Here is a 72,089-nt window from a genome sequence, read left to right as displayed (position 1 = left end):
AAAAACTCACAACTAGATCACACTAAGAACTTTTATTCTACTAGATCAAGAAATTACCAAAAGGATCAAACTAAGAAAACGGTAAAGATAAAGTGATGGTGATACGATACGATACCGGGGCACTCCCCCAAGCTTAGCAGTTGCCAAGTGGAGTGCCCATACCAGATACTCAATTCTTCTTTGTTGGTGGAGACGGTGGTGATTTTGTTGATGGAGTAGGCTTGTCGTCCTCCTTCCAAGGCATAGGCTCACCATCATAGAAGGATGACCGAGTCTCCGGGATCCTCAAATCTGCAGCCAAACTCATCCTTTTGAATCTATATTCATACTCATAGTTTTGGTTTTGCGGGTCATAGATTTGAGCTTGAAGGTGCTCGATTTTCTCGTGAAGCTTGAAGATGGTCTCCCCGATGTTGTCAGCATCCAGCTTGTGTTTGTTGGTGAATTCTGCGATCATCATGTAGTTGGAGTTGAGTCCACGCTCCACCATCCCCTAACACTTGAAAACGTGTTGCGCCATTGCGTCAAGCCTCGTCTCCACGCTTCCAGTCCCCTTTGGTCCCTCGGCATCACGGATGTGCAGCAACCCATCACGCATCTCAATGGTTTGAGGGTGTCACTTCACCTGCGCGAGGTAAGGGTTGATGACCTTCTCGAAGAACTTGTCCTTGGTGGCACTTGGAGACGTCACGATAACCTAAATCTGTTAGAAAAATAGCTCGAAACAAAGACAGGAGATTTTTGCGTGATACGGGAGTCAAAACCTCCGAGAGATTATATAATGAATTTTTACCGACCAAAATACGTGGCGTGTATGAAAACGGAGTCCGGAGAGCACACGAGGTGCCCACGAGGTAGGGGGCGTGCCCAGTAGAGTAGGGCGCGCCCTCCACCCTCGTGGAGCCCTCGTGTCCTTCCCGGACTGCTGCTTATTTTTCTATTTTTCTAAATATTCCAAGAAATATTGCCTTAAAAACTGTTTTGGAGTCGGTTTACTTACCGTACCACATACCTATTCCTTTTCGGAGTCTGAAACGTTCCGGAAAGTGTCCTTTATGTATTCCTCCGGGGTTACGGTTTTGATAACATTGGTTTCAACATTTATGGGATTACCTGAGATATAGTGTTTGATTCTTTGACCATTCACCACCTTCGGATTGGTGCCTTCGAAGTTGTTGATTTTTATGGCACCAGAACGATAGACCTCCTCGATAATGTAAGGGCCCTCCCATTTAGAGAGGAGTTTTCCTACAAAAAATCTTAAACTAGAGTTGTATAACAATACATAGTCACCTACATTAAACTCACGCTTTTGTATCCTTTTGTCGTGCCATCTTTTAACTTTTTCTTTAAACAACTTGGCATTTTCGTAGGCTTGGGTTCTCCATTCATCAAGTGAGCTAATATCAAATAACCTCTTCTCTCCGGCAAGTTTAAATTCATAATTAAGTTCTTTAATAGCCCAATAAGCCTTGTGTTCTAGTTCGAGAGGTAAGTGACATGCTTTTCCATAGACCATTTTATACGGAGACATACCCATAGGATTTTTATATGCAGTTCTATAGGCCCATAATGCATCATCAAGTTTCTTGGACCAATTCTTTCTAGACCTATTAACAGTCTTTTGCAAAATTAATTTGAGTTCTCTATTACTCAATTCTACTTGACCACTAGACTGAGGGTGATAAGGAGATGCAATTCTATGAACATCATATTTAGCAAGCATTTTACGGAAAGCACCATGAATAAAATGTGAACCACCATCAGTCATTAAATATCTAGGGATTCCAAATCTTGAAAAAATAACTTCCTTAAGCATTTTAATAGAAGTGTTATGATCAGCACTACTAGTTGGAATAGCTTCTACCCACTTAGTAACGTAATCAACAACAACTAAAATATGTGTATATCCATTAGAGGAAGGAAAAGGTCCCATATAGCCAAAGCCCCAAACATCAAATGGTTCAATAACAAGTAAATAATTCATAGGCATTTCTTGATGTCTACTGATATTACCAATTCTTTGACATTCATCACAAGATAGGACAAACTTACGGGCATCCTTGAAGAGAGTAGGCCAATAAAAACCAGATTGCAGTACCTTATGTGCAGTTCTATCTCCAGCATGGTGTCCTCAATAGCTTCAGAGTGACACTTGCATAGGATCTGTTCATGTTCATGCTCAGGTACACAACGTCTAATAACACCATCTACTCCTTCTTTATAAAGATGTGGGTCATCCCAAAAGTAATGCCTCAAATCATAGAAGAACTTTTTCTTTTGCTGGTATGTGAAACTAGGTGGTATAAACTTAGCAACAATGTAATTAGCATAATCAGCATACCATGGAGCAGTACGAGAAGCATTTATGACATTTAATTGCTCATCAGGAAAGCTATCATCAATAGGTAGTGGGTCATCAAGCACATTTTCTAACCTAGATAAGTTGTCTGCAACAGGGTTCTCAGCTCCTTTTCGATCAACAATATGCAAATCAAATTCTTGTAGCAAGAGAACCCATCTAATAAGTCTAGGTTTAGCATCTTTATTTTCCATAAGATATTTAATAGCAGCATGATCAGTGTGAATAGTTACTTTAGAATCAACAATATAAGGTCTAAACTTATCACAAGCAAATACAACTGCTAAGAATTCTTTTTCAGTAGTAGCATAATTTCTTTGAGCATTGTCTAGAGTTTTACTAGCATATTGAATAACATTTAGTTTCTTATCAACTCTTTGTCCTAGAACAGCACCTACAGCATAATCACTAGCATCACACATAATTTCAAAGGGTAAATTCCAATCATGCGGCTGAACAATAGGTGCAGAGATCAAAGATTTCTTAAGTATTTCAAATGCTTCTACACAATCATCATCAAAAACAAATGGTATATCTTTTTGTAATAAGTTAGTCAGAGGCCGAGAGATTTTTGAGAAGTCCTTAATGAACCTCCTATAAAAACCGGCATGACCAAGGAAACTTCTTATACCTTTGATGTCCTTGGGACATGGCATCTTTTCAATAGCATCAACCTTGGCTTTATCAACTTCAATACCTCTTTCAGAAACTTTATGCCCCAAGACAATACCTTCATTAACCATAAAGTGGCACTTTTCCCAATTCAAGACAAGATTAGTTTCTTCACATCTCTGCAAAACTCGATCAAGGTTTCTCAAGCAGTCATCAAAAGAAGATCCATAGACGGAAAAATCGTCCATGAAAACCTCACAAATTTTTTCACAAAAGTCAGAGAATATAGCCATCATGCATGTTTGAAAGGTAGAAGGTGCATTACATAAACCAAAAGGCATACGTCTATAAGCAAAAGTACCAAAAGGGCATGTAAAAGTAGTCTTTGATTGATCTTTGGCTGACACAGGATATTTGAGAGAAACCAGAATAACCATCTAGAAAGCAAAAATGTGTATGTTTAGATAATATTTATAGCATTTGATCGATAAAAGGTAAGGGGTAATGATCTTTTTAGTAGCCTTATTTAATTTGCAGAAATAAATTACCATCCTATAACCTGTAATAATTCTTTGAGGAATCAATTCATCTTTATCATTAGGAACAACAGTAATACCTCCCTTCTTAGGGACACAATGGACATGGCTTACCCACTGACTATCAGCAACGGGATAAATTATACCTGCCTCAAGGAGCTTTAGTATCTCCTTTCTTACCACTTCTTTCATTTTAGGATTCAGCCGGCGTTGATGATCACGAACTGGTTTAGCACCTTCTTCTAAATTAATTTTATGTTGACATAGAGTGGGACTAATGCCCTTAAAATCATCAAGAGTATACCTAATAGCAGCACAGTGCTTCTTCAGAGTTTTCAATAATCTCTCTTCTTCATGTTCTGAAAGGTTAGCACTAATAATAACAGGATATATCTTTTTCTCATCAACATAAGCATATTTAAGGGTATCAGGTAACGGTTTAAGCTCAAACACGGTATCACCCTTGGGTGGAGGAGGATCCCCTAGGATTTCAACAGGTAAATTATTTTTCAGAATAGGTTCCTGTTTAAAGAATACTTCATCTAATTCCCTTCTTTCATTCATAAACATATCATTTTCATGGTCTAGCAAATATTGTTCTAAAGGATCACTAGGAGGTACGGCAATAGAAGCAAGACCAATAATTTCATCCTTACTAGGTAATTCTTCTTCACGTGTTGTCTACTAAATTTAGAAAAATTAAATTCATGAGTCAAATCATCTAAACCGACAGTAACAACATCTCTTTTGCAATCTATGGTAGCGTTAACAGTATTTAAGAAGGGTCTAACAAATATAATGGGACAAAAGCTATCTTGTGGGGAACCAAGAACAAGAAAATCAGCAGGATATTTAGTTTTCCCACACAAGACTTCAACATCTCTAACAATTCCCATTGGTGAAATAGTATCTCTATTGGCAAGTTTAATTGTGACATCAATATCTTGCATCTCAGCAGGTGCAATATCATGCATAACTTCTTTGTATAAGGAATAAGGTATTGCACTAGCACTAGCACCCATATCACATAAGCCATGATAACAATGATCTCCTATTTTAACAGAAATAACAGGCATGCCTACTACATGTCTAGGTTTATCTTTATCACAGGGTTTAGCAATTCTAGCAGTTTCATTACAGAAATAAATAACATGCCCATCAATATTATCCGACAAGAGATCTTTAACAATAGCAATATTAGGTTCAACTTTAACTTGCTCAGGAGGTGTATATGTTTTAATATTGCTTTTACAAACCACAGTTGAAGCTTTAGCATGATCCTTTATCCTAACAGGGAAAGGTGGTTCTCAACATAAGAAGTAGGGACAATAGGATCATTATAAGAAATAGTCTTTTCTTCAACTTTAATAGGTGCAGCTACTTTTACTTCTATGGGAGGATGATATTTAAACCACTTCTCCTTGGGGAGATCAACATAAGTAGCAAAAGATTCACAGAAAGAAGCTACTATCTCAGAGTCCAGTCCATATTTAGTGCTAAATTTACGAAAAATATCGGTATCCATAAAAGATTTAACACAATCAAAACTAGGTATCACACCTGACTCCTTACCATTGTCGAGGTCCCAATCTTCAGAGTTGCGTTTAATTCTTTCCAATAAATCCCATTTGAATTCAATAGTCTTCATCATAAAAGAGCCAGCACAAGAAGTATCAAGCATGGTGCGATTGTTACCAGAAAGCCGAGCATAAAATTTTTGAATAATCATTTCTCTTGAGAGCTCATGATTGGGGCATGAATATAACATTGATTTAAGCCTCCCCCAAGATTGAGCGATGCTTTCTCCTTCGCGAGGCCAAAAATTATATATATAATTGCGATCACGATGAACAAGATGCATAGGATAAAACTTCTGATGAAATTCCAATTTCAATCGTTTGTAATTCCAAGACCTCATATCATCACATAGCCTATACCATGTCGATGCATCTCCCCTCAAAGATAAGGGAAAGACCTTCTTCTTAACAACATCTCCGGGTACACCTGCAAGCTTAAATAATCCACAAACTTGATCCACATATATCAGATGTTCATCAGGATGTTTTGTTCCATCTCCTAGAAAAGGATTAGCTAGCAGTTTTTCTATCATACCTGAAGGAACTTCAAAGCAAGCATTTTCATTTTCAGTAGGTTCAGTAGGTTGAGGAGCAACTCTTTGCTCTACTGGTCAGGGTGAAGATACCCCGAACAAGCCCCTCAGAGGATTACCTTCCATTGTAACAAGTGACAGTAAATTTCAGCATAATATATAAATTTTTCCTTACCAAATTCCACCTACCAAAGTCGCTTCACTCCCCGGCAACGGCGCCAGAAAAGAGTCTTGATGACCCACAAGTATAGGGGATCTATCATAGTCCTTTCGATAAGTAAGAGTGTCGAACCCAATGAGGAGCAGAAGGAAATGATAAGCGGTTTCCAGCAAGGTATTCTCTGCAAGTACTGAAATAAGTGGTAACAGATAGTTTTGTGATAGGATAATTTGTAACGAGCAACAAGTAACAAAAGTAAATAAAGTGCAGCAAGGTGTCCCAATCCTTTTGTAGCAAAGGACAAGCCTAGACAAACTCTTATACGATGTAAAGCGCTCCCGAGGACACATGGGAATATCTTCAAGCTAGTTTTCATCACGTTCATATGATTCACGTTCGGTACTTTGATAGTTTGGTATGTGGGTGGACCGGTGCTTGGGTGCTGCCCTTACTTGGACAAGCATCCCACTTATGATTAACCTCTATTGCAAGCATCCGAAAATACAACAAAAGTATTAAGGTAAACCTAACCATAGCTTGAAACATATGGATCCAATTCAGCCCCTTACGAAGCAACGCATAAAGTAGGGTTTAAGCTTCTGTCACTCTAGAAACCCATCATCTCCTTATTACTTCCCAATGCCTTCCTCTAGGCCCAAATAATGGTGAAGTGTCATGTAGTTGACGTTCACATAACACCACTAGAGGAGAGACAACATACATCTCATCAAAATATCGAACGAATACCAAATTCACATGACTACTAATAGCAAGACTTCGCCCATGTCCTCAGGAACAAAAGTAACTACTCACAAAGCATAAACATGTTCATAATCAGAGGGGTATTAATATGCATATAGGATCTGAACATATGATCTTCCACCAATTAAACCAACTAGCATCAACTACAAGGAGTAATTAACACTACTAGCAACCTACTAGCACCAATCCCGGACTTGGAGACAAGAATTGGATACAAGAGATGAACTAGGGTTTTGAGAGGAGATGGTGCTGATGAAGATGTTGATGGAGATTGCCCTCTCCCGATGAGAGGAGCGTTGGTGATGATGATGGCGATGATTTCCCCCTCCGGGAGGGATGTTTCCCCCGTAGAACAGCTCCGCCAGAGCCCTAGATTGGTTCCGCCAAGGTTCCGCCTCATGGCGGCGGAGTTTCGTCCAAGAAGATGGCTACCGGAGGGCCACCAGGGGGCCCACGAGGTAGGGGGCGCGCCCTGGGGGGTAGGGCGCGCGCCCCACCCTCGTGGGAAGGGTGTGGCCCCCCTGGTGAGGTTCTTGCGCTCAGTATTTTTTATATATTTGGAAAACATCATCCGTGAAGTTTCAGGACTTTTGGAGCTGTGCAGAATAGGTCTCTAATATTTGCTCCTTTTCCAGCCCAGAATCCCAACTACCGGCATTCTCCCTCTTTATGTAAACCTTGTAAAATAAGAGAGAATAGGCATAAGTATTGTGACATAATGTGTAATAATAGCCCATAATGCAATAAATATTGATATAAAAGCATGATGCAAATGGACGTATCACTCAGTCAGTCAATCATATATCGTCATAATTGCCTTTCACTTGCACGACCGAATAGTGTGAATAATAATAATAGTGCACGTGCATTGGACTAAGCTGGAATCTCCAAGCATTCAATAAACAGGACAAGTCAAGGCAATATGGGCTCTTTTGTCAGATCAACAATAATGCATATAAGAGCCACTTCAACAATTTAATCATGGTCTTCTCCTATCGACCCCCAAAGAAAAGAAAAGAAATAAAACTATTTACACGGGAAAGCTCCCAACAAGCAAAAGAAGAACAGGAAATCTTTTTGGGTTTTCTTTTTAATTACTGCTACAAGCATGGAAAGTAAACTAATTAAAAGCTACAACTAATTTTTTTTGTTTTCTTAAGGTTTATTAAACACACAAGAAGAAAGCATAAAAAGGGAAATAAACTAGCATGGATGATACAATGAAAAAGTATGAGCACCGACACCTAGCAATGAGTGTGTGAACATGAATATAATGTCGGTGAGAAATACGTACTCCCCCAAGCTTAGGCTTTTGACCTAAGTTGGTCTATGGCCACAGCTGGCCTGGCGGATATCCATAATAATAGTTGGGGTCGTACTGAGATGCAGCGGCTATCGCCTCCTGATCTGCAGCGTTGCGACGAGTGGCCTCCGCCCTCCTCTCGTACTCATTTGCCTCCTCTCTGGTGATAACATATCTTCCTTTTTGCCTGATAATCAAAGAAGGCAGGAGCAGGGAGAGTAATATGGACATCACGGCGTCTGTCAAAGATTAAGCGATACTGGAGAGGTGATTCATTCCTCTCGACAAACTGGTGGTGAACCATAGCATCATAATCCAAATAAGCAGGAGGCAACTCAATATCATCTTCACGTATGGCTATACCAAGAAAATTAGCTATGCGGGATGCATAAATTCCACCAAAGAAATCTCCATTAAATCTATTAAGATGAAACCTACGTGCAACAATGGCTCCCAAATCATAAGATTTATCTCCTAACACAGCACTCCTAAGAATACTGAGGTCAGGAACACACATGTGACATGTCTCATCCTTACCATTAATGCATCTACCTATGAAGAGAGCAAAATAATGTATAGCAGGAAAGTGAATGCTCCCTATGGTAGCTTGTGTTCTATCTCTAGATTCCCCCATAGTTATACTAGCAAGAAAATCTCTAAATTCATATTTGTGAGGTTCCCTGACACTACCCCATTGTGGAAGTTTGCAAGCAGTGGTAAAATCCTCTAAGTCCATAGTGTAAGAATTTTCATAAAGATCAAACAGGACAGTTGGAGAATTACGTCAAGATGAAAATTCAAACCTCCTCACAAAGGAACTAGTGAGATAGTGATATTGGTTGCACTTCTCTTCCTCGAAGCTCACAAGATCAGCGTTACGCAAATATGCGTTAAATTCTTCCTTAACTCCCGCTCGGTCCATAAAGTTTTCCGAAGGCCATTCACAAGGATGCACTAGAGCGTCTCTTGGTGGCTCATCATCAGCATCACGCATTGCAAGCCTGGGCTCTTGTTTCCTTGAAGAGCCCCCTTGGTAAATTTTCCTAAACATATTTCTTCCTCTAAAAAATTTCTGAAATTTTTAGTAACTTCAAAATAAAAGTGAACCAAACTCAATAATATTGATAGCAACTACTCCTACAAGTGCCTAGAGCCTATATCATGCATCAAAAATACTTTTGACCATATAAATTTGACATGCAAGCTCAAGAACAGGGTCACCTAAGCAGCACAAATTTGCAATAATAAAGCACTAGAACAGAAACTAATTGGACCAATGTAGGAGTCACATACCAAGGAACAATCTCCCCAAGCAGTTTTGTGAGAGGTGCTTTGAGCAAGGAGATCGAAAATGGCAGCAAAATGAGCTTGGACTCGGGTTTGAGCTGGATATTCGTTTTTGTGCGAGGAAGGAGTGTGTGGGTGCAGGAATAAGTGGAGGAGGGCCACCTTGGGCCCACGAGGCAGGGGGCGTGCCCAGGGGGGTAGGGCGCGCCCCTGACCCTCGTGGCCAGGTGCCAGCTCCTCCTGCTATGTTCTCAGTGCCAAATATTCTCAAATATTCCAGAAAAAATCATATTTAAATTTCAGGGCATTTGGAGAACTTTTATTTTCGGGGTATTTTTATATTGCACGGATAAATCAGATAACAGACAGAAAAAATACTATTTTATTTTATTTTATATAAATAACAGAAGTAAGAGGAGGGTACAGCAGGTTGTGCCTTCTAGTTTCATCCATCTCATGATCATCAAAAGGAATCCACTAACAAGGTTGATCAAGTCTTGTTAACGAACTCATTCCGAATAACATGGAACCAGAGAAATTTCGAATAACATTATGTTACCTCAACGGGGATATGCACATCCCCAATAACAAGAATATCATATTTCTTCTTGACAGTAGGAAGAGGAAATTCAAAACCTCCAAATATAATCGATGGAATTTTTCCAATAGAGTTGATACTATGAACTTGAGGTTGTTTCCTCGGAAAGTGTACCGTATGCTCATTACCATTAACATGAAAAGTGACGTTGCCTTTAGTGCAATCAATAACAGCCCCTGCAGTGTTCCAAAAAGGTCTTCCAAGAATAATAGATATACTATCGTCCTCGGGAATATCAAGAATAACAAAGTCTGTGAAAATAGTAACGTTTGCAACCACAGCAGGCACATCCTCACAAATACCAACAAGTATAGCAGTTGATTTATCAGCCATTTGCAAAGATATTTTAGTAGGTGTCAACTTATTCAAATCAAGTCTACGATATAAAGAGAGAGGCATAACACTAACACAGGCTCCAAGATCACATAATGCAGTTTTAACATAGTTTCTTTTAATGGAGCATGGTATAGTTGGTACACCGGGATCTCCAAGTTTCTTTGGTATTCCACCCTTAAAAGTATAATTAGCAAGCATGGTGGAAATTTCAGCTTCCGGTATCTTTCTTTTATTTGTAACAATATATTTCATATACTTAGCATAAGGATTCATTTTGAGCATATCAGTTAATCGCATACGCAAAAAGATAGGTCTAATCATTTCAGCAAAGGGCTCAAAATCCTCATCATCCTTTTTCTTGGATGGTTTGGGAGGAAAAGGCATGGGTTTCTGAACCCAAGGCTCTCTTTCCTTACCGTGTTTCCTAGCAACAAAGTCTTTCTTATCATAACGTTGATTCTTTGATTGTGGGTTATCAAGATCAACAGCAGGTTCAATTTCTATATCATTATCATTACTAGGTTGAGCATCATCATGAACATTATCATTAACATTATCACTAGTTTCAGGTTCATTACGAGATTGTGTTTCAGCATCAGAGATAGAAATGTCATTTGGATTCTCAAGTGTTTCAGTAATAGGTTCACTAGAAGCATGCAAAGTCCTATCATTTTTCTTTTTCTTCCTTTTAGAAGGACTAGGTGCATCCACATTATTTCTCTGAGAATCTTGCTCAATTCTCTTAGGGTGGCCTTCGGGATACAAAGGTTCCTGAGTCATTCTACCACCTCTAGTCATAACTCTGACAGTGTTATCATTATTCTTACTATTCAATTCATTTAGCAAATCATTCTGAGCTTTAAGTACTTGTTCTACTTGAGTAGTAACCATAGAAGCATGTTTACTAATAAGTTTAAGTTCACCTTTGACATTAGCCATATAATTACCCAAGTGTTCAAGCATATCTGAATTGTATTTCAATTGTCTACCAAAATAAGCATTAAAATCTTCTTGCTTAACCATAAATTTATCAAACTCATCTAAGCATGGGCTAGCAAATTTAGTAATCGGGATTTCAGCTTTATCATATCTATAGAGAGAATTTACCTTTACTACCTGTGTCGGGTTATTAGGACCTTGAGTTTCTTCAATAGGAGATGGATTAAGGTCATATGTTTCTTCAACAGGCGGTAAATTAATACCGTGTATTTCTTCAATAGGAGGTAAATTCTTAACATCTTCAGCTTTAATACCTTTTTCTTTCATAGATTTCTTTGCCTCTTGCATATCTTTAGGACTGAGAAATAGAACACCCCTCTTCTTCGGAGTTGGTTTAGGAATAGGCTCGGGAGTTGGTTCAGGAAGTGTCCAATTATTTTCATTTGTCAACATATTATTCAATAGAATTTCAGCTTCATCCGGCGTTCTTTCCCTGAAAACAGAACCAGCACAACTATCCAGGTAATCTCTGGAGGCATCGGTTAGTCCATTATAAAAGATATCAAGTATTTCATTTTTCTTAAGAGGATGATCAGGCAAAGCATTAAGTAATTGGAGAAGCCTCCCCCAAGCTTGTGGGAGACTCTCTTCTTCAATTTGCACAAAATTATATATATCCCTTAAAGCAGCTTGTTTCTTATGAGCAGGGAAATATTTAGCAGAGAAGTAATAAATCATATCCTAGGGACTACGCACACAACCAGGATCAACAAAATTAAACCATATCTTAGCATCACCCTTTAATGAGAACGGAAATATTTTAAGGATATAAAAGTAGCGAGTTCTCTCATCATTAGTGAACAGGGTGGCTATATCACTTAATTTAGTAAGATGCGCCACAACAGTTTCAGATTCATAGCCATGAAAAGGATCAGATTCAACCAAAGTAATTATATCAGGATCAACAAAGAATTCATAATCCTTATCAGTAACAAAGATAGGTGAAGTAGAAAAAGCAGGGTCAGGTTTCATCCTAGCATTTAGAGATTTCTTATTCCATTTAGCTAATAACCTCTTAAGTTCATAACTATCTTTGCAAGCTAAAATAGCTAAAGAAGCTTCTTTATCAAAAACATAACCCTAAGGAATAACGGGCGAGTCTTCATCACTTTCATCAATATTATCAGATTCAATATTTTCATTCTCTCTAACCCTAGCAAGTTGTCCATCAAGAAATTCACCAAGTGGCAAGTAGTATCAAGCATAGAAGTAGTTTCATCATAAGTATCATGCATAGTAGAAGTGGCATCATCAATAACATGTGACATATCAGAACGAATAGTAGAAGCCAGTTTAGGTGTCGCAAGCTTACTCAAAACAGAAGGTGAATCAAGTGCAGAGCTAGATGGCAGTTCCTTACCTCCCCTCGTAGTTGAGGGATAAATCTTGGTTTTTGGATCTCTCAAGTTCTTCATAATGATAAGCAGATATAAATCCCAAGTGACTCAAAGAATAGAGCTATGCTCCCCGGCAACGGCGCCACAAAATAGTCTTGATAACCCACAAATATAGGGGATCGCAACAGTTTTCGAGGGTAGAGTATTCAACCCAAATTTATTGATTCGACACAAGGGGAGCCAAAGAATATTCTCAAGTATTATCAGCTGAGTTGTCAACTCAACCACACCTAGAAACTTAATATCTGCAGCAAAGTGTTTAGTAGCAAAGTAATATGATAGTAGTGGCAGCGGTAGCAAAAGGTAATGATAACAAAAGTAATGTTTTTGGTATTTTGTAGTGATAATAGCAATAGCAACGGAAAAGTAGATAAGCGAAGAACAATATATGGAAAGCTCATAGGCAATGGATCGGTGATGGAGAATTATGCCGGATGCGGTTCATCATGTAACAATCATAACATAGGGTGACACAGAACTAGCTCCAATTCATCAATGTAATGTAGGCATGTATTCCGAATATAGTCATACGTGCTTATGGAAAAGAACTTGCATGACATCTTTTGTCCTACCCTCCCGTGGCAACGGGGTCCTAATGGAAACTAAGGGCTATTAAGGCCTCCTTTTAATAGAGTACCGGAACAAAGCATTAGCACATAGTGAATACATGAACTCCTGAAACTATGGTCATCACCGGTAAGTATCCCGATTATTGTCACTTCGGGGTTAACGGATCATAACACATAATAGGTGACTATAGACTTGCAAGATAGGATCTAGAACTCTCATATATTGATGAAAACATAATAGGTTCGGATCTGAAATCATGGCACCCGGGCCCTAGTGACAAGCATTAAGCATAGCAAAGTCATAGCAACATCAATCTCAGAACATAGTGGATACTAGGGATCAAACCCTCACAAAACTAACTCGATTACATGATAAATCTCATCCAACCCATCACCATCCAGCAAGCCTATGATGGAATTACTCACACACGGCGGTGAGCATCATGAAATTGGTGATGGAAGAAGGTTGTTGATGACGATGGCGACGGATTCCCCTCTCCGGAGCCCCGAACAGACTCCAGATCAGCCCTCCCGAGAGGTTTTAGGGCTTGGCGGCGGCTCCGTATCGTAAAACGCGATGAATCCTTCTCTCTGATTTTTTTCTCCTCGAAAGCAAATATATAGAGTTGGAGTTGAGGTCAGAGGGGCTCCAGGGGGCCACGAGGTAGGGGGGCGCGCCCCCCACCGTCGTGGACAGGTGGTGGGCCCCTGGTCTTCATCTTTTGCAAGGATTTTTTTATTATTTCCGAATAGATGTTCCGTGAAGTTTCAGGTGATTCCGAGAACTTTTGTTTCTGCACATAAATAACACCATAGTAATTCTGCTGAAAACAACGTCAGTCCGGGTTAGTTCAATTCGAATCATGCAAGTTAGAGTCCAAAACAAGGGCAAAAGTGTTTGGAAAAGTAGATGCAACGGAGACGTATCACTTACTTTCAAACATCAAGTGAAGATGACTCTGATTGTGAATCCAAACCTAGCTACAAAACACTTGCTAAAATTGCAACTGAACAACAGAAAGCTATGGAACATATTCAAAACCTGTTAGACAAAAGTGATGACATGTTGGACGCGAAAATGACCCGATCTCAGTCCTTAATTAAAGACATAAAAAATCTTCATGTTAAGTATGAGGAACTTGAAAGTCGTCATGAAACGCTCTCAACAACTCATGAAAAGCTTTCTTATGATTAGGGGTGGAAATTGGTAGCGGATAACCCGAAATATCCGATATTCGTATTCGAGAAAATGCCTATTCGTATCCGAAACATCCGCATCCGAACCAAAATGGAAATGGAAATTATCCGTATCCGACTTTATTAAACAAATAAAAAATAAAATATGGTAGGAGATTTTGAGACAAATATGGATATGGAAGTTGATATATCCGTATACGAATAAGATTATGGGAGATAATTTTTAAAATTCTAGACCCAATATTCCAATTATCCAACATAAAAGCCAAATAAGTAGTCAAATTTTACTCTTTATATGATTAAACTTATAAAGTATTATGCATTACAATAGTATTTATTCATAAACCTATTTATCATTGACTTATTGTATGTCACAAGTTGATTATTCCAGGTCACATAGCTATCGATTAATTTACTTAAGCAATATGTTGATATTATTCATATCCGTTCCGAATCAAGAAAATATCCGATACGTATCCGTATTCGAATATTATCCGAGCCGCATCCGTATCCGATAACATCTGTATTCGGATCCGTATTCGTTTTGAAAATATGAAAATGGAAGTGGCAAGAGCACTATCCGATCCGTTTCCACCCCTACTTATGATTATCTTCAAAGGAAGCAAGAACTTGAGAAATTGAGAGCAGTTCATGAAGATCTTCAAAAAGAAAATGAGTCACTTCGTGCTCAACAGATCAGTCCCGCTCAGGAAGGAATTGAACCACCATGTCTAAAATGCCTTGAGTGTGATAACGCTACTTCTGTTGCTGAATGTTCTACTGCTGCTACTGTTGCAATATCTTCAACTATTGATGTGGTAACTAACCCCTCTGCTAAGGACGCCACTGCTATTGCCGATGAAAATGCTAGGTTGAAGACATTGCTTGAGACAGGGATGTACAAAAGTCTCAAAGGGCATCAGACACTATGTGATGTCCTCAAAAAGCAGATTCTGAACCGAAACCCTAGGAAAGAGGGTGCTGGGTTCGAGAGGAAAATGAATGTTGATGGTTCTTACTGGAAGCCTAAGCAGTACCCCGAAACCACATGGGTTGCTGTAAAGGAACCTTCAGTGGATCCATCCACCCTATCTGGCTTCACTTGTGCTAACCCTATTATCATTGATGAACCCTTTGATGCAAACTATAAATTGTTTAAGACTTAGAATGGTGAAGTGTTTGCCAGGTATATTGGTATTAACTGTAGGAATGGGCCACCTATGAAAAAAAATTGGGTGCCCAAAAAGTGTCTGGAGAATCTTCCTGTGAATGTCGTCGTGACACCACAAGGGAAGAAGACAAACTCCAGACCAAAGGCTTCATATGGTCCAAAGGCTTCATACAGACACAGGACTCACCCGAGTCACCCTAACGCCAATGTTTTGCAGGAAAATCGTACTCAAACTTATGAATATGAGCGCGTATCATCAAACCGCTATGTTCATAAGACTAAGAACTACTCTGCTTATTTATATTAGTACTATTCGCCTCCTGCAAGGCTATTTGCTAGGGCTCCAAAGCCGAAGTTCTCAGATGTTGCACTTAGACTCATTGCTTCTAAGCCACCCCTGAAGATGTGGGTGGCTAAGAAAAATTGACTCTCTTTTGCAGGGAAAGGTCTCCAGCCAGAAATCAAAGGCGTCAGATGCTATTGCTGGGGACCTAAAACATCTTGTTGGGCGCAAGATAAAATGCCCAAATGGTCTCACTATGTATTTTGTTCCTGAATCGCTTGCCATTCATCCTATCAGTCCTAATATTGATCTGAGCTTTGATAATCTTCTTGTGCGTCAAATGTTTATGCTTCACAATACTCTTGGTGAAGCCTATCCCCCTAACTGTGCTGTAGGGTATGACACCTCATGCTTCAGAATGGATTATGGACAGCGGATACACTAATCATATGATTGGTGATTGAAGTCTTCTCATGGACTCAACCTTACGTCCATCTGACAAGAGTCACATCACATTTGTTGACACTGGTAAAAGCAAGGTATTGGGTCTAGGTAGAGTTGCAATCTCAAAGGATCAGCACATGGATAAAGTGATGCTTGTTGAATCCCTTGGCTTCAACTTAATGTCTGTCTCAATGCTTTGCGATTTGAACATGATTATGATATTTGGAAAATATCGTTGCCTTGTTCTAATGGAATCTGACAAGTCTCTAGTCTTTGAAGGGTATCGGAAAGATGATTTGTACATGGTAGACTTCTCAGCAGGACCACAGCTTGCCGTATGTCTTCTTGCAAAAGCTTCAGAGTGCTGGCTCTGGCATCGGAGGCTCGGGCATGCTGGCATGAGGAACTTGCACTCTCTCGCAAAGAAGAAGCACGTCATAGGCATCGAGGGCGTCAAGTTGAAGAAGGATCACTTATGCCAGTGCCTGCGAAGCTGGAAAGATGACGAGGGCCAAGCATCCCTTGAAGGCAATCATGACAACGACTCAACCCTTTGAACTGCTACACATGGACCTATTCGGCCTACTCACTACTACTGCTTGTCTCTATGGCTCCGTCATTATTGATGATTATTCAAGATATACATGGGTGCACATAATCCTCTACAAGACTGAAGTGTGGGGTGTCTTCAGACGCTTCGCCAACCGTGCCATGAACAACTATGGCATCAAGATCAAGCATATCAGAAGTGACAATGGCACAGAATTCAAGAACACCAGCCTCGACACTTATCTTGATACATTGGGCATCACTCATGACTTCTCAGCTCCGTACCCGCCGTAGCAGAATGGCATCATGGAGCGCAAGAATAGAACACTCATTGAGATGGCTCGGACGATGCTTGATGAATACAAGACTCCAAGAAAATTCTGGACTGAAGCTATTGATACTGCATGCCATGTCATCAACCATGTTTATCTTCACAAGCTTCTGAAGAAGACATCCTCTGAACTCCTTACTGGTAAGAAGCCAAATGTCAGTTACTTCAGAGTATTTGGTACTAGGTGCTAGATCAAGGATCCTCATCACACTTCAAAATTTACACTGAAAGCACATGAACGTTTTATGCTTGGTTACGGAAAGGATTCGCACTCCTACAGAGTCTTCAACCTCTTTCACTATAAAGTGGTTGAAAGTGTGGATGTGCGGTTCGATGAGACTAACGGCTCGCAAAGAGAGCACCTGCCAAATGTGCTAGATGAAGTTCCACCTAGTGAATCCATCAAGCTTATGCAAACTGGAGAAATCATACCGTCTGAAGCTCAGGCTGAAGAGGAACTTATCATTTCTGCACCTAATCAACCTGAAGACAATGCTCGACCTGAAGTCAATCCTCCTAATGATGACAATGATCAGCAAGAGAAAAATCTTCGTCTAGTTCATCCTCGTGTTGCAAGTGAAGTACATATTGAGAAGATAATTGATAGCATCAATGCACCTAGTCCACTCACTCATTCAAGAGCAACACAGCTAGCAAATTTCTGTGGGCACTATGCATTTGTCTCAATATCTGAACCCAAGAAAGTTGCTGAAGCCTTCATGGAACCTGAATGGCTTCAATCTATGCAAGAAGAGCTTCAACAGTTCGAGCTGAACAATGTGTGGGAATTGGTCAAGCGTCCTGATCCTCGTAAACACAATATCATATGCACTAAATGGATATATCGCAACAAGCAAGATGAGCATGGTCAAGTTGTCAGAAACAAGGCTCATCTCATTGCTCAAGGATACACTCAAGTTGAAGGGATTGACTTCGATGAAACATTTGCTCCCGTGGCTAGGCTTGAAGCCATTCGCATACTGTTAGCCTACGCAAATCATCATAACATCCTTCTGTATCAAATGGATGTGAAGAGTGCCTTTCTCAATGGCAAGATTGAAGAAGAAGTGTATGTTGCACAACTGCCTAGCTTTGAAGATCCAAAACATCCTGATATGGTATACAAGCTCAATAAGGCACTGTATGGCCTCAAACCAGCCCCTCACGCTTGGTATGACACACTCAAAGATTTTCTGAAGAGCAAAGGCTTCAAACCTGGTTCCCTGGATCCCACACTCTTCACGAAGACATATGATGGTGAATTGTCTGTGTGCCAAATATATGTGGATGACATTATCTTCGGCTGCACTAATCAAAAATACAGTGATGCGTTTGGACACATGATGCAAGAGCAATATCAGATGTCCATGATGGGTGACCTGAAGTTCTTCCTTGGTGTTCAAATACGTCAGCAAAGCAACGACATCTTCACATCTCAAGAAAAATATCTCAAAGGCTGCCTGAGGAAGTTTGGAATGCAAGATTGCAAAGGATACACGACGCCCATGCCAACCAAAAGTCATCTGGGTCCTGACGCCAATGGTAAAGAGTTTGATCAAAAGGTATACGCTCCATGATTGGTTCTTTACTTTATTTATGTGCATCTAGGCCAGATATAATGCTTAGTGTTTGCATGTGTACCCGATTCCAAGCGGCGCCAAAGGAATCGCATCACCTAGCTGTGAAGCGAATTCTTCGATATTTGGCCTACACCCCAACATTAGGATTATGGTATCCAAAGGGCTCAGAGTTTGATCTAGTTGGATTCTCGGATGCTGATTATGCTGGTGACAAGGTGGATCGCAAGTCTACATCAAGCACATGTCACTTTCTGGGACGATCACTTGTTTCTTGGTATTCAAAGAAACAGAACTGTGTATCTCTCTCCACTGCTGAATCTGAATACATTGCTGCTGGATCTTGCTACACTCAGCTTCTATGGATGAAGCAAACACTCAAAGACTATGGCATCCATCTGAAGCAAGTACCACTCTACTGCGACAATGAAAGTGCCATCAAGATTGCCAACAACCCAGTTCAGCACTCAAAGACAAAGCACATTGAAATTCGTCATCACTTTCTCAGAGATCATGTCATGAAGGAAGATATTGATATCATTCACGTCAACACTGAAGAGCAGCTGGCAGATATCTTCATAGAGCCCTTGGATGAGAAAATTTTTGTAAGTTGCGGTGTGAGCTAAATATCTTGGAATCCTCAAATGTCATGTGATTGGGCACACATCCTAACACTAATGCATGTTGATGACTTAGATGTGCAACACACGAAGTAACGTATATCTCCAATTAATGAAGACTTACACTCTAAGTGTGAATACATTAACGCGGAATTTGACTTCGGAGCGCCACGATAATTGTGCGTCGTGTCTGGGTCTAATACTTCCTATACGGTGGGTAACGCCACCACCGAACTTTTGTTTGGAGTGTTTTCTGTTGGCGTTACATTTGCAAAGTCTTCGCATTTGGTTTGTCTTCAATATTGACATGACTTCATGTTTATCTTCACAATGTTGATTTGGTGTTATTCTGATATATATATATATATATGTATATACACACACATAAACACTATTATGATCACGGGATCAGAATAATATTCTGATCACAACCTGACCTGCCCCGCTAGTAGTACGTTGAACTTCCGCCAACATTGCCCAAATGGGGCTTGCGATATACCATTGGAAAGCTATGGACCCCAATATCATGACCCAACTTAAATTTTTGGCAAAATATAAGTGGTTTAAGAGTAGTTTTGAAAACCGTTTTTTCTTCGCACAAAAAACATGAATCGTATTTTCGATCGCATTTCTAAACCGTTTATCAGAATGAGGCATATAATATGGCATTGGAAAGCTTCTATAAAACCGCTCCTTCCACATGTTGAAAGTTTTCTCTAATTCCCTATGGTTAAAGAGTAATTTGAAAAAAATGTAAAATTTCGTAAACCGAACATCTGAGTTCGTTTTTTCGATGTCATTTCTAAACGGCTAATCCAATGGAGGCATATGATATGGCGTTGGAAAGCTTATAAAAATGCGCTACTTTTTTATCTTGAAAAGTTTTTTTTCTAATTTTGAATGGTTTAAGAGTAATTTAGAAAATGGTCCAAGTCCTACCGAGTTTGTATTTTCGAGCTAATTTTTTAACCGTGCGTCCGAATGGAGCAAATGATATGGCGTTGGAAAGCTTGAACAAATGCGAAACTTTTTGGTATGTATTGTTTCTCCCAATTCTTTAGGGTTTTAAGTCAGTTTCGAAAATGGAGAAAAATGTATTTTCGCCTTAATTTCTGCAAACTTTATCAGAATTGGGCAAATAATATGCCGTTGAAAAGCTACGGAAAATGCGGAACTTTTTCATCTTGATGGTTTTCTCTGATTCTTAGCCGTTTTCAAGTAATTTCGAAAACGGCGGGATCATTCGTTCTGCCTCTATCGTGAAACAGATTCTTCGAAAATGCACCGCGTGAAGAACCAGAACTTCTCAGCATGTCTACCTGAACTTCACTCAGTTTTCGACGTGCTTTTTTTGCTCGTAGATCTCCATCCACTCACCGGAATTGAGAAAGTGATATACTGGTGGAAAGCTGCCGTAAACACACAACTTTCCCATATTAATCATTTTTTCATACTCGCGACGATTTTAAAAGTTTTTCATTTGAAATTCATTTTCTGTAGTAGTTGAACTTCCTGCTGTTTTCACGTTGAACTTCTATGACGTATTTTCGTTTGTAATTTCCTCATCCATTCGTCAGTGTTATACAAATGATATTTCTTTTGTACAAACCTCTCTCACAATAAATTTTTTAACTTTCTCCGACCGAGGACTTGAACTTATAACAACAAAAACTTTTAGTATTTGCTTTTTATTCTTTTTTTAATACCGAATGCACACCGTGTAGTACGTGAACTTCTAGCAGTTATCAATCTGAACTTCTCTCGGTTACGTGAAAATATCTGAGTTTTTTATGAATATTAATCTGAATTTTGTAAATTCTTTTTTATGAAGTTTGAAGCGCTCTACTTTTTAAAAGTTGAACTTCTTGTTATTTTATTTTTGAATTTCTTGTTTCCATTCTTTAATAATGAGGAAAATCTGAGTTTTCTATAATCATCGAACTTCTCCATCTTTTTAATATGGACTTCCTGGTTTTATTTCTTAATCTTTTTTATGAAATTTTGAAGCGCTCTATTTTTAAAAGGTAAACTTCTTGTTATTTAATTTTTGAACTTGTTGTTTCCATTGTTTAATAACGAGGAAATCTGAGTTTTCTATAATCATCGAACTTCTCCATCTTTTTAATATGGACTTCCTGGTTTTATTTATTAATCTTTTTTTATGAAATTTTGAAGCGCTCTATTTTTAAAAGTTCAACTTCTTGTTATTTAATTTTTGAACTTCTTGTTTCCATTCTTTCATAATGAGGAAAATCTTGGTTTTCTATAATCATCGAACTTCTATATCGAACCGCTCTAACTTTTTATTTGAATTTATTTTATGTATTTTTAGAAATATGAAAATTGTAGTTTTGGTAGAAACATCAAATTTCTTCATTATTTTGAATTGAACTTATTTGTTTTATTCTTTATTAACCAAAAAAATCGATTTTTTAATTAAATATCAAACTTCTCCATGTTTTTAAATTGAGCTTCTTGGTTTTATTTTCAAGCAACGAGAAAAACTGAGTTTTTAATGTACATTGAATTACTCTGTTTTCTAAAATTGAACTTCTTGGTTTAATCTTTAGTATCGGGGAAAATCCAAATTTTAGAAAAAGGTAGAATATTTTTAAAACTTTTTTTGTTGTTCCCTTATTTTAATTTGAACTCATTAGTTATTCTTTAGAATGAGAATCTGAGGTTTTTATCAACTTTGAACTTCTCTGTTATTTTAATTTGAACTTCTTAGTTTTATTCTTTAGTAGAAAATCTAGTTTTTTGAACTTCTTTGTTTAAAATTTTGAACTTCTTGGGTTTTTATGAATTTTAAAGTGCTTTATTTTTTGTTTGGACTTCTCACTTTTCATTATGTAGTGATGAAAAAAATCTTAGTTGTTTTAAACAGCAAACTATCCTTTTTTTAGTTTGAACTTCTCCGCTTTTTTATTTTGAACTTCCACGTATTTATTTTAGAAATGGGGGAAATAAAACTGATCCATTTTACCTTATAAGGAATTTCATGATTTTTATTTTTAAGTTAAACACATGATTTTTTTTCTTTTCCTACATATCTAGGTTTTTCGTACAAGTTTGTTCGTAAAATTCCTTTATTTTTTTTTGTTTTCATGAGAGAGCTTCTATATTTTTTGCGAGAAAAGAGGTGGAGGCGAGTATTAGAAAATTTTGGATTTATTTTATTAATTTTGAGCTTCCAGATTTGAACAATTCGAACTTCTCATAATTTTGTCAATGAACATTTATTGGGTTTGTCTTTTTTGTTTTTATGAACAATTTTTTTATTGTGTTATTTTTTCCACATGCTCGCATACACCTATTACTTATCAGGAGCTAATCGAGGATACTAGAGCACATTAGAGCACATTGCATGGTCACACATAGTCTTTGTTGTGCACGCTAGAACGAATAAGTTTAAACCACGAAAATGCTCAAACGTTGTAGAACCTTCGTGCAGTTCAGGTACAACAAGATGATTCTCATGCACATTACATTGAATAGCTAGCATGCCCAAAACAGGAACACACAGATTTTACATCTGTTAGATCATTGAAACTCATGTAAACTGAAGTATCACCAAAATGAAAATTGCCATAAAAAAATCAGAACGTGAAACCTCATGTTCATGTTGTCGTTGAAGCAAAAAAAATAGAGAGTGAGAGACGTAGTGGCCGAAGAAGTCAGGGAAATCTTCCAGTCAGGGGAGGACCACCCTGCCAACGGAGGAGGGGGTGGACTGTCGCGACACTGGGGGAGCAGACGAGCATCCACCCTGTGGGGCAGCCGGGAGGTTGGGGTAGGCGGCGACGTGGGGAGGGAGGAGGCCGGCGGCATGCTTGGGCTCGCCGGGACGTGGATGCAGGGCGCCAGATCCCGGCAGGAAGGTGGATGCAGGGCTCGCCGGGACGTGGATGTAGGGTGCTAGATCCCGACCGGAAGGTGGATGTAGGGCTCGCCGGGACGTGGATGCAGGCTCGCCGAGAGGAAGGTGGCAGCGCGGGGTGGCGTGGGTGGCTCTCATGCCGGCGGCGGTAGATGAGGATGGCCGCGGCAGGATAGGAGGAAGGTCGCAGGGGCAGAGCGGGAAGGTCGCGGGGCTTGTGGATCTCGGGCAATGGTGATTATGGCGCTGGGCCGCGCGCGACCATGGCGGGAATGCGGCTGCGGGACCCCGGAGGTGCACGAGCAAAGTGGACGGCGGCGGGTGCTACCTCTTGAGCACTGCGTTGGATTTCCCCGAAGAGGAGAGGATGATGCAACAAAGTAGCGTAAGTATTTCCCTCAGTTTTTGAAAACCAAGGTATCAATCCAGTAGGAGGCTACGTGCGAGTCCCTCGTACCTACACAAAAACAATAGCTCAACGCAACCAACGCGCTTAGGGGTTGTCAATCCCTTCACGGTCACTTACGAAAGTGAGATCTGATAGAGATGATAAATAATATTTTTGGTATTTTTGGTATAGAGATGCAAAGTGAAAAGTAAAAGCCAAAGTAAAAAAGCAAAGCAATAATAAAGTGATGGAGATTGATATGATGAGAAAGAGACCCGGGGGCCATAGGTTTCACTAGTGGCTTCTTTCAAGAGCATAAGTATTCTACGGTGGGTGAACAAATTACTGTTGATCAATTGACAGAATTGAGCATAGTTATGAGAATATCTAGGTATGATCATGTATATAGGCGTCACGTCCGAGACAAGTAGACCGACTCCTGCCTGCATCTACTACTATTACTCCACTCATCGACCGCTATCCAGCATGCATCTAGAGTATTAAGTTAAAAACAGAGTAACGTCTTAAGCAAGATGACATGATGTAGAGGGATAGTTTCATGCAATATGATAAAAACCCCATCTTGCTATGCTCGATGGCAACAATACAATACGTGCCTTGTTGCCCCTTCTGTCACTGGGAAAGGACACCGCAAGATCGAACCCAAAGCTAAGCACTGCTCCCATGGCAAGAACAACCAATCTAGTAGGCCAAACCAAACTGATAATTCGAAGAGACTTGCAAAGATAACCAATCATACATAAAAGAATTCAGAGAAGATTCAAATATTATTCATAGATAGACTGGATCATAAACCCATAATTCATCGGTCTCAACAAACACACCGCAAAAAGAAGATTACATCGAATAGATCTCCACGAGAGAGGGGGAGAACATTGTATTGAGATCCAAAAAGAGAGAAGAAGCCATCTAGCTACTAACTATGGACCTGTAGGTCTGAAGTAAACTACTCACACTTCATCGAGGGGCTTGGATGATGATGTAGAAGCCCTCCGTGATCGATGCCCCTCCGGCAGAGCTCCGGAACAGGCCCCAAGATGGGATCTCGTGGATACAGAAAGTTGCGGCGGTGGAATTAGGTTTTTGGCTCCGTATCTGATCGTTTGGGGGTACGCATGTATATATAGGAGGAAGGAGTACGTCAGTGGAGCTTCGAGGGGCCCATGAGGCAGGGGCGCGCCCTAGGGGGGGCGCCCTCCACCCTCGTGACCGCCTCGTGGCTTTCTTGACGGAGGGTCCAAGTCTCCTGGGTCTTATCTGATGAGAAAATCGCGTTCCCAAAGGTTTCATTCCGTTTGGACTCTGTTTGATATTCTGTTTCTCCGAAACACTGAAATAGGCAAAAAAACAACAATTCTGGGCCGGGTCTCCGGTTAATAGGTTAGTCCCAAAAATAATATAGAAGTGGAAAATAAAGCCCAGTATAGTCCAAAACAGTAGGTAATATAGCATGGAGCAATCAAAAATTATAAATGTGTTGGAGACGTATCAAGCATCCCCAAGCTTAATTCCTGCTCGTCCTCGAGTAGGTAAATGATAAAAACAGAATTTTTGATGCGAAGTGCTACTTGGCATAATTTCAATGTAAATCTTCTTAATTGTGGTATGAATATTCAGATTCAAAAGATTCAAGACAAAAGTTCATGTTGACATAAAAATAATAATACTTCAAGCATACTAACAAATCAATTATGTCTTCTCAAAATAACATGGCCAAAGAAAGTTATCCCTACAAAATCATATAGTCTGGCTATGCTCTATCTTCACCACACAAAGTATTTAAATCATGCACAACCCCAATGACAAGCCAAGCAATTGTTTCATACTTTTGACATTTTCAAAACTTTTTCGATCTTCACGCAATACATGAGCGTGAGCCATGGATATAACACTATATGTGGAATAGAATGGTGCTTGTGGAGAAGACAAAAAGAGAGGAAGATAGTCTCACATCAACTAGGCGTATCAACAAGCTATGGAGATGCCCATCAATAGATATCAATGTGAGTGAGTATTTACCTACCACCGTAAAAGTATTTACCTACCACCATAAATTTACAGCATGAAGTAAACCACCTCACCACCCACGAGGCCATGATATCGCACTCCTCCCCGACTGTCCCAATCCGCTGAAGCCGACGGCGACGCCGACGCCGTGCCCCTCCACTTCCTTCGTCGCCGATGCCCTGCTCCCCAACCGGCAACAATGTCTCCCCTTCCTTCAACGCCGCCTACTTCTACTGCGTGAACACGTCGACCTGACCTGGATGGTGCAGAATCGACTACCTGGCCACCACCGCCGCTGGCTCGCGTAGACCAAGACGAATGCAACGCGATGTGGCGCAGTCATGTCCGTCGGCCGAGCACAAATCAGGGGTTGACACCTGCACCGGCAAGCCGTCCCCAGCGCATAGATCGCCGACGCCCTGCTCCCCTCACCTCCTTCTCCTCCCTCCACCTGCCATCTAAAGTTGAATCGGATCCAGTGGTCTCCCACTGCCTCTAATGTCCTCAACGACCTGCTCCGACGCAGGTTCTGCACCTTCCTCACACCCACTCCTTATTTTTCTTTGTGTATGCCTTCCATCCTTTTCTCACCCTACTAGATCTGCTTGATTACGTTACAGGGGTGCAGGTCGAGGTCCATATGTCCCCAAGTTCTCCCATGTTTGCCTTCGGTTCCACCCAGGCTAGGTAATGTTTGATTTCTGATCCCTTCCCAATCTCTCAAGTTCACACAATTTTGTTAGGCCTCATTTTAGCTAGGTTAGGATTAACTGAGTGCACATCCATAGTTGCAAAACGTTCTAGACATTTCCTTGTAAAATTTCTGGATATCAAGAGCCCAGAAGCCGCTGGAATCGATCACCGCCTCCCTGCCGGCTACCGGAGCGTACTAGTCATGCCAACCTCTAGACCCTATCCATTTAATTTCCTGGTGAAGCTGATCTTCAGGTGCCTCACAAGATTCAGAAATTTTATTTTCTGTCCATTGTCGTGACTATCAATTTCTTCCTTTCCTGCATGTTTGGTCCAATTCTTTGATACAGTGGATTTGAATAGGATAAGTTACTTAGTTGCTAGAGCTCTTCCTGGTTAAATCATTTAGACAACATAGAAAAAGTTCAGAGAAGGTTAAACGAATCTTATTTTTGTTATGGTTTTCCAAAAAAGCAAGTTGCAGCTTGGTACTGCAAGTGCAAGGAGATTACGCATTAGGTACCATACTGTTGGTCTTTTCAAATTTACGGTGTGATTAAATTTTCAGGGTGTGAAAGGGCATGTCTCAAGTGATAACCTGGTAGAAAAAGCCTCTGAGGCAGAGTCTGATTCTGTGTTTCAGCCCTCAGACTCTAATTTCTACAACATGTCAACACATGTTCGTTGGTAAACAGTTTTTTATTGCCCACTAGTTGTCTGAATGCATAAGAAGGAGCTGATAAATTGTAGATTTGCAGTGATGTGTCTGTTCACGAGGTGAGCTCAAGCATGAATATGACGAGCTTTTTATAGTTAAGATTGTGTTATTGATTTCACTTGGGGTTTTGTGTTCCTGTGTTGATTCATGCGAGTTGGTTGCATGCTGTGCAGAGGAGGGGCAGTAGCATCACGATGCGGGTGGCGGGGTGGTAGGCGGCAGCGTGGCAGCAGGATGGTGTTGGCAGCTGTTATGAAAAGGTCAAATCTTTCTCCATATTGTTTCTTTTCTTTCAGTACTACTTTGTGGAAATTGCTCATAGCATGCTTTCTCTTAGTATTGGTGATTTATACTCTTGTGTTGCAGTGCATATACCCGTTAGTGTTCCTAACGCCAGCATGGATACAACCTTGGCATCAAGCCACTTGCAATTTTTCTTCAACTTGCATTTTGGGACTTTGGTAGATGTTAATTTTCTTGGCAAGTTCTTTTACTGTTTCTTTAATCTCATGTAGATACCAATATTCAGTTCCAAAAGAAAGTTATTTGTTTCCAATGGCGGATCCAGGATTTCAAGTCACCCGAGTCGGTTCATTGTGCAGGTCTGTAACACTGTATGCTAGGAGGCAAGACTGGCGGGGGTTTAAGGACACACATTCTGGCTACCCGGGGCGGCCGCCCATACCAGCCCATACGGTGGCGCCGCCCCTGTTTGTGTCCAATTAGTGTTGTTACTGCTCATTCGTTAGTTTATTTTTCTTGTTGTAGGGATCCCCGTGAGGCCTCACCATATTACTAGGCTCTACTTTTTGTCATGAACGATGATGAACTCCATCAAAACATAGTGTTTTATTTTTTCCTCTACGGAATTCCCCCTTTGTGATTGTGAATTGTCTTCAGTTTTATAGCTTAATTGCCTTGTCAAAATCACTGGTTGAATTACCATAGTTTTTATTTCGGAAGGTACTATTATCTAGGTTTGGATTTAAAGTAGATATAACTCCTATTGGGGTTGAAGTAAATACTTCATGTAGAATCCTTTTTGAGATTCTTGTGTGCCATAGTTGATTTTCACATAAAAACTAGGAATATTATGTCATTAATTTCTAGGTACATATTATATCAGAAAAATCATCCCCAGGCGTGCCATTTTTCAGTTCATATAGCTAACAGTGTAACATAAATGTGCAGTAGCATAGCAGTTTTATACTCCTTTCCGTTTCATGTTTACTCCTTTTTGTAAGCTTAGGTATGGGTACATATATCTTTACCCACCACAATACCATAAGCATGCTCGATCAAGGAGACTAAGCAAAACCCTACGAGCAAAAAATTCCAATTAAATTGACAAGAAGATATTGAATAGCCTCAGTTATCATTTCACCCTGTTTGGAGTTGGGCGATAAGCGCCACATTTACAGACATTTCTTGTTTGTACGAATCCTTTTGGTTTGTTTGGTAAATATGTTACCATCTGGTGTAAAAAATCTGGTATTTCTAATAAGTGAGTACTGATTTCTTTTATTTGCAAATGCAGTCGACCAAATAATCTCACTTGAACTACATTTGTGAATTTATCAGGATATGATATAGGGATTTGATATGAAATGGAGGAAAGGAAGTTCTTTGTAAGCTACTTGCAGACGAAGAGGAAGTATCTAGAGTCACTGATGTGCAGTTAAAACGCGACACTCTTAGTTGTACAGTACCATGTTAGAGGACCACCTCAAAATCTTTTCTGTTGTAGAAATTTATGTAAAATTCTTTTAAGCTTTACATTTTTATGGACACACGAAGCCATGTAAAAATTTGTACATCGTGTGATTTTAAGATACTCCAGGTCTTGGGATAACTCGTGACTGGTGATTTTATATTGACAAGTGCAATTGCGCAGTAAGTTATAACGTTATATCTTACTGGAAGATTTTTATTTGGTCCTACTTTATAAATGCATTGGCGCTAATGGTTGAATGCTAGATTGCTTACAATTATTTACAATGATTCATGTTGTCATAAGATATATATTTTTGCAAAAATCACAAGCAATTTTTAACAGGCACATTGACTACATATAGGTTTGTCACGGTTGTTTGGTCATGATTGGTTCACGGACGAAAAAATAGACCTATTTTTATTTATATATGGATGGACAAAAAGACCTGCTAGTTGTAGACAGGTTCGTCACGTCTGTTTTGTTGTGGTTGGTTCACGGAGGAAAAAAAGGACCTACGATACCTCATCTAATATGGTATTCTTATGTCAGTGGTAATTGGTAATCTTATGTCACAAACAAAAAAATCTTTACCTCGTCTAATTTGGTGGTTGTTAGTTCACGGAGGAAACAATAATCTTGCGGCTGCTAACCTTTTTCTTACGGAGGTCGGGAGGTGGTTCGAAAGAGATGGGGCTGCACATGTACGGGGGACTGACTAGGGGTGACAAATAGCGCAACCATATATATATATCTGTGTGTGTGTTAGTGTTCTGTCCTCTACATCATTCATTTATAGCTATGTTTTCTCGTTTGAATCTTTTGAACTAAGCGAATGTGATCGAACTCTAACTTCTCTATGCTTCCTTCTCAAATCTATCTATCCAAATCATATGCATTCTATTGAAACCATCGAATGTCTTCTCTGTGTCCTTCTCAGCAGAAGATACAGAGACAAACATTAAATCTGTTTTAAATTCTCAATCCTTATTGCCTGAAACCCGGAGAAGCCAGAACGACCACCCGACAGTCCAGGCGTGCATGGGAATATGGAACAACATCCAATGTGTTGCATGTTCGCCATGTGTCCCTTAGATGTGAACCGCCAGGGGCACCTGCGTAATTGCGTTGTGCTGTCCCTATCCCTATAAATACACATCACATCACGGGCAAAATCTCTCTTCCACCTCTCCACCTCAGACAAACCCTAGCGCCACCGCTAACTCTCGACTACGCCGGCGACGAAGCGCTTAGCTGCCGCGACCTCACCAACGCCGTCCTCACGCCGGTCACGGACATCGTCTTCTCCGCCGCCGCTGTAGGTGTCTTCCATTGCCAAGTTAGGGCACGGAAGATCGAACTGCTTGGCTTCCTCTCTACTCCGTCTAGCAGTTCTTCGTGTGGTAAATAAAACCTCCTTTTTACTGTCTTTTTGATCCGATAGATTCATCCTTTTCAACCTCAAGTGGTTTCTGCTCTACAAATTTCGATCTATCCTGTTCCACATCTCATATCATGCCTATTATATTCACTTATGCTTCACAAAGTAGTTAGATTCCTCACTTGTACTTATTCTTGGATTCATACAAATCTGGAACCAACTCTCAACATATAAATGAATGTCTTCGCGCTATGAGGTCAATGTCTTCTAAACTGATTTATCTTCAAAATCTTCTGAGAAAGCATATGACCTCTTCCCCTTCCCTCGCATCTCTAATGTTGTCACGGGTACATGTCCATAGGAGAATCCCTTGGTTCTTATAGTCTGCATTCATTTGCAGAATTCTTACAGCATCACATCAATTCTCCCAAAGCTAGTTCCTGTCTGACCAGCAGACGGAAGCCTCTGACAGTTTTGAAGCCATTCAGTCTGAACTACATGGCCGCAGATAAGTCAGCAAGGAAGGGAGGCAGGAAGCGCCGTGGGGATACATCAAAGGATTTGCCCGAAGATCTCTATGAGCTGTACAAGACTGATCCTGAAGAGGATTACAATCAGCGCAAAACACGAATCCAATGGCTTCGAAGATATTGGGCCGAGCAATGATTCAAATACAAGTTCGTGACCAAGGAGTATGCTGAGAAGAATGCCATCAAGTGTCCTTGGGGTGATATTCTCTTTCGAAATCTTCAACCCAAGAACAGACCTGAAGCTATTGCTCAGGGTGTCTACCCTTGTGTGGTTCGTGGACCACAGCCTGCAAAAACCGACCCATCATCACTGCTTTGGTGTCGCGACGACAATCTGTTCAAGCGCAACCTTCAGTTTGCCAAAGCATTTGCCAAAGAGAACAAGAAATCGCTTGGATTAGACTTCAACCCAGGTCCATCTGCTCCTCGGGATGATGGCACCCGTGATGCCGAACCCAATATTATCGGGCCCTTCTACAACCTCGAAGGTCTCATCACACACATTGCTGTTCAGGGGGCAGCCCTGGAGCACTCTGCAGATGACGCTGATTCTGATGAAGCGCCTGCTCCTCCCAAGCCACAGAAGCAGAAGAAACCAAAGGCTCAAAGCCCTCGGCTGCACCCAAAGCTTCGCATCCGAAGCCACTAGCCATTGCACCACCTGAAGCAAGTGTGCAGTCTAAAGATCTTTCTCGCATCTCCAAGAAAACCGAAAAGTCTTCAAAGCAGATGAAGCCCATCCAGCGCTCCGGACAAGAACTGACCCCAGCTGATATCTTGCGAAATGAAGAAGCCACCATTGATCTGTCCAGCGACGACGATCTTGGTGATGATGCTCTTGAGATGCTCATAAAGAGCAAGGAAGAGGCGGAGATCTTCAATGATCTACCCCTTTTTGACGTGGATATCTTGAACAACTTCATTGGTGAATGGTTTGAGAACCCCAGCATCAACCTCGATGACCTTGAGCTTCCAATTGGCATCAATGTCTCTTTCCACAGTGCCATTGCTACTGAGTTGGCTTTGGCTAAGAAGATAGTTGAACTGAAGAACAAGATTGATCATGAGAAAACTCAGTTCAAGAGAAACATGGCAAATCTCAGTGTGGCGGATGTTCAAAGCTTCAAGCAGATGTTGCATGAGCTCAAGGAGCGGTTTCACCAGAAACGCCAGGAAGCTAAAGGTTCAAGAGAGAGAATGAAATATTTTGAATGGCTGCCAAGAAGAAGAAGAAGCCTGTTGTGGCCCAAGCTGAAGCATCAAGGCAGGAAGCGCCAAGCATTGTCTTTCCTACCAGCATGACAGGCTCGAAGCCTAAGGTCCCCACAACTGCTTCAGAACTGAAGAAGACAAGGGCAGCTGAGGCTAAAGCCAGAAAATGCAAGAGCAAGAATGCCACTGACGACGCTCCTCAAGCCAAGAAGAGTAAAACAAAGAAAAAGATCGGGCTGCTACCACAGAGCCCCTTGTCATCGAGCCAATGTCTGTTGCTCGTCCTACATCCGAACACCAAGAGTGTCAGTTAATTGTTCACAAGCCTGCTACCACAGAGGCTCCTGAAGCTGAAGAAGATCCAGTTGTCGACCCCACCGTAGCTGAAGACATTGGTCCCCAAGACAATGTAGAAGATGATGAAGTCCTTCCTCAGATCGAGCACAACATGGTATCATCGCCTGTTCTTACGAATAGCGAGCTCATCAGCATTGCTCGTCCTTTGACTCCAATTGCTCAGGATGATTCCTGGGCTGATCACCCTCAAGTCTCCCCCCGTCAAGAAGAATCACCAAGCACTCCCCCAACTCAAGTCACCACTCCGGTGCTTAATGATGAAGACTTTGTGGCCCAGACAACTCTATCTCCACAAGCATCGCCAGCATTTCGCAGGCTTCGCAAAGGACCAACGCCACAAGTCACTCTTTCGAGTGTTCCAAAAGGAAAAGAGCACCACCACTCAGTCTCACGACAAGTGTTTCCTGAAGCCTCTCCAACTGCGAACATCTCAGAGTCTGAAGCCAATGCTGCTGAAGACATTCCGGTTGCATCAGACGATGAACAAGAAGAACAAAGAGAAGAAGAAGAACGTGTTGCTACACCCCCGTCCAACCCTAAAGTTGTTCTCGAGGAGAACGTGTCCGACACTCCAACTACTCAAGTGAAGGCTGGCAATACTGAGGCGGCCACAAACAACTCAACTGAAGCCAATGACATTGTCATGGCCGAAGCTAATGTGGCACCTGAAGCTAATGTGGTGCCAGAAGTGAATGCACCTGAAGCCAATGCTGCACCTGATGCAAATATGCAGCCTGAAGTTAATGCCACTGCCACTGCTCCTGTACCGCCTCCAAGGCCACAGACCATCGAGCAAGCATTTGACCGTGGTCAGTTGGTTACTGTCAGATGGCCCATTCTGGTTCCTCCACCAGCTGCCGGTCCGCAATTTGACTATCATGTAGAGCACAGGCCTCAGGTCCAGAAGCTGAAGCCAAGGCTGCCAAGGTTTCCAGGTACTGCAACTTCACCAGGATCTTTCAATGCAAATGGCTTCATTGCACACAACACTTCTTTGATAGTGCCAAGAACCCCTACTCCAAGCCAAGAATTTCATCTGATCGGTTTTGGAGCTATCAGCAGTGCAGTTACTATTCATGTGTTCTCTATGATCAAGGGCGCATCTTTCCCCATATGCGTCTAGACAGTGAAGCTATTGCTGGAATGCCCTGCTTAGAAGAAGCTCTTGACTGTTTCCGTGATGCTGGTCTCCTGAACTTTGTGACTGATAAAGAGCATTGGAATGAAGAGTTTCTGCTACAATTCTATGCTACCCTCCACATTCGCGGCTACAACAGGGATCCGAAGACTTGGATCCTTGAGTGGATGACAGGCAATACACACCATGAAGCCAAAGCTCTGGATATCATTGAGCTCATAGGCCTGCCCACTCCAGGTGAACTCTTCGAACCTGGTTGTCCGCTTCACCGCAATGCCTTGGAGAGCATTTTTCACAAGCTAGAGCCCAACATGAGCCAAATGCTGAGCATGATGAAGCCTCTGCCACGCGACGCTAAATACCCAAGAGAATTCTTTGTTGAAGACCTAGAGTATCTGCCCCGAACGATCTATCATATCATAAGGCGAACTCTATGGCCCATCAAGGGACATTCTTCTGCAGCGAAGCTTGAAGGAGCGATGAAGACATTGGTCTTTTATATCTTCAATGGCATCAGCTTCAATGCTCAAGACTTCTTTATCAGGAAATTGGCTGCATCTGGCTCTGACCTCTTTGGTCTGAAATTCTACGCTCCATGGGTTATGTGCCTTATCAAGCTTCATTCAGTTGTCACCTATCAGCCTTCTGCACACAACCATCTGATATTTTTGCCAGAGGTTGATATGTCAGTTGAAGCCATATACCCAAAGCCTGCCAAGGAGCCAATTTATCTTCACAATGCTGATCACCAAAGCTTCACCCAGCCCATTGAAGGAGTTCAGGCCATCACTCGGGTTTATCGTTTGGCTGGCAATACATGTGCACCTCACCGTGCCCATACCGAAGCCACTGAAAGCACAATTGCCCAAAGGCCTCGGAAGCGATCTCGTGTTCTCAATGACCGAGAGCTTCTCGTTGCCCTACATTAAAAATAGGATAAGTATCATGACTGGCTCAAGCGTCAGATGCAGAGCCTCTTGGTGGATGTTAATCGCATTCGCAACCTTGCCACCAAGAATGCATTTGTCACTCATGAAACCTGTCGCCGGTCGTGGAAGAGTCTGACTTTGCTGAGCTTTGAAGATGATCTTCAACAGGGTGGCTTCAAGGAGAGATTCAAGTTTGATTCCACTCCTCCCCGGAACGCTCACTTGCGTCGGACTCCCTCACTCGAAGACTCTGACTACTCATCCTCAGCGGCAACTGTCAATGCCAGAGTCATTGATGACGAAGATGATGCTACTTCACCAACTACAACATCGTCGCGTATTGACACTGCCCCAAGTTCTTCTGCACCACCGGACCTCAACGACGACCCTGCTGCTTCGCCTACTCCTCATGGGAACGAGTAGAAGCTCTATGTCTTCAAACCTTTTTGGTCCTCACTGGCAAAAGGGGGAGAAGCATATGAGTTGATAGTCTTTGAGCGGGTCCATAAGGGTGGTTGCTATACTTTTGCCAAGTGCTTACAACTCTCGCTTGATACATTTGGTTCTTTTGAGTTGTAACACTTAAACTTGATGGTCGACTGCTACCTTTTCTGTCAACTATGTGATGTGATGATAAATTCCGCATGTGCGACGATAAATTCCACACGAAGTCATTTTGCAGACGTCCATTTATCATTATGCACGTCATTATCTTCGTTATATCTTTTCATGCATGATGAGTTGTCTTCATAAGTTGAAGAGGATCTCCACAAGTACAACCTGCCATGTGCATTTGCATTCGAAAGCAAAATACTTATATGCACATCTTCAGGGGGGGCCTTTTGCTACTTATGAAGACAATACCTCAATCCTTTACAATTTCACATACTTTTAACCCCGTTGAAAACTTCAACCAGTTTGTCATCAATCACTAAAAAGGGGGAGATTGTAAGTGCATCTAGTGCCACCCCTAGTTGGTTTTGGAGTATTGGTGACAAACCTGGTTGAGGGTCTAATGTGTTTGTAAGAATTGCAGGATCACACAGGTAGTAGTCCCTCATGATTCGGTTTACCTACCGGAGATGACCCCTAAAAATGTGTGAAGACATTGAAGATAATGGTGGTATGTGAAGATATTCACATTCAAGACTATGACATGAGAAGACATCACATGAAGTCTTTGGAGCGCGAAGACATAGTTGTTTTGTAGTTTCATTTTCTTCTTTGTTGAGTCATAGGAACCACCGTACTATTAAGTGGGGTCCAAGTGAACAAAGTCAGAGTGACTAAAGTGATGCTCAACCAAATCCTATGTCTTCAAGCGAAGACAATGAGAGCAAATCTTATCCAGAGCTGGATGAGTCAGCTTTACTTGTAGCCCAAGTCAAGCTGTCGCGTGTGTTTGAAATCTGACCGTTGGAACACGTGTCAGTTCCTTAGTGACCCAGGGTCATTTCGGACAAATCAGGTCAGGTTGCCTAGTGGCTATAAATAGTCCACCCCATACACCATAAATTTGTGGCTGCTCAGAGCTAGTGCACGGCTTTTGTCGTTTGAGAGCAATCCACCTCCGAAGCATTTGAGAGAGAGATCCTTGCGAGGACAAAGCCCAAAACACCCAGAGCCCAAAGAGTGTTTGGCATCACTGAAGTCTTTCTGTCCGCATGATCTGAAGACTTTTTACATTTGAGGACTGTAAATCCTCCAGCTGGTTAGGCGTCGCGTTCTGAGCATCCAAGAGTCATTGTGGATTGCCGGTGAATGAAGTCTGTGAAGGTTTGGAAGTCTACCCTGAAGACTTACCAGAGTGATTGGGTGGGGACTAAGTGTCCTTAGCTCAAGGGGAACAAGGTGAAGACGCGGTCTTCTAAGTTGAATCTCAGCCTCCCTAACCAGACGTACAGTTGTCACAGCAACTGGAACTGGTCCAACAAATCCTTTGTCTTCACCAAGCAACTGGTCCTATCTCTTCCTTCTCTTTACTTACAGTTTGTCTTCGTGAAGTCATTGCCTGCTTGCATTATCTGTTTGACTTCACTGTGTGACTACTTGTTCTGATTGGCTTCATACTATCTTCCATCCTCATCCATACTGCCTAGCTACTAATAGTCTTCGTGCTTTCACTTCATTGAATACGACTATGGCTTGCTTAGTGTAGTCTACCTTCCACTGCATGTTAATAGGTTCATTTCTATCATTTGTCTTCGAAACTTCCATGTTTTGAAGACTTTCATAAAAATCACCTATTCACCCCCCTCTAGTCGATAACTAGCACTTTCAGATACTAGGGATCAAACCCTAACAAAACTAACTCGATTACATGATAAATCTCATCCAACCCATCACCGTCCAGCAAGCCTACGATGGAATTACTCACGCACGGCGGTGAGCATCATGAAATTGGTGATGGAGGAAGGTTGATGATGACGATGGCGACGGATTCCCCTCTCCAGAGCCCCGAACAGACTCCAAACCAGCCCTCCTGAGAGAGACTAGGGCTTGGCGGCGGCTCCATATCGTAAAACGCGATGAATCCTTCTCTCTGATTTTTCTCTCCCCGAACACGAATATATAGAGTTGGAGTTGAGGTCAGAGGAGCACCAGGGGGCCCACGAGGCAGGGGGCGCGCCCAGGGGGTAGGCGAGCCCCCCACCTCGGGGACAGGGTGTGGGCCCCCTGGCCTTGATTCTTTCACCAGTATTTTTATATATTCCAAAAATAATCTCCGCTGATTTTCAGGTCATTCCAAGAACTTTTATTTCTGCACAAAAATAACACCATGGCAATTCTGCTGAAAACAATGTCACTCCGGGTTAGTTCCATTCAAATCATGCAAATTGGAGTCCAAAACAAGGGCAAAAGTGTTTGGAAAAGTAGATACGACGGAGACGTATCAACTCCCCCAAGCTTAAACATTTGCTTGTCCTCAAGCAATTCAGTTGATAAACTGAAAGTGATAAAGAAAAACTTTTACAAACTCTGTTTTCTCTTGTTGTTGTAAATATGTAAAGCCAGCATTCAAGTTTTTGGCAAAGATTATGAACTAACCATATTCACAATAACATTTAGGTCTCATGTTTACTCATATCAATGGCATAATCAACTAGCGAGTAATAATAATAAATCTCGGATGACAAGACTTTCTCAAAACAATCATAATATGATATAACAAGGTGGTATCTCGCTAGCCCTTTCTGAGACCGCAAAACATAAATGCAGAGCACCTTTAAAGATCAATGACTGACTAGACATTGTAATTCATGGTAAAAGAGATCTAGTCAAGTCATACTCAATGTAAACTAACGATAATACATGCAAATGAGAGCGGTGCTCTCCAACTGGTGCTTTTTAATAAGAGAATGATGACTCAACATAAAAGTAAATAGATAGGCCCTTCGCAGAGGAAAGAGGGGATTTGTAGAGGTGCCAGAGCTCGATTTTGAAATAGAGATGAATAATATTTTGAGCTGTATACTTTCATTGTCAACATAACAACCGAGAGATCTCGATATCTTCCATGCTACACACAATATAGGCGGTTCCCAAACAGAATGGTAAAGTTTATACTCCCCCACCACCAACAAGCATCAATCCATGGCTTGCCTGAAACAACGGGTGCCTCCAACTAACAACAATCCTGGGGGAGTTTTGTTTGCAATTATTTTGATTTGATTTGAGCATGGGACTGGGCATCCTGGTGACCAGCCATTTTCTCGTGAGTGAGGAGCGGAGTCCAGTCCTCTTGAGAATAACCCGCCTAGCATGGAGGATACAGACAACCCTAGTTGATACATAAGCTATTCGAGCATAGAAAATAGAATGTTTATTTGAAGGTTTAGAGTTTGGCACATACAAATTTACTTGGAACGGCAGGTAGATACCGTATGTAGGAAGGTATGGTGGACTCATATGGAATAACTTTGGGGTTTATGGAATTGGATGCACAAGCAGTATTCCCGCTTAGTACAAGTGAAGGATAGAAAGAGACTGGGAAGCGACCAGCTAGAGAGCGACAATAGTCATGAACATGCATTAAAATTAATCAACACCGAATGCAAGCATGAGTAGGATATAATTCACCATGAACATAAATATCGTGGAGGCTATGTTGATTTTCTTTGAACTACATGCGTGAATATGTGCCAAGTCAAGCCACTCGAATCGTTCAAAGGAGGATACCGCCCTATCATACCACATCACAACCATTTTAATAGCATGTTGGTACGCAAGGTAAACCATTATAAACTCCTAGCAAATTAGGCATGGCATAAGCAACTATAATCTCTAATTGTCATTGCAAGCATGTCTCACTCATAATAGGCTGAATCAGGAACGATAAACTAATCATATTTCCAAAAACAAGAGAGGTCGAGTTCATACCAACCTTTTTCATCTCAATCAGTTCATCATATATCGTCATTATTGCCTTTCACTTGCACGACCGAACGGTGTGGATAATAATAATAGTGCACGTGCATTGGACTAAACTGGAATCTGCAAGCATTCAATTCAAGGGAGAAGACAAGGTAATATGGGCTCTTTGTTAGATCAAAAATAATGCATATAAGAGCCACTCAACATTTTCACTGTGGTCTTATCCTCTCGACCCCCAAAGAAAAGAAATAAAACTATTTACACGAGAAAGCTCCCAACAAGCAAAAGAAGAATGAGAAATATTTTTGGGTTTTCTTTTTAATTACTACTACTACATGCATGAAAAGTAAACTAGCTAAAAGCTACAACTATTTTTTTGGTTTTTCTTAAGGTTTTTCAAACACACAAGAAGAAAGCTTAAAAAGAAAATAAACTAGCATGGATGATACAATGAAAAAGTATGAGCACCGACAATTGGCATGAGTGTGTGAACATGAATGTAATGCCGGTGAGAGATACGCACTCCCCCAAGATTAGGCTTTTGGCCTAAGTTGGTCTATGCCCATGGATGGCTTGGTGGATATCCGAAGTTGAAGCTGGGGTCGTACTAAGATGCATCAGCTACTGCCTGAAGGGCTGCAGGTTGGAGGCATGCTGCCTCCGTCCTCCTCTCGTACTCGTTCGCCTCCTCCCTGGTTATAACATATCTCCCTTTTCCCTGAAAGTCAAAGAAGATAGGAGCGGGGAGAGCGACATGATAGGTACGTCGCCTATGAAAGATTAGTCGGTACTAGAGGGACTGACCGTTCCTCTCAACAAACAGATGACGAACCATAGCATTATAATCTAAATAAACAGGAGGCAACTCAATATCATCTCCACATATGGGTATCTCAAGAAAATCAGCTAAACGGGTTGCATAATTCCACCAAAGAAATCTCTATTAATACTGATATTATGCAACCTACGTGCAACAATGGCCCCCAATTTATATTGTCTATCTCCTAATATAGCACTCTTGAGAACACTAAGATCGGGAACGCACATGTGACATGCCTTGTCCTTACCGTTAATGCATCTATAGACGTGATCTCCCTATGAGAGCAAAATAATGTATGGCAGGGAAATGAATGCTCCCTATGGTAGCTTGCGTGATCTCCCTAGATCCCCCCACAGTTATACTAGCAAGAAAGTCTTTATATTCAGACTTGCGAGGCTCACTAGCACTACCCCACACTGAGGGAGTTTACAAGCAGTATTAAAATCTTCTATGTCCATGGTATAAGATTTATCATAAAGATCAAATAGGACAGTTTGAGAATTGCGTGCTGATGTAAATTTAAACCTTCTCACAAATGAATCAGTTAAATAGAGGTACCGACGGTACTTATTTGACTCAAAGATCTCAAGATCAGCGTTATGCACATATGCTTCAAATTCCTCCTTAATTCCTGCCTGGACCATGAAATTTTCTGACGGCCATTCACAAGGCCGCACTTGAGCTTCTCTTGGTAGTTCATGGTCCGGCTCACGTATCGCGGGCCTTGGTCCTTGATTCCCTGAGGAACCACCTTGGTACATTTTCCTAAACATATTTTTTCCTCTGAAAAATTTCTGAATATTTTAGTAACTCAAAAATAAAGTGAACAAAACTCAACAAAATTGATAGCTACTACTCCCATAAGTGCCTAGAGGCCATATCATGCACTAAAACTACTTTTGACCACATAAAGTTGACATGCAAGCTCAAGAACAGGGTCACCTAAGAAGCAAAAATTTGCAATAAATAAAGCACTAGAACAAAAACTAATTGGACCATTGGAGGAGTCACATACCGAAGAACAATCCCCCAAAGCAGTTTTGTGAATGAAGCTTTGGGCAAGGAGATCGTAAATGGCAGCAAGATGAGCAAGAATTCGGGTTTGAGATGCTGGATGATTTTTTCTGGAGCAAGACGAAGTGTGTGGGTGCAAGGATAAGTGGAGGGGACCCACGTGGGGTCCACGAGGCAGGGGGGCGCGCCCAGTGGGTGGGCGCGCCCTCCACCCTCATGGGCACGTGGTGGGTCCCCCTGGTGTGTTCTCAGTTCCAGATATTCTCAAATATTCTAGAACAATCATATTAAATTTTCAGGGCATTTGGAGAACTTCTATTTTCGGGGTATTTTTCATTGCATGGATAATTCAGAAAACAGACAGAAAATACTATTTTTGCTTTATTTAATATAAATAACAGAAAGTAAAAAGAGGGTACAGAGAGTTGTGCTTTCTAAATTCATCCATCTCATGCTCATCAAAAGGAATCCACTAACAAGGTTGATCAAGTCTTGTTAACAAACTGTTTTCGAAGAACATGAAACCGGAGAATTTTCGAATAACACTAGGTTACCTCAACGGGGATATGCATGTCCCCAACAATAAGAATATCATATTTTTTCTTGACAGTAGGAAGAGGAAATTCAAAACCTCCAATAGTAATCGTTGAAATTTTTCCAATAGAATTGATACGGTGGACTTGAGGTTGTTTCCTCGGAAAGTGTACCGTATGCTCATTACCATTAACATGAAAAGTGGCATTTCCTTTGTTGCAATCAATAACAGCCCCTACAGTATTCAAAAAGGGTCTACCAAGGATAATCGACATACTATCATCCTTGGGAATATCAAGAATAACAAAGTCCGTTAAAATAGTAACGTTTGCAACAACAACAGGCATATCCTCACAAATACCAACAGGTATAGCTGTTGATTTATCAGCCATTTGCAAAGATATTTCAGTGGGTGTCAACTTATTCAAATCAAGTCTATGATATAAAGAGAGAGGCATAACACTAACACCGGCTCCAAGATCACATAAATCAGTTTTAACATAGTTTGTTTTAATAGAGCATGGTATAGTTGGTACTCCGTGATCTCCTAGTTTATTTGGTATTCCACCCTTAAAAGTGTAATTAGCAAGCATGGTGGAAATTTCAGCCTCTGGTATCTTTCTTTTATTTGTAACAATATCTTTCATGTATTTAGCATAAGGGTTCATTTTAAGCATATCAGTCAAACAGATACGCAAAAAGATAGGTCTAATCATTTCAGCAAAGCGCTCAAAATCCTCATCATCCTTTTTCTTGGATGGTTTAGGAGGAAAAGGCATGGGTTTTTGAACCCATGGTTCTCTTTCTTTACCGTGTTTCCTAGCAACGAAGTCTCTCTTATCATAACGTTGATTCTTTGATTGTGGGTTATCAAGATCAACAACAGGTTCAATTTCTACATCATTATTATTGCTAGGTTGAGCATCAACATGAACATCACCATTAAAATTATCACTAGGTTCATGTTCATTACCAGATTGTATTTCAGCATCAGAAATAGAAATATCATTGGGATTCTCATGTGTGTCAACAACAGGTTCATTAGAAGAATGCAAAGTCCTATCATTTCTCTTTTTCTTCCTCTTAGAAGGACTAGGTGTATCAACATTAGCACTCTGAGAATCTTGCTCAATTCTCTTGGGGTGGCCCTCAGGATACAAAGGTTCCCGAGTCATTTTACCTCCTCTGGTCATAACTCTAAAAGCATTATCATTCTTCTTATTATTTAATTCATTGAGCAAATCATTCTGAGCTTTAAGCACTTGTTCTACTTGAGTGGTAACCATAGAAGCATGTTTACTAAAAAGTTTAAGTTCACCTTTAACTCTAGACATATAATCACTCAAGTGTTCAAGCATATCAGCATTGTGTTTCAATTGTCTACCAACATAAGCATTGAAGTTTCCTTGTTTAACAATAAAATTATCAAAGTCATCTAAGCATTGGCTAGCAGACTTATTACGAGGAATATCACCTTCATCAAATCTATAGAGAGAATTTACCTTTACTACCTGTGTCGGGTTATCAAGACCATGTATTTCTTCAATCGGTGGTAAATTCTTAACATCTTCAACTTTAATACCTTTTTCTTTCATAGATTTCTTTACCTCTTGCATATCTTCAGGACTGAGAAATAGAATACCCCTTTTCTTCGGAGTTGGCTTAGGAGTTGGTTCAGGAAGTGTCGAATTATTTTCATTACTCAACATATTATTCAATAGCAATTCAGCTTGATCAACAGTTCTTTCCCTGAAAACACAACCAGCACAACTATCCAGGTAGTCTCTGGAAGCATCGGTTAGTCCATTATAAAAGATATCAAGTATTTCATTTTTCTTGAGAGGATGATCAGGCAAAGCATTAAGTAATCGGAGAAGCCTCCCCCAAGCTTGTGGGAGACTCTCTTCTTCAATTTGCACAAAATTATATATTTCCCTTAAAGCAGCTTGTTTCTTATGAGCGGGGAAATATTTAGCAGAGAAGTAATAAATCATATCCTGGGGACTACGCACACAACCAGGATCAAGAGAATTAAACCGTGTTTTAGCATCACCCTTTAATGAGAACGGAAATAACTTAAGGATAAAGTAATAGCGAGTTTTCTCATCATTAGTGAACGGGGTGGCTATATCATTTAATTTAGTAAGATGTGCCACAACAGTTTAAGATTCATAGCCATGAAAAGGATCAGATTAAACCAAAGTAATTAACTCAGGATCGACAGAGAAATCATAATCCTTATCAGTAATAAATATAGGTGAAGTAGCAAAAGTAGGGTCATATTTCATTCTAGCATTCAAAGACTTTTGTTTAAGCTTAGCTAATAATTTCTTAAGATCAGATCTATCATTGCAAGCTAAGAAGTCTCTAGCAGTTTCTTCATCCATAACATAACCCTCAGGCACAACAGGCAATTCATATCTAGGGGGAGAATCTTCATCATCACTTTCATCAATATTATCAGTTTCAATAATTTCATTCTCTCTAACCCTAGCAAGTTGTTCATCAAGAAATTCACCTAGTGGCACGGTAGTATCAAGCATAGAAGTAGTTTCATCATAAGAATCATGCATAGTAGAAGTGGCATCATCAATAACATGCGACCTATCAGAATCAATAGCATGTGTAGGTGTCGCAAGTTTACTCAAAACAGAAGGTGAATCAAGTGCAGAGCTAGATGGCAGTTCCTTACCTCCCCTCTTAGTTGAGGGAAAAATCTTGGTTCTTTGATCTTTCAAGTTCTTCATAGTGATAAGCAGATATAAATCCCAAGTGACTCAAAGAATAGAGTTATGCTCCCCGGTAATGGCACCAGAAAATAGTCTTGATAACCCACAAGTATAGGGGATCGCAACAGTTTTCGAGGGTGAGTATTCAACCCAAATTTATTGATTCGACACAAGGGGAGCCAAAGAATATTCTTAAGTATTAGCAGCTGAGTTGTCAATTCAACCACACCTGGAAACTTAATATCTGCAGCAAAGTATTTAGTAGCAAAGTAATATGATAGGAGTGATAACAGTGGTAAAAGTAACGGTAGCAGTTTTGGTTTTATAGTGATTGTAACAGTAGCAACGGAAAAGTAAATAAGCGAAGAACAATATATTAAAAGCTCGTAGGCAATGGATCAATGATGGATAATTATGTCGGATGCGATCAATCATGCAACAGTTATAACATAGGGTGACACAGAACTAGCTCCAGTTCATCAATGTAATGTAGGCATGTATTCCGAATATAGTCATACGTGCTTATGGAAAAGAACTTGCATGTCATCTTTTGTCCTACCCTCCCGTGGCAGCGGGGTCCTATTGGAAACTAAGGGATATTAAGGCCTCCTTTTAATAGAGTACCGGACCAAAGCATTAACACTTAGTGAATACATGAACTCCTGAAACTACGGTCATCACCGGTAAGTATCCCGATTGTTGTCACTTCGGGGTTAACGGATCATAACACATAATAGGTGACTATAGACTTGCAAGATAGGATCAAGAACTCACATATATTCATGAAAACATAATAGGTTCAGATCTGAAATCATGACACTCGGGCCCTAGTGACAAGCATTAAGCATAGCAAAGTCATAGCAACATCAATCCCAGAACATAGTGGATACTAGGGATCAAACCCTAACAAAACTAACTTGATTACATGATAAATCTCATTCAACCCATCACCGTCCAGCAAGCCTACGATGGAAATACTCACGCACGGCGGTGAGCATCATGAAATTGGTGATGGAGGAAGGTTGATGATGACGATGGCGAAGGATTCCCCTCTCCGGAGCCCCGAACGGACTCCAGATGAGCCCTCCCGAGAGAGATTAGGGCTTGGTGGCGGCTCCGTATGGTAAAATGCGATGAATCCTTCTCTCTGATTTTTTTCTCCCCAAACATGAATATATAGAGTTGGAGTTGAGGTCGAAGGAGCACCAGGGGGGCCCACGAGGCAGGGGGCGCGCCCAAGGGGTAGGCGCGCCCCCACCCTCGTGGACAGGGTGTGGGGCCCCTGGCCTTGATTCTTTCGCCAGTATTTTTATATATTCCAAAAATAATATCCGTCGATTTTCAGGTCATTCCAAGAACTTTTATTTTTGCACAAAAATAACACCATGGCAATTCTGCTGAAAACAGCGTCAGTCCGGGTTAGTTCCTATCAAACCATGCAAATTAGAGTCCAAAACAAGGGAAAAAGTGTTTGGAAAGTAGATACTATGGAGACGTATGATCCACCACGCTGGTGCTCTTGACGCGTCGTGGTCAATGTCGTCAATAAACGACATCCATCGGACATGGACTTTACGTGGAGAGGCTGACAGCTGGGTCCACGGCTGCCAAAGGGAAATGCCTCCTTATTACGCGCAAAATAATGATTCCTCCACCTGACATCTGGGACCCACTGGAAGGGCCTTTGTATTTTGCGAAAAAATGTTCCCCCCGCTGACAGGTCAGAACCACCAGCTATCACTACAAAAAAGACACATCCGTGACATTTTGGGCCGAACAAAATTTTTTCTGTCATACATATGACACTTCTATGACGATAATTGTGACAAAACCCGGTATCATCATAGATGTGGTGGGCTACTACTTCTATGACAAAAAATCATGACAGAAAATGGGCTTTTCGTCCTGGGCGGGCCGGAGATGCAGCTGCATGACATTCTTAGGGCCGTCCATGAAGGAAAAAACCATGGTAGAAGCGAGGGGGAGGAAAATTTCGGGGAGTTCCCGGTTATGGTGGGAGGTCGGGGGCCGAGCGGTGCGCGTTTCTCTCGTACACGTACGCGCGTGTGTGCGAGGCATTGGCTCTAACTGAACCCGAGCGAGGCGTTGGGCTCTAACTGAACCCGAGCGATTGCACTGCAGGATACACGTTACTGAACCCGAGCGATCGATCGATGGATGTTAGCTGAACCCGATCAAGCGATTCCTTCACTACTGCTGCTAACTGAAGCCGATCGATGCTGCCTCTGGGATGAACAGTGAGTGTTGCGGGGGGGGGGGGTGGATGAACAGTGAGCGGTGGCGTTGCCTCTGGATTAACAGGCCCCCGTGGTGTGGTGGAGGGCTGGATGAACAGTAGACGGTGGAGGGGTGCCCGTGGAGGGGTGGTTGAACAGGACCCCGTGGTGTGGAGGGCTGGATGAATAGTAGACGGTGGAGGGGTGCCCGTGGAGGAGTGGTTGAACAGTAGCCGGTGGAGTAGCGTGTGGTGGAGGTTGGATGAACAGGAGCCCGTGGAGGCTGGAGGAGGTCGACGGTAGCCCGTGGAGGCTGGAGGAGGTCGACGGTGGAGATGAACAGTATCCCGTGGAGTCTCGTTTTGTGGTACGCCACACCCCTCCCGATGAACAGGACCCCGTTTCGACCGTAGCACTCCAACACAAGTCCGTTTCGTCCGTTTTGCGGTACGCCACACCCCTCCCGATCAACAGGACCCCCGTTTCGACCGTAGGAGGTCCGTTTCCTCTATTTTGCGGTACGCCACACCCCTCCCGATCAACAGGACCCCTGTTTCGACCGTAGGAGGTCCGTTTCCTCTGTTTGCGGTACGCCAGACCCCTCCCGATGAACAGGATCCCGTTTCGAACGTGGTCGGTCGAACACAAGGTCGGTTCCTCCATTTTGCGGTACGCCAGGCCTCGTTTCCATCGCCTGTTCCGTCCAAGCCCTCCCGATGAACATGACCATGCATTCCGTTCCGACCCAGCCGGTTGGCTCCCATGCGTTCCGTTGCCACCCGATGAACACGACGCATTCCGTTGCCTCCCCATGAACACGACGCGTTTCGTTGCCTCCCCATGAACACAACGCATTCTGTTGCCTCCCCATGAACACGACGACGACGTTGTTTCTCTGTTCCGACCCAGCCATGTACAAGAGCCCTGGTCGTACGTATGCGCGAGTAGGCGTTCGAGACCCCGCCCGTATGTACACATATGTGGCCGTATTTTCTTTCTTGCACCATGGCCGTTGTATGTACGTGTACATGCTACGTGCGCGCCTCTACTACGACACGTACGCGCCTCTACTACGACACGTGCGCGCCTCTACATCCACCAGTATATATGTACGTACACGTTCGCGACCAGAATGACAACGCTACGTACGCTTCAACCAGGTGGGTCCCAACTGTCAGGCACTTGCGTGCGAAGATGTAGTTGGTGGGTCCCAGCAGTCAGGGGGGCGAATCGTTTTCTTTTTGCCTGGACGCACTTCCTTGCGTGCGAAGATGTAGCTAGTGGGACCCAGCAGTCAGGGGGCGAATCGTTTTTTTGCCCGGACGCACTTCCTTGCGTGCGAAGATGTAGCTGGTGGGTCCTAGCAGTCAGGGGGAAACGTTTTTTCATGAAATACGGTGGCCCATCCGGTGGGTCCCCACTGTCGGGTGGAGGAATCATTATTTTGTGCGTAATAAGGAGGCACTTCCATGCTGCGGCCGTGGACCCAGCTGTCAGCCTCTCCACGGTTGACCACGTCGCGCCGAGAGCACCACAGCGGTGGATGACGGCGAGGACTAGGAAGGGGACGACTCGAAGCCGGGGAAGACGCAGCAGTGGATACCCATGCGAAGAGGAGTACGAGGGTTCACTGGTTCGGCTGCGGTGTGAGGCTGTTGTCGCCGCAGAATAACAGGGGGTGTGGGTGAGTAGAGGGATGGTCTGGCCAGCGGTGGGAGTAGTAGGGGCGGTGAGGCCTCCGCGGCATCACAGCCGGCCACAGGAGGCAGGAGCACGCGGCACGACCGGCACTGGTTTGGGCGGCTGGAGCAAGAAGACCAGAGGTTGAAGAAGCACTACGGCTGTTGGATGAACATCGTACGGTAACAAGAGCTAGAATCGTTCATATTGACTAAGTTGACAAAGCCCTCCGTCCCCGTCAACTTGGTAGGCCCACAAGTCAGCCTCCCACTATGCTGGGTTCCAGCTGGCAGGGGGAATATTCATTTTTTTGTGTGTAATAAGGAGGCACTTCCTTGCGTGCGAAGATAGCTAGTGTGTCCGATATGTCAGCGGGGGGCACGTTATATTCGCGAAATACAGAGGCCCTTCCGGTGGGTCCCAGATGTTAGGTGGAGGAATCATTATTTTGCGCGTAATAAGGAGGCATTTCCTTGTGTGCGGCCGTGGACCCAGCTATCAGCCTCTCCATGCACAGTCTACTTCCGATGGTGTCATTCGTTGACCATGTTGACCACGCCGGGCCGAGCGCATCCAAGGTGGTGGACGATGGCGAGGCCCCGGACAGCAACGAGTCGGAGATGGGAAGATGCGGGAGTAGAGTCGCAGACGGAGTGGTGTACGAGGGTTAACTGGTTCTAGTGCGGTGTGGTTCGGCAGTCAGTGGAGAAGAACAGGAGGTGTGGAGGGGTGGAGGGATGGCCTGGCCAACGGTGGAGTAGCGCTTCATAGCGAAGCGTGCTAAGCAGAGCTGCTAGCAGCAGGAGGCGGGAGGTGGTCCCAGCGGCGCTGGAGGAAGAAGACAAGAGATTGAAGATGGATGATGGTCGTTGGATGTAAATCCAAGGGCTAACATATCAGAATCATTTGTTGACTAAATTTACAACGACTTGCGTTGGCTTTGACTAATTGGCCCACATTTCAGCCTCCAAAAATGTGGCACGTATTCAACCCATTTTTTCAGAATTTACAATCTTTTTTGCGCGGTAGAATTTACAGTCAATTTGATCTTCTTTTTTTGAATTACAGCCATTAGATGGGATGGGTGATCAAATAATGTAGCGTCCATGCGGCCCATTTATTTTATTTCCTAAAAATTACAGGCCATTTGTACTTTCTTGAAATACACGATTTTGCTGGGCTGATTCTAATTATAATGTTGGGTTGGGCCAACAATGTTATCAAAAAATAAAAAGGGGCTGAGCATTTTGTTATAAATATATTTAAATAATAAGTGATATTATTACATTCGTCCTTAAATCTTACCAATCTTTTGTACACAATCACTAGGATTTTCGTGCCAAAACAATCCAGGATTTTATTTGTTAAGAAATTATTTTTATAAGTTAATAAGATGTGGGATATTGTTTTCTTACATATGTAAATATCTGTTAAATATATGATGACAATAAAAATAATATATAATAACATATAAAATATATTTTTTAGAAAAATAGGGAGCATCTCCCCGGTTCCATTGCTAAGAACGAAACCACAACATATTCTGATACAGCAGCTCAAAGAGCAGTTCGAAAGCAAAGGTAGAAAAGCTACAAACTAGGGGGGTGGATGAACAAGTTCTCTGAATAACACAAATCACCCGAGCGGTGCCAAAGGCAGAGCGGATAGATCACTCAAATGACACAAGGAGGGTCCAGCGAAGCCTTCATGGTCTTCAGCCGAGGGGCCGTGTCAGCCTGCGGCGACTAGTAAGCAAGCGGAGACACTGGGCTAGAAGGCGTAGCATGGTGGATGTCCCTCTTTTTTGGCGCCAGGTGCCCATCATCTTCATCAGAGATCTTGAGACGAGCCCATGGGTCCAGCCCCAGAGAGCAGGTTGAGCCTTGTTCAGCCACAAGTGATCACCAATGGTTTCTGGAGGGATCTTGTTACGGTTTCCACGAAGCTCATCAACTTGTCCTTGTCCGATCCGGAGGAGAGAATCGCCCAGTTCCTCACCATGTTCCTGATCAACCTCAAGACCTGCGGAATGGAAATCCAGGAGGTGTTACTGAAAATCATAGCATTTCTATATTTCCAGAGGCACCAAAGGACAGTTGAGCGAACAGTATTTAAAACTGAGCACTTTTTGGTAGCAATCCTAGCGACGGATTCGAAGGATGAGCCAATCTGACTAGAGAAATATTCCTCAATGTGGGCCCAGAGATGTTTAGCAACCATACATTCAAAAAATAGGTGAGAACAAGACTCTTGTTCCAAGCAGTAAACACAATCAAGGGGTTTGATGATGTGTCTCTTCCTAAGGTTATCCCTAGTCATAAAGTTGTTTTTGGAGAGAAGCCAGAGAAATACATGAATTTTACGGGGAACTCTCAATTTCCAGACAGCAGGGATAAACATGGGTTGAACCCCTCTAAAGTTGATAACATGATAGAGGGAGCTGGAGGAATACTTCCCCTTATTGTCCAGCTACCAAATCAGGGCATCCGGCTCGGCAGTTAAGGTAATGCTTTTGACAATTTCCTCCAATTGGAACCATTGTTCCATGAGACTATCACTAAAGTTCCTTCTAAAAGAGAGTTTTAGGCATTGACCGTCCCAAACTTCATTGACACTTTTGTTAAGCTCATTGCAGACAGAGTAAATAGTCCAAAATTGGACTGCTAGGGGGGATGTGCCAAACCAAGTATCTTCCCAGAACCTGGTTCTGCTCCCATCCCCTATGTTCCATCTGTAGCCAAATTTCACAGCATGCATAATAGATTTTGTAAGTGCATCTAGTGCCACCCCTAGTTGGTTTTCGAGTATTGACGACAAACCTAGTTGAGGGACTAATGTGTTTGTGAGAATTGCAGGATAACACAGGTAGAAGTCCCTCATTGATTCGGTTTTACTACCAGAGATGACCCCTAAAAATGTATGAAGACATTGAAGTCAAAGGTGGTATATGAAGATATTCACGTTGAAGACTATGACAAAAGAAGACACGTTATGAAGCCTATGGAGCTCGAAGACTTAGATCTTTCGTAGTTCTTTTTCTTTTGTGTTGAGTCATAGGAACCACCGTACTGTTAAGTGGGGTCCAGGAAAACCAGTCAGAATGACTGAAGTGATGCCTAAACCAAAAAAAACCTATGTCTTCGAGCGAAGACAATGAGAGCGAATCTTGTCCAGAGCCGGACAAGTCAGCTTTGCTTGTAGCCCAAGTAAAGTTGCCATGAGAGTTTGAAATCTGACCGTTGAGACACATGTCAGTTCCTTAGTGACCCAGGGTCATTTCAGACAAATCAGGTCGGGTTGCCAAGTGGCTATAAATAGCCCACCCCCTACAACCATAAACGGTTGGCTGCTCAGATTTCCGTGCACGGCTTTTGTCGTTTGAGAGCAACCCACCTTGAAGCCTTTGAGAGAGAGAATTCCTAGAGAGGATAAAGCCCTAACCACCCAGAGCCAGAGAACATTGGGCATCACTTAAGTCTTCTTGTCTGTGTGATCTGAAGACTTATTACACTTGAGGACTGTGCATCCCCAGACGGTTAGGCGTCGCGTTCAGAGCATCCAAGAGACATTGTGGATTGCCAGTGAATGAAGTCTGTGAAGGTTTGGGAGTCTACCTTGAAGACTTACCAGAGTGATTGGGCGAGGATTATGTGACCTTAGCTCAAGGAGAATACGGTGAGGACTTGGTGTCCTGAGCTGCGTGTTCAGGACTGGGTGTCCGGGACTGTGTGTCCTAAGGTTTAAATACCTAGCCGCTCCAACCAGACGTACAGTTGTCACAGCAACTGGAACTGGTCCAACACATCATTGTCTTCAACGAGTCACTGGTTTCATCTTCACTTCCTTTTACTTACTGATCACTCATTGTGAAGTCATTGTGTGTCTGTTCTATCTTTTGTCTTCACAACGTGAGTGTATGATCTGTTTGGCTTCATAGTATCTTCCTACCTGATCCTAATTACACTACAGCTATTTGTCACTGTGCTTTCACTCTGTTGATACTTGACCATGGCTTGCCTAGTGTAGTCTAACTTCCGCTGCGTAGTAATAGGCATATCTCTACTGTTTGTCTTCATAACTTCCACGTTTTGAAGACTTTCATAAAAATCGCCTATTCACCCCCCCTAGTCGATATATCGCACTTTCAATTGGTATCAGAGCAAGGTGCTCCCTTGTTCTGTGTGATTCGGTTTAACCACCTGGAGTTTTAGCTATGTCGACTGCAGGGATAATTAAAGTCTCCGCTGCGTGCCCCGTCTTCGATGGAACTGAATATCCCTACTGGAAGAATAAGATGCGTATGCATCTTGAAGCCATTGACATCGACCTATGGTATGTCATCGAGAACGGCGTTCCCAAGGCTGGAGAAGGTGTCACTGCTGCTGATATCAAGAAATTCGTTCAACTGGACTCTACTGCCAAGAACATCATCTGTGGTCATCTGACCAAAGGACAGTATGGCCGTGTGAGTGCTTTGAAGACATCCAAGCTGGTCTGGAACTGGCTCTCCAAGGTCAATGAAGGCATCTCAACCCAGAGAGATCAAAGAATCAGTGTCCTTCGCAATCTCTTCAACCGCTTCAAGCGAAATGACAATGAGAATGTCTAGCACACATTTGACAGACTCACTGACATCACAAATGAGCTTCAAGCCCTCGGCGCCACTGAGATTACCAAACACGAAGTCGTCAAAACGCTGCTGAGATCACTTGATAGTTCGTTTGACATCCTAGCCCTGATGATTCAAGAACGTCCTGATTTCAAGACACTCGATCCATCTGACATACTTGAGAGGCTCAACACACATGAGTTTCAGCTTTCTGAGAAAAGAGATATCTACGGTCCAAACTATGGGCGAACTCGTGCCTTGAAGGCAAAAGTTGTTTCCTCATCTGAAGAAGAATCTGACAGCAGTTCTGATGATCCTGAAGACATTGGAAGGGAACTTGCAATGCTAGTGAAAAAGTTCCAAAAATTCACCAAGAAGAAAGGCTTCAGAAAGTCTTCACGATCAAGCTCAAGGAATGATGAAGCTTCTGCTCATGACTACAAGAAGAAAACATGCCACAAGTGCAAGAAAACTAGACACTTCATCTCTGAGTGTCCACAGTGGGACAATGAGAACAGAAAGAAGAAGAAGAGCAAGGAATATGACTCTGACGACAAGAAGAAGAAGAAGAAATACACAAAGTCTTCTTCCAAGTCTTCCTCAAAGTCTTCATCACACAAGAAGAGCTCATCTGGCAAGGCACGTGCATTCGTTGGCAAGGAAATGGATTCAGAGGAGGAGTCCGCTTCTGAGGAGGCAGAGGTGGAGTCTGAGGAGGAGTCTGATTCTGGCATTGCAAGTCTGGCTACAGCATACGTCGCCAAGTCCATCTTCAACACTGAACACAATGACTTCATCACCGACACCGATGCAAATGACAAGGACTACTCCACTTCTACCTACTACTTCATGGCACACGGTGCCAAGGTAAACAAATGCACTACTCACTATCAAACATCTAGTGACGATGACTCTGATTGTGATTCAAAACCCAGTTACAAAACACTTGCTAAAATTGCAACTGAACAACAGAAAGCCATGGAACATATTCAAAAACTGTTAGACAGAAGCGATGATCTGTTGGGTGCTGAAATGACTCGATCTGAATCCTTAATTGAAGACATAAAAAATCTTCATGTTAAGTATCAGGAACTTGAAGATCATCATGATACTCTCTCAACAACTCATGAAAAGCTTTCCTATGATTATCTTCAAAGGAAGCAAGAACTTGAGAAATTGAGAGCGGCTCATGAAGATCTTCAAAAGGAAAACGAGTCACTTCGCGTCGAACAGATCAGTTCCGCTCAGGAAGGATTTGAACCACCATGTCTTAAATGCATTGAGCGTGATAATGCTACTTCTGTTGCTGAATGTTCCACTGCTACTACTGTTGCAATATCTTCAACTGTTGATGTGGTAACTAACCCCTCTACTGAGGATACCACTGCTATTGCTGATGAGAATGCTAGGTTGAAGACATTGCTTGAAACAGGGATGTACAAAAGTCTTAAAGGACATCAGACATTGTGTGATGTCCTCAAGAAGCAGATTCTGAACCAAAACCCTAGGAAAGAGGGTGTTGGGTTCGTAAGGAAAATAAATGCAGATGGCTCTTACTGGAAACCTGAGCAGTACCCCAAAACCAAGTGGGTTGCTGCAAAGGAACCCTCAGCAGATCCATCCAATTTATCTGGCTTCACCTGTGCTAACCCCATTATCATTGATGAATCCTTTGATGCAAACTATGTACTGTTTAAAAATCAGAATGGTGTAGTGTTTGCCAGGTACATTGGTACTAACTGCAGGAATGGACCGCCTATGAAGAAGATCTGGGTTCCGAAAAGGCGTCTGGAAAATCTTCCTGTGAATGTCTTCATGACACCTCACATGAAGAAGACAAACCTCAGACCAAAGGCTTCATACGGTCTAAAGGCTTCATACAGATAGAGGACTCACCTGAGTCGCACTAACGCAAATGTTTTGCAGGGAAACCATACCCAGGCATATGAATATGAGAGCGGTTCATCAAACCGTCATGTTCATATGACCAAAAACTATTCTGCCTATTCTTATGAGTACTATTGTCCCCCTGTTAGACTGTTTGCTAGGGCTCCAAAACCAAAATTCTCAGATGCTACACTTAGACTTATTGCTTCTAAGCCACCCTTGAAGATGTGGGTGGTTAAGAAAGCTTAACTCTCTTTTGCAAGGAAAGGTCTCCAGCAGAAAATCAAAATCTTCTGACGCTATTGCTGGAGACCTTAAAAATCTTGTAGGTCGCAAGATAAAATACCCGAATGGCATCATTGTGTACTTCGTTCCTGAATCGCATGCTACTCTCCCTATTAGTCCTAATCTGGATCTAAGTTTTCATAACCCACTGGTTCGTCAAATGTTTTTGCTTCACAATTCTCTTCGTGAAGCCTATCCCCCTAACTGCACTGTAGGGTACGACACCAGCATCTTCAAAGTCTTCAGAATGGATTATTGACAGTGGGTGTACAAATCACATGACTGGCAAAAGAAGCCTTCTTATGGACTCAACCTTACGTCCATCCGACAAGAGCCACATCACATTTGCTGACACTGGTAAAAGTAAGGTATTGGGTCTAGGTAGAGTTGCAATCTCAAAGGATCAACACATGGATAAATTCATGCTTGTTGAATCCCTTGGCTTCAACTTAATGTCTGTCTCAATGCTTTGTGATTTGAACATGATCGTAATGTTTGGAAAATATCGTTGCCTTGTACTAATGGAATCTGACAAGTCTCTAGTGTTTGAAGGGTATCGAAAAGATGATCTGTACGTGGTAGATTTCTCAGCAGGGCCACAACTTGCAGTATGTCTTCTTGCAAAAGCTTCAGAATGCTGGCTTTGGCATCGGAGGCTCGGGCATGCTGGCATGAGGAACCTCCACACCCTTGCGAAGAAGAAACATGTCATAGGCATCGAGGGCGTCAAGTTCAAGAAAGACCACTTATGCGGTGCCTGTGAAGCAGGGAAGATGACGAGGGCAAAACATCCCTCGAAGACAATCATGACCACTACTCGACCCTTCGAACTGCTTCACATGGATCTTTTTGGTCCCACTCACTACTCAACTTTTACTACTACTGCTTGCCTCTATGGCTTTGTCATTGTTGATGATTACTCTAGATATACTTGGGTGCACATACTCCTTTACAAGACTGAAGTGCAGGATGTCTTCAGACGCTTCGCCAATCGAGCTATGAACAATTACGGCGCCAAGATAAAGCACATCAGAAGTGACAATGGCACTGAATTCAAGAACACTGGCCTTGATACATATCTTGATACCTTGGGCATCACACATGAATTCTCAGCTCCGTACACTCCACAGCAGAATGGCATCGTCGAACGCAAGAACAGAACACTCATTGAGATGGCCAGAACGATGCTAGATGAATACAAGACTCCAAGAAAATTCTGGACTGAAGCCATTGACACTGCATGCCATACAATCAATCGTGTTTATCTTCACAAGCTTCTGGACAAGACATCTTATGAGCTCCTTACTGGCAAAAAGCCAAATGTCAGTTACTTCAGAGTATTTGGCGCAAGGTGCTGGATCAAGGACCCACATCACACCTCAAAATTTGCACCAAAAGCACATGAGGGTTTTATGCTTGGATATGGAAAGGATTCGCACTCCTACAGAGTCTTCAATCTCTTTCATTACAAAGTGGTTGAAACAGTGGATGTGCGGTTCGATGAGATCAACGGATCACAAAGAGAGCAGCTGCCAAGTGTGCTAGATGAAGTTCCATCCAGTGAATCAATCAAGCTAATGGGAACTGGAGAGATTATACCTTCTGAAGCCCATCCTGAAGAAGAACTTATCATTTCAGCACCTGATCAACATGAAGACATTGCTCAGCCTGAAGACATTCCTTCCAACAACGACAGTGAACAGCAAGAGCAAAGTCTTCGCCCTGTACATCCTCGCGTTGCCAATGAAGTGCAGATTGAAAGAATAATTGATAGCATCAATGCACCTGGTCCACTCACTCGTTCAAGGGCAAATCAGCTAGCAAATTTCTGTGGGCACTTCGCATTCGTCTCAATATCAGAACCCAAGAAAATTGAAGAAGCCTTCATGGAACCTGAACGGATTCAAGCTATGCAAGAAGAGCTTCAACAGTTTGAGCTGAATAATGTATGGGAACTGGTCAAGCGTCCTGATCCACGGAAGCACAATATAATAGGCACCAAATGGATATACCGCAACAAGCAAGATGAGCATGGTCAAGTTGTCAGAAACAAAGCTCGTCTCATTGCTCAAGGATATACTCAAGTGGAAGGCATTGACTTCGATGAAACATTTGCTCCTGTGGCTAGGCTTGAAGCCATACGCATACTGCTGGCCTATGCAAATCATCATAACATTCTTCTATATCAAATGGATGTGAAGAGTGCCTTTCTCAATGGCAAGATTGAAGAAGTGTATGTTGCACAACCGCCTGGTTTTGAAAATCCAAAACATCCTGACATGGTATACAAGCTCAACAAAGCACTGTATGGCCTCAAGCAAGCCCCTAGGGCCTGGTATGACACACTCAAATATTTCTTGAAGAGCAAAGGCTTCATACCTGGTTCCCTAGATCCCACTCTTTTCACGAAGACATATGATGGTGAACTGTTTGTGTGCCAAATATATGTGGATGACATTATCTTTGGCTGCACCAATCAGAAGTACAGTGAAGAGTTCGGATATATGATGCAAGAGCAATATCAGATGTCCATGATGGGGGAGCTGAAGTTCTTCCTTGGTCTTCAAATACGACAACAACGCAATGGCATCTTCATATCTCAAGAGAAGTATCTCAAAGATTGCCTGAAGAAGTTCGGTATGCAAGACTGCAAAGGCTTCACAACACCAATGCCAGCCAAACATCATCTGGGTCCCGACGACAATGGTAAAGAGTTCGATCAAAAGGTATACCGCTCCATGATTGGTTCTTTGCTTTATCTATGTGCATCTAGGCCAGATATTATGCTTAGTGTTTGCATGTGTGCTCGATTTCAAGCGGCACCAAAGGAGTCGCATCACTTAGCTGTGAAGCGAATTCTTCGATATTTGGCTCACACCCCAACTCTAGGATTATGGTATCCAAAGGGCTCAGAGTTTGATTTGGTTGGATTCTCGGATGCTGATTATGCTGGTGACAAAGTTGATCGCAAGTCTACATCAGGCACATGTCACTTTCTGGGACGATCACTTGTATGTTGGTCTTCAAAGAAGCAGAACTGTGTATCTCTCTCCACTGCTGAATCTGAATACATTGCTGCTGGATCTTGCTGCGCTCAGCTTCTGTGGATGAAGCAAACACTCAAGGACTATGGCATTCATCTGAAGCAAGTGCCACTTTACTGCGACAACGAAAGCGCCATCAAGATTGCCAACAACCCAGTTCAGCACTCGAAGACAAAGCACATTGAAATTCGTCATCACTTTCTCAGAGATCATGTTGTGAAGGAAGACATTGATATCATACACGTCAACACTAAAGAGCAATTGGCAGATATCTTCACCAAGCCCTTGGATGAGAAGAGGTTTTGCAAGTTACGGTGTGAGCTAAATATCCTGGAATCCTCAAATGTCCTGTGATCAGGCACACATCCTAACACTTATGCATATGATGACTTAGATGTGCAACACACAAAGTAAAGTATATCTTCAATCAATGAAGACATACATTCTAAATGTGAATACATTAATGTGGAATTTGACTTCGGAGCGCCACGATAATTGTGCTCCGTGTCTGGGTCTAATACTTCCTATACGGTGGGTAACGCCACCACCAAACGTTCTATTTTGAAGTGTTTCACTCATGGCGTTACCTTGCAATGTCTTCACATTTGGTTTGGCTTCGAACTCAACACATTTTCATGATTATCTTCACTATGTTGATTATATATATATATGTGCTAGTGTTCTGTCCTCTACAGCATTCACTTATAGCTATATCTTCGTGCTGAATCTTTTGAACTAAGTGAATGTGATCGGACCCCAACTTCTCTATGCTTTCTATCTCAAACTCTATCTCTCTAAGTCATATGCATTCTATTGAAACTGTCGAATGTCTTCACTGCGTCCTTGTCAGCAGAAGATATAGAGACAACCATAAAGTCCATTTTCAATGCTCATTCCTCCACATAAAATCCGGAGAAGCAGGAACGACCGCCCGACAATCCAGGCGTGCGTGGGACGTGGAACAAACCCCAAACTTCCGCAAACTGGCCACGTGTTCCTCAGATGCGAATCGCCAAGGGCACCTGTGTAATAGCACAGTGCCGCCCCTGTGCCTATAAATACACACTCACTGCGGTAACTATCTCTTCTTCCACCTTCGCACGAACCATAGCGCCACCGCTAGCTCTCGACGACGCCGGCGACGAAGCGCTTCGCTGCCGCAACCTCTCCGACGCCGTCTTCACGCCGACCGCGGACATCGTCCTCTCCGCCGTCGCCGTAGGTCTCCTCCGTCGCCAAGTTAGGGCACGGACGAGTGAACTGCTCGGCCTCATCTCTCGCTCCGTCTAGCAGTTCTTAGTGTGGTAAATAAAACTGCCTTTTTACAGCACCGTTGATCCCATTGATCTGTCACTTTCTACCACAAGCAGTTTCTGCTCACACAAACTAGATCTCTCTCAAACTGCATCTCATACCATGCCTAGAATATTCACTTGTGCTTCAAAAGGTAGTTAGATTCCTCACTTGTACTGATCTGTGGATTCGTACAAATCTGGAACCAACTTCTTATCTATGAGTGAATGTCTTCGCACGATGAGGTCAATGTCTTCTAAACTGATTAATCTTCAAAACCTTCTGAGAATGCATATGACCTCTTCCCCTTCCCTCGCACCTTAATGCTGTCACAGGTACATGTCCGTGGGAGAATCCTTTGGTTCTCATAGTCTGCATTCATTTGCAGAATTCCTACAGCATCACATAAATTCTCCTGAAGCCAGTTCCTGTTGGTCCAGCAAAAGAAAGCCTTTGAAAGTTTTGAAGCCTTTCAAGTTAAGGTTTATGGCTTCAGAAATAGCAGCAAGGAAGGGGGGCAGACAGAGACTTGGAGGAACACCCAAAGATCTGCCTGATGAACTGGCAGAAATGTACAAAACAGATCCTGAAGAGAATTATGGTCAGCGCAAGACCCGAATCCAATGGATTCGACGCTATTGGGCAGAACAATGGTTCCAATACCGCTTCGTCACCCAGGAGTATGCTGAGAAAAGTGCCATCAAGAGACTGTGGGGGGACATCCTTTACAAGAACCTCATACCCAGGACCAGAGATGAAGCCATTGCTCAAGGCTTCTACCCATGCATGGTCCGAGGACCACAGCCTGCTGAAGCACATCCGTCGTCACTACTCTGGTGTCGTGACGACAATCTGTTCAAGCGCAACTTCCAGTTTGCCCAGAACTCAGCGAAGTAGAACAAGAAGAAGTTGGGGTTAGACTTCAACCCTGGTCCCTCCGCACCAAGGGCAGATGGCACACGCGACGCAGAACCCAATATCATCGGTCCGTATGCCAACCTTGAGGGCCTCATCACCCGCATCTTAGTCCAAGGGACTGCCGTGAATGACCCTCCAGCTGACTCTGAGTCTGATGAAGCTCCTGCTGTACCGAAGCCAAAGCAGTCGAAGAAGCCAAAAGCTTCAAAGCCGGCCCCTTCACCAAAAATCTCAAGGGCGAAGCCATTGGCAACTGCACCTCCTGAAGACAGTGTGCAGTCTGAAGACGTATCCCGCGTCTCCAAGCCCCAGAAGGCCAAGATGCCTCAGCCACACACCGGCAAAGAGCTCACAGCTGCTGCCATTCTGCACAGCAAAGCCATTGATCTGTCAAGTGATGAAGATCTTGGAGATGACGCTCTCGAGCAGCTCATCAAGAGCAAAGAAGAAGCTGAAATCTTCAACAATTTGCCTCTCTTTGATGTCGCCATCATCCACAACTTCATCGACGAATGGTTTGCCACACCAAACATCAGCTTCGAAGATCTGCAGCTGCCCGTTGGCCTCAGCGTCGCCTTCCAAGGCGCTATTGCTTCAGAACTTGCAATTGCCCAGCGCATTGTTGAACTGAAGCAGAAAATTGATCATGAAAAGGCTCAGTTCAAGAAGCATATGGCCAAGCTCAGCATGCAAGAAGTGAAGAGCTTCAAGATCATGTTGCACGAACTAAAGGAAAACTTTCTGAAGAAGCGTGCAGAAGCTCAAGGTTCGCGGGAGCGAATGAAGACTCTGGCAGACAGATGTGTGCAGGCCTACAATGAGGCTGAGAAGCGCAAGGCACTTGGGCATCCTGGCATCGACCCCAAGATGGCCGCAAAGAAAAAGAAGAAGACTGTTCCAGCTGAACAAGAGGCACCAAGGCAGGAAGCAGTTCTGCTTGTCTTCCCAACTGCAATGACTGGCTCGAAGCCAAAGAGCCGGTCAACAGCTTCAGAGCTCAAGAAGACAAGAACTGCTGAGGCTGAAGCCAGGAAGAGGAAAAGCTCTGAAGCCTCTCCTACTGCCCCCAGCAAGAAAAAGAGAAAGACCAAGAAATCTCGGGCTGCTCCCACAGAGCCCTTGATAGTTGAACCTATTTCTATGGTTCACCCTGACGTAGAACGTCAACTGACGGTGCATGAGCCTGCTTCCACAGAGGCTCCTGTTCCTGAAGACATTCCAGCAGCTGATCCCATCGCTGCTGAAGACATTGGTCATCGTGACAATATAGAAGATGATGCAGCCCTTCCTCAATTAGAACATAGCTAACTCATCAGCATTGGTCGTCCACTGACGCCAATTGCACATGATGCTTCATGGGCGGATCACCCTCAAGAGGAAGAAGACAATGAGGCCCAGCCCACTCCAACCCAACAGGCGTCGTCTGCATTCCGCAGGCTTCGCAAAGTTCCAAGGCCTCAAGTCTATGCTGAAGACATTCCGGTTGCATCAGCCACAGAAGAAGCACCACAAGAGCCCACTCCTATGCTCCACCAAGAAGCAGTTCTCCAAGAGAACGTGCTTGTGACCGACCCTCCAGCTAGTCAAGCGGAGGCTGAAAAGATTGAGGCTGCCACAACCAACACTGAAGCCAATGTGGAGCCCTCCCCACCAAAAGCTTCAGAAGAGAGCGAAGCTACTGATCCAGACACTTCTGTTCCTGAGTCTGCTGCAGGTCCTCAATTTGATTACCATGTTGAGCACAGGCCTCATGTCCAGAAGCCAGTCCCAAGGCTGCCGAGGTTCCCAGGTCCTGCATCAGCACCTGGCTCCTTTAACATCAATAGCTTCAAGGCAGATAATACGTTCTTCAACAGCTCCAAGAACCCCTATTCAAGGGAAAGGATTTCATCAGATAGGTTCTGGAGCTATCCTCAGCGCAGCTACTATTCATGCATCCTATACAACCAATGTCGCATCTTCCCGCACAAGCGCCTTGATGTTGAAGCCATTGCTGGTCTGCCCTGTTTAGAGGAAGCGTTGGATTGCTTCAAGAAAGTGGGTCTGCTGCAGTTTGTAACTGATGAAGAGCACTGGAATGAAGAGCTTCTGCTGCAATTCTATGCCACCCTCCACATCAAAGGATACAACAGAGATCCGAAGACTTGGGCCCTGGAGTGGATGACCGGCAATGTCCATCACGAAGCCAATGCATTTGATATCATTGAGCTCACCGGCCTGCCCACTCCTGGCGAACTCTTCGAGGAAGGCTGTCCACCACACACTGAAGCTCTTGAGAGCATATTCCAGAGGCCTGAACTGAATATGAGTCAAATGCTCTCCATGATGAAGCCATTGCCCCATGATGCTCCTTATCCAACAGAGTTCTTTGTTGAAGACTTTGAGTACCTGCCCAGAACCATCTATCACATTATCCGGCGGACTCTCTGGCCTATCAAAGGGCACTCTCCAAATGCCAAGATCGAGGGTGCAATGAAGACTCTGATATTTTGTATCCTTCATGGAAAATGCTTCAACGCACAGGATTTTTTCATACGCCAACTTGCTACATCAGGCTCAGATTTACTTGGTTTGAAGTTCTATGCTCCTTGGGTAATGAGACTGATCAAGCTTCACTCTACGATCTCATATCAGTCCTCAGCCCGCAACCATCGGATCTTCTTGCCAAATGTGGATACCTCTGCTGAAGCTATATATCCTGAGCCTGCCAAGCAACCTTTGAGTCTTCAGAATGCAGAACACCAGAGCTTCACTCAAAACGTTGAAGGTGTTGAAGCCATCTCCAGGGTGTATCCTTTGGCTGGCACTACACGTGTGCCACACCCTGCTTCAACTCAAGCCACTGACAGTGCCACTGCTTCAAGACCCAAGAAGCGCACTTGTGTTCTCAACGACCGAGAGCTTCTTGTGGCCCTTCATCAAAAGCAGGATAGGCATCATGACTGGTTGAAGAGACAGATGAAAAGCCTCTTGGTGGATGTAAATCGCATCCGAAATCTTGCCACCAAGAACGCTTTCGTTGCCCATGAAACATGTCGCCGCACATGGAAAGGGCTAACGATGATGCTGTCTGAAGCTGATCTTCAAGAGGATGGCTTCACTGAGAGATTCAAGTTTGACTCCACACCTCCTCGAAGAGCTGTGCTGTTGGGGACTCCATCTCTTGAAGACTCTGAGTTTTCTTCCTCTGCTGCCACAGTCACTGCCAGAATCATTGATGAAGAAGACGATGCTACCTCACCGCCACCTGCTTCAGCACCTCCAAGCTCTTCTGCACCGCCAAACAACGCCAACAACCCTGCTACTTCATCTACTCCTCATGGGAACGAGTAGAGGCTCTACGTCTTCAAACCTTTTTGGTCATTACTGACAAAAGGGGGAGAAGCATATGAGATTGATAGTCTTCAAGCGGGTTCATATGGGCGGGTGCCTTATATTTTGCTTCGTGCTTACAACTCTCGTTTTTTTGCTACATTTGATTCTTATGAGTTGTAACACTTAAACCAGATGGTCGTCTGCTACTTGTTTGCCACCCTGTTTTGCGAAGATAAATTCCGCATGTGCGACGATAAATTCCGCACTTATCTCATTCTGTAGACGTCCATTTTCCATTATGCATGTCATTATCTTCATATACTTTCACATGCATAGTGGATTGTCATCATAAGCTGAAGTGGATCTCCACAAGTACAACCTGCCATGTGCATTTGCATTCCAAAAGCAAATTAACTTATATGCATATCTTCAGGGGGAGCCCTTGCAACTTATGAAGACAATTCCTCATCCTTTACAATTTCACAGACTATATTCCCCGTTGAAAACTTCAACTAGTTTGTCATCAATCACCAAAAAGGGGGAGATTGTAAGTGCATCTAGTGCCACCCATAGTTGGTTTTGGAGTATTGATGACAAACCTAGTTGAGGGACTAATGTGTTTGTGAGAATTGCAGGATAACACAGGTAGAAGTCCCACATTGATTCGGTTTTACTACCAGAGATGACCCCTAAAAATGTATGAAGACATTGAAGTCAAAGGTGGTATATGAAGATATTCACATTGAAGACTATGACAAAAGAAGACACGTTATGAAGCCTATGGAGCTCGAAGACTTAGATCTTTCGTAGTTCTTTTTATTTTGTGTTGAGTCATAGGAACCACCGTACTGTTAAGTGGGGTCCAGGAGAACCAGTCAGAATGACTGAAGTGATGCCTAAACCAAAAAAAACCTATGTCTTCAAGTGAAGACAATGAGAGCGAATCTTGTCTAGAGCCGGACAAGTCAGCTTTGCTTGTAGCCCAAGTAAAGTTGCCATGAGAGTTTGAAATTTGACCGTTGAGACACGTGTCAGTTCCTTAGTGACCCAGGGTCATTTCGGACAAATCAGGTCGGGTTGCTAAGTGGCTATAAATAGCCCACCCCCTACAACCATAAACGGTTGGCTGCTCAGATTTTCGTGCACGGCTTTTGTCGTTTGAGAGCAACCCACCTCGAAGCCTTTGAGAGAGAGAATTCCTAGCGAGGATAAAGCCCTAACCACCCAGAGCCAGAGAACATTGGGCATCACTTAAGTCTTGTTGTCTGTGTGATCTGAAGACTTATTACACTTGAGGACTGTGCATCCCCAGACGGTTAGGCGTCACGTTCAGAGCATCCAAGAGACATTGTGGATTGCCAGTGAACGAAGTCTGTGAAGGTTTGGGAGTCTACCTTGAAGACTTACCAGAGTGATTGGGCGAGGATTATGTGACCTTAGCTCAAGGAGAATACGGTGAGGACTTGGTGTCCTGAGCTGCGTGTTCAGGACTGGGTGTCCGGGACTGTGTGTCCTAAGGTTTAAATACCTAGCCGCTCCAACCAGACGTACAGTTGTCACAGCAACTGGAACTGGTCCAACACATCATTGTCTTCAATGAGTCACTGGTTTCATCTTCACTTCCTTTTACTTACTGATCACTCATTGTGAAGTCATTGTGTGTCTGTTCTATCTTTTGTCTTCACAACGTGAGTGTATGATCTGTTTGGCTTCATAGTATCTTCCTACCTTATCCTAATTACACTACAGTTATTTGTCACTGTGCTTTCACTCTGTTGATACTTGACCATGGCTTGCCTAGTGTAGTCTAACTTCCGCTGCATAGTAATAGGCATATCTCTACTATTTGTCTTCATAACTTCCACGTTTTGAAGACTTTCATAAAAATTGCCTATTCACCCCCCCTAGTCGATATATCGCACTTTCAGATTTTAATCCTTTCCAGAATCTAGAGGTCATAGGGTTGGAGGAAGGGACAAAAATATTAGGTTTATTTCCTAGGTATTTATGGGCAATAAGAAGCTTCCAGGGTTTCAGGTCTTCCTCATAGAATCTTATAATCCAAGACCCTAGAAGACAGATGTTAATTTCTTGGAGGTTAGGTATGCCTAGGCCTCCAAAATCTTTTTTCATAGAGACTAGGGCCCAATTAGCAAGGTGTAGCTTCCTATTTCCCTCAAAATCATTCCACAAGCAATTTGACATCTGAGAATTGATGAGGTTCACTGCCCATTTAGGGAACTTGAAGAAGGAGAGGAGATACACTGGAATGCTAGCCAAACAAGCTTGTATGAGGATCAATCTACCTCTGTAAGAGACAAGTTTGCCCCTCCACCTAGCAATCCTTTTAATGATTTTATCCAGAAGGGGTTGGATATCCTTTCTCCTCAGTTTATCATAGTGGAGAGGGATACCTAGGTACTTAATGGGGAAGTTACCTTTATTACAGACTAGAATAGAGAGGAAGTCAGCTAACTCCTGATCATACATGTTCATAGGGATGAGTTCACTTTTAGAGTAGTTGATTCTCATGCCTGAGACTTGTTCAAAACAGGTTAGACCAATTTTCAGATTGCTAGCATGTGTGGAGTCATTTTCTAAGAAAAGGATGGTATCATCTGCATATTGAAGGCAGATGATGCCACCAGGGCAGACCTCAGGACAGAACCCTGCAATCAGACTATGATCAGCAGCTTTTCTCAACATTTTACTAAGAATGTCCACTACTAAATTAAACAAAAGCGGGGAGATGGGGCCACCTTGCCTAAGGCCTTTACCAGCAAGGAAAAAAACACTTTCATAGTTATTTAACTTGACCCCAACAGACCCCCCATGAGTAAGTTGCTGGATCCAACTAGTCGATTTACCCCCAAAACCTCCAAGCTCCAGGAGTTTCATAAGGAAATCAAGTTCAACTTTATCGAAGGCAGTCTAAACTAGAACTACCATCTAGGGAAAAATTCTCACAAACAGAGCCTTCAGATATGTTTTGGTGAGGGTAAATAAAGGAAGAGCATTCAATGCCATCATTAAGAGAAGTAACATCTACACCAATCTTAGCAGCAATGGCATTGAAGGAAGGATCATTAAAGTTGGAGAAGGAAGTGTGTTTCATACCCTGGGGTTTTTGCACTTCCAGGTTCTGAACCTCTTTGAGCTGTTGAGACTTTTCAATAATGGTTCTCTTGTCACCAGCTACCCTGGCACTGGTTCTGGTGGCTTGAACAGGACCCCATTTGGGAAGGTGCTTCTCCTTAGGAAGGGCAGGGAAGTCAGAGTTATATTTTGAGTCCAAATTGTCGGGGAGTTCAGTTGTTTCAACAAGTGCCTCTTGATCCTCTTGTAGATCTACAGAACCTTCTAATTCCATTAGATCATCATCTTCCAGGAGCTCCATTTCCCTGAGGAGGTTGAATCCATCAGTTTCATCAAGCACAGAATTCAAGATCTTTTCCTGGATGCTGAGTTGAGGAGTGTATGGAGAATCAGGGAGGTGTGTCTTGAGGGCTGAAGTGGGTGTAGTTTCTCCAAGTATCTGATTGTGGCCAAAAGATTGTCCTTTGATGTTAGGGGCCCCAGAATTGGCAGCAAGCCCTTTATCTGATTCAGATCTAGAGCTCCTATTGGATTCAGCATCTTCAGTAAGATTGGTACCAGTTTCAGCTGCAGAGACATATGTACTAGCAGAGAGGTTGGTGGAGGTGCTAGTTTCAGTGGGGGTTAAGGACTCCACTTCAATGAGTAGCCTGTAGATTTTGTTCCCAACTCCAAAAAGCCTTTCAGCAGGGATTTTGGAGGGATCTTTACATAAGATTTTGACCCTAACAGATTCATAGAATGACTTGAAACTATGCTGCCAATCCACATCCAGTAAGACCCCCAGAGTGGAAGTGATTTGATCCAGCATAGTCCAGTCACACCACTTGGGGGTTCAATTTCCTGATCTTGATCCAAGTTTCCTGGAGGTCCTGTTCAGCCTCAATCCTGCCTTTCCATACTTCAACATTGACTATAACATTGTCTTTTTTGAGACCAAAACAGGGGTATCCAGCAACTTGAACAACATCTATTTCAGGAGGGAATTTGACCAAGAATGTCCACTCATCTAGGGCATTGATTGGCCAGGGCCAGTTGGTTTTGTAAATGTCTGCAAACTCAGTGGCAAGTTCCTGCTTGGTCACTTCACCAGCTTCTACCAGAACAATCCCCACATTCTTCAGGGAGCCATGATACTGAGCATTTTCATCAGGTGGGTCTATGTGGTAGAACCCTAATCCTGGAGCAGCACTTCCAACATATCTAGCAGAACTGTGGGTTTTCCTTCTGATAAGGAAATTCTCAACTTTATGGGTAACCATTTTGCAGATAAAACAACTCTTGGGCTTGACACATTTATCCAAATGATGCCCTAGTTCCCCACAGTTGTAGCAGATCACCTCAGAGTATGCCATAAGGCCCGAAGCAGGGGCAGGAGCAGTTTTCTAGATGTCCAGTCTCTTCTTTTGCTGATTCTTGCCTTCAGATTTCCCACTGATCTGAGAGTCAGAACCACCAGCAGATTGATCTTGGGCAATTACAGGAGCCTGCCCAGATTGTGCCCCCATTTGGGACGGAGGTGGGCCGTACCACTGCCCAACCGGCGCTCCCCCCCCATTGTGATAAGGAAATTCATCGGAGTTCCTGGTTCTTTCTCATCCTCCAGCCAGATGTTGTCTCTCAGGAAGCAGAAATAACCACCAGACAGCTCAATTGAAGCAGATTGCAAGCCTAATTTCAATCTTCTGCAGGTTTGGGGGAGAGGTAAGGTAGGGGATCCACCTGCTCTGGCTCCGATGGCGTGCTGGTGGGCATGAGTCCAGTCAAGCATTCCCATCTCGCAACACGGCGTGGATCTCCTGAATTCACTTCTCCTTTCGCCCATCGAACGAACACAATCGGCGGCTCCCTGGGGTGGGGCATCATGTGCTTCTCCGAGAAATCTCCTTCTAAGTAGATCCGCAGGGCTAGATTTAGTAGCTTCCAATCCACATGATCCTTGCACATCTGAGCATACCTGCGCGAGTGAGAGAACGGATACGGTCCCTCCTCGGCTTCCTCCCTCGCAGCTTCCTCCTCTGATTCCCTCCATGCGCGCGTGCACTGGGTCCAGGAGAGAGCGTCGTCGCGGATCCGCATCGCCCGCTCCCTCCATCTCCTCCCTCGAGTCTCCCGCAGCACCGTCGACGCGACGGAGTTGAGCGGCTGGAGCATCCGCGGGAAGGCTTTGTAGACATGTGGGAGATGCATCTTGTATATCTGCCTGTCTTCCAGCCATTCCCTCGTTGATATGGCCGGCGACTCCATGGGGTACGTGAGCGGACCTGCTGAGGGGGGCAGGCGCGCCCGGAGTCAGGAGAGGGGGGTGGCGGCGAGATCTATGGCGGCGGCGAGGGTGGAGGTAGTGGCGGCGGCGGCGGTGAGGGTGGAGGTGGTGGCGGGGGTGAAGGGGATCGCGAGAGCGGTCATCTATTTGCCAATTATGTGAACTAAACAGTCAACATATAAAATAATTTAAATATATATAATATAGTTAGAAGGGAAACATAAGTTGGACCTGGCGTTCCTATTCTTATATAGAAAAATAGAACAGACCTCTGCATTTTCTTCAAAAAAATACATAAATTGGGCTGCCAAAAATAAAACCTCGGATGGGAGGTCCATAGGTCAGTCGATACATGATGGCCCTAAGAAAATATAAACAGGCCTATGGACCTCCCAACCGAGGTCGTGGGCTGCGCATGTTAAAAATGAAAGCCTAGACGGGGCAGCCCAAAACCACGTCCAACACTTGCCAAAACTCCGTCCCTCGTTTTCTCTGTGTTTCGCACAATCGACATTGTGTGGGAATTTTGACTGTGCATCATATGAATATGTGCTATGCATGAATGTTGATCAGCATGATGTTAACTGGCTGGTAGTTCCATTTTCGACCATGAATAAAACTTCCAACATGATGTTAACCCTGTTTGAAAAGGCCGTGTTAATATAAATGCTCTACCTCTGAAAGTTGCAGTTTCTTATCTGAAACTGAAATTGCAGTTTCTTATCTGAAACTGAAACTTGCAGTTTCTTCTCTGAGAATCACATTGTCTGCACTTTTATACTCCTATGAAACTACATTTTTAAGTGCTAAAATAGATATCTAGAATTCATAAAATACTTCATATGCTCAGTACTGCAAATCTGAAATTCAAAAGACATTCATATCTGAAAGTACTCTCAAAATACACAACATAAAACACAATTCACAACCTGCAAATACTGACAACCCTAAGCTCCTCCTGACAATTCACAACCTGCCCGACTATTGGGCTGGGGGGGCAGCCCCCTCCTATTCCTCGGCGGCAGACAACCGCCCCGTGAGATGATGTGAACGGCGAGGGAGACGATGGCGGGGAAGCGTCGTCGGGCCAACTTCTTTTCTCCTCTTGCAGTTGGGTTCAGTCGACGAAGACTCCACCGGCTCGCTCTGGCAGGACACCCTCACAAACGGCACCCTGTAGATGCTCGATCCTTCAATCTCTGGTGGATGCTCCATCTGGGATCGATACTCCCACCACCGCTCCCTCACGATCGGATTCGGTGAATCTGTTTGCTCCATGGCCCAGAGGAGCAGCTCTATGTACTCCGGCGCGACTCCCTCCCGGAGTATCACCGCCTTTTTGCTCTGTTGCAGATATTTGGCCATGGATGTCATCGTCGCCGCTAGTTGGTCCTTGTTGTCAAACCAAGACTGTATCTCCAACATCCTAGCTAGCTTCACAGGGTCGCCGTCTGCGATCCTCACGTATCGGTTGTACTCCTCCATCGATCTACTTCTCCATAGCACCTTCACTCGCCGGCGGTGGTTTTTGAATGGAAGAGGAGAGGGGCAGCGCTGGTTTTGGATTAGAACGGGAGAGGAGCGATGCTGGTTTTGGACTGGAACATGAGAGGAGGGGCGGTGGTTTTGAAATGGAAGAGGAGAGGAGCAGCGCTGCATTTAGATTGGAACAGGAAAGGAGCGGCGGTGGTTTAAGAGGAGAAGAGCGGCGCTGGTCTTGGAAGTATTTTTTGTTGTTTTGCGTATTTTGGGTCAAAGTTTGACCACGTACTGTATTTGACAAGCAAAATGTGAATGCATGTCACCAAAAATTGTATCGTTTGGTTCGTATCTGAATGTACTTTCAAATTATATTATTTTTGCAATGTATAACATATATTTTATGTGCGAAAATCATGGTCAATTATGACCCAGAATAAAAGGGAGACTAGTTAATGTGGGGTCGTTTTCTTAATTGAAGGGTAAATTGATTTCGATTTTGATCCAGTCACAGCGCGCCGACCCTCTCGTCCAATCCTAAATCGCTGCCGCACGCTCCTCTCCCTCTTCTCCATTGCAAAACCACCTCATCTCCTCTCCATCATCTCCATTCCAAAACCACCGTATCGCCTCTCCCTCTCCTGATCTTCTCCATTGCAAAACCACCTCCTCTCCTCTCCATCATCTCCATTCCAAAACCACCATCTCGCCTCTCCCTCTTAACTATTGCAAGACCACCATCTCTCCTCCGTTTTCTAAACGTTTTGCTCCATGGCGCGGGCGAAATCCATGGATACAAAATTAGTATACTATACACTATTTAAAAGTCGAGGGCGGGGCTTTTCCTGCGCGGTAGGCGGCGGGGCAGTTCCGCCTAGTCGGTTTGACAGAGACGCGAGAAGACGAGGGAGTAGGCTGCTGCAAACATAGGGCTGTGTGATTTGACAGTGAGTTACTGCTGGACAGGTGGGGCCCCGTGATTTGACTTGCCATTATCATTTTAACTGCGGCGCTACGACTGGCGTGAGTCTCCCGATTCCTGACCACCTCCATTACGAAGAAAGAGATAGAGAGGAGTAAAAAATACACTTATAGCCAACCTTATAGCCAACCTTGTTGTAGTATGAGTGACTAAGTGATGACTATGTATGACATGCCAACATTAGATAGCCTAACGCACCGTGTTAAATCTCCAAGGGCGCGACCGCGCGAGCGACGCGACGGTCGTGGTAGGCGCGACCATGATACGGGCTGTTGGCAGCCCTTGGATCTGAGATCAAACGGTCGCATGCTAAGTTGCTGAAAATTTGCAGAATAACCCTCCAGGATAGGATATTCGCCCATAGGTCTAGAACCACGCCATGCAACCGTTTGATCTCAGATCCAAGGGCTCTCGGAAGCCCGTATCATGGGAGAATGGAAAGCCACTACCCTGCCGTTCGCACGCTGGCAGATTGCTCCTACTCGTCCCCGCACGTCCTTCAATACTATGGTGGTTCGCTCCTAGTCATCCTGTCCATTCACATTACGGCAGTTCCACTAATCCTAACCCTCCTCCCAAATCCATGGCGTCCCAAATATCCACGATCGGCGGTGAGTACAAGGTTAGAACCATCACCGATGATGAGTTCGACGTCATCTACACCCGTTCTTCCGCGACGGTGAAAGGATGCCTTTCTCGCTTCAGACGCATGTTTGAAAACTCGGATGATGAGTGGGTCGCTGGGCTAGATGTTGAGTACACCACAGTCCTGGGACCAGAGAAGGATCTAAAGGACGAAGAGAGGAAGAAGCCCGCCGTGATCCAGGTTTGCGTACATAACGTTTGCTTGGTCTACCATATATGCCATGCCGATGTTGAGTGCCAGGATTTTAAGAACTTCCTCAAGGACAAAACGGCGAAATTCGTTACTGTAGACTTTAAGAACGACAGGGATGTCCTGCGTCGGATAGGTCTCGTTATAGGCAACCCCTTCGACCTCCAGAAGAATCGGCTAGTGTCCTCTCGTCAGCCTTCAATGCTGACCCTGGCAGGAGCCATGGTTCATCCTTCGTACGATAAACTGGAGAAACCTCCATACACGTTTCATCATCATGCATGGCAGCGGAATGTACTAGATATAGACCACATCCACTACGTTGCAATGGATGGCTACCTTTGCTTCAATATCTACAAGGGTTCGATGAAGAGCAACAGCCAAGTGTGCGGTTCAAGCAAAGAAGTATCGGCCAAGAGGAAGAGGGACAAGGATGAAGTCGAGGACGTGGACGAGGACGAGGACTCCGAGTAAGGTGGCAGTGTCGTTGCTCATGGTGGTTCTAATGCAGTGTCTACCGGAAT

At 43.2% G+C, this 72,089-nt stretch overlaps 1 protein-coding gene across 2 annotated transcripts; it reads left to right on the top strand.

Moving 5' to 3' along the window:
- The first annotated feature begins 25,550 nt into the window (after positions 1 to 25,550).
- Positions 25,551 to 28,819, top strand: LOC125522808. Of its 2 annotated transcripts, none has more exons than XR_007289975.1 (4): positions 25,551 to 26,025; positions 26,120 to 26,969; positions 27,084 to 27,170; positions 27,513 to 28,819. XR_007289975.1 is itself a non-coding variant. In XM_048687836.1 (4 exons), exons 1-4 carry the CDS (start codon positions 25,998 to 26,000, stop codon positions 27,634 to 27,636), a joined length of 306 nt encoding a protein of 101 aa, XP_048543793.1. In that variant the 5' UTR covers positions 25,558 to 25,997; the 3' UTR covers positions 27,637 to 28,819. The 2 variants fall into 2 exon arrangements, 1 of the variants encoding a protein (XP_048543793.1); XM_048687836.1 differs by having other exon boundaries at positions 25,558 to 26,025; positions 26,120 to 26,186.
- Positions 28,820 to 72,089: the final 43,270 nt, after the last annotated feature.

The sequence above is a fragment of the Triticum urartu genome, chromosome 7 (assembly GCF_003073215.2).
Source record: "Triticum urartu cultivar G1812 chromosome 7, Tu2.1, whole genome shotgun sequence".
Lineage (NCBI taxonomy): Eukaryota > Viridiplantae > Streptophyta > Magnoliopsida > Poales > Poaceae > Triticum > Triticum urartu.
This window is presented reverse-complemented; position numbering and strand designations above follow the sequence as displayed.

Bases quoted from the DNA above. Each gene is read 5' to 3' on its own strand.
- LOC125522808 (XM_048687836.1), top strand. From the start codon at position 25,998: ATGTCCTCAACGACCTGCTCCGACGCAG. The intron at 26,026-26,119 runs GTTCTGCACCTT...ATTACGTTACAG, and splicing joins AACGACCTGCTCCGACGCAG to GGGTGCAGGTCGAGGTCCAT. The intron at 26,187-27,083 runs GTAATGTTTGAT...CATGCTGTGCAG, and splicing joins TTCGGTTCCACCCAGGCTAG to AGGAGGGGCAGTAGCATCAC.